The sequence below is a fragment of the Tetrao urogallus genome, assembly GCF_951394365.1.
Source record: "Tetrao urogallus genome assembly, chromosome: 5".
Taxonomy (NCBI): domain Eukaryota; kingdom Metazoa; phylum Chordata; class Aves; order Galliformes; family Phasianidae; genus Tetrao; species Tetrao urogallus.
In genome coordinates, this window is record NC_136818.1 from 8,159,626 (window position 1) to 8,231,174 (window position 71,549).

Consider the following 71,549-nt stretch of genomic DNA (forward strand, 5'->3'; position numbering starts at 1 on the left):
GATGGTGGAACGTATGATTCCCAGTGAGGAGATGGGTCCAGCAGCCCTGTTTGCTAACCTGCAAATGTGTGTCTGCTGTGGATAAGTGCCAGATGGGGTGCTCAGGAGTTACATCTCCACGTCAGGCATCTTTTTGAAAATCAAAATGACGTGGTGCAACAGTGTCACCTTATTGATACTCAATCTCTTGTCTCTCAAGCTGGGAATATCTGAGAAGGACATAACCAGAAACATGGGTTGGTCTGATCTGCACTGGTAAATTAATTCCTCCGACATCATACGCTGCTTCCTTCCAGCCAGCAGAGCTGATGCAAACTGGAAAAGAGCATTCCCAGGCGTTGTACATAACCAGCTCAGGTGCACCCTTTCTCCATGCAACATGGGCCAGGGCTGCTTCTTGGCATTGGGTGTTACAGGTTTACTTCAATACATGCATAAAAGTCCTATTGCAATGTTACAATTTCTTAGTCTCAATGATGAGACTGGGAAATAAATAACCTTTGACGCTCTCCCAGGAGCTTGCAGGTCCCCATTCCCAGCCTGGAGGTTGCATCCCACTTGCTGCTCTGATAAATAACTCTGAGTGAATCCCATTCCCTCTGGTCTCGACTGTGCCCCAAGCCTCCGTGACACCCTGCTGTGTCTCGATGAGGACAGATGCTAGAAGGCCACACAAGGAGCACTCTCAGGTCCCCTTGCCCAGCATGAGGCTGGTGAGGGGGAGCTCAGGGGCTCTGTAAGCACCCACCCCCCCCCGAGCCGGTCGGGAGCGGCTTCCCAGGGATTTCCACTGGAGGTCAGTGTTGGCCCGAGCACGGGGGCTGTCACTCAGGGCCACCTCGTCCCTGTCCCGGGGTCGGCATTGATGGAGCCCCTGGATGCGTTTGTAGAAGGGTCCTGGGGTGGGACAGCAGCGCCACATTGGCTGCGGGATGTGATCTGGTCATCGCATCACACTTGTGGAGAGGCCAAAGTCACGGTTGTGTTGGGTGGTGGTGTATAAGGGAACATAAATATGAGGGGGTAGAGGTGATGATTCAACCTTCCCCCCCCCCCCAAGACACAATGCTCAGCCAGCCCTTGTTGCCTTACACCGATTTACTCCAAGCTTTCATCAGCCAACAAAGTCCATCTCTGCTGGTTGCACTACACCCACCACCCATTGCCCATCACTGGTTGGATTTAAAGGCTCAATCCTGACCTCTTCCTTTAAGATGGAGAAACTTTTGGCCCTCTCCAAGTGATGTATTCACAAGGGACAAAGCATTGCATAAAACAAAGTCATTAATGTCTAAAATGTCCATCCCTGGAGTTGGCAGTGGACAACTGGCAGCATCCAGACAGAATCAGACACTACTGGAGGACCAACAAGTCCTTCACGAAATGTACTCCTGTTACAATCCCAGCTGATGCCCTGTTTGTTTGCACCCAAGTGCTCCCTGGGCTGTTGGGATTTCTGAAGGGAAAACAAATCCTGGTTCCAAACATAAGAGACGTGAATCCACCCCAATTTTTTAAGGGCTACTCTGTGAGAAGCCACCTGCGATGGCCCCATCACCAAACCAATCTCTTTGGCACCCTTGATCCCAAAGGATCATTGCACAATAGCAGAGAGCAAAGAAAGTTTTGCCTCTGGCTTTTTGTGTGTGTTGGATGGGGATGGTTATGCATGTCATTACTTAAAGTTCTCTGAACTCCCTGGATGTTGTTAAGTAAAGAGCAGAGGATTTCAAAGGAGACTCGGTTTCACAGCCCAAATCTGAGTGATAATTACTCCTATTTCTTTCAAATCCCTCTTTTTCATGAAACACATATACTGAAAAGACACTAAAACAGGCGAAGGGCACAGGCATAAACTTTACAAAGCTTAAAACTACTCTGTCTCAGCACAGCTCATGCTTTACATGACACCTTAATCCTACTCATTTGCTAGATTCACCCTAACTGTAAACAGAGCTTTGAAATGAAAGCTTAAATCCTAGTTGGGATACATTAAGTTAACCAAGAAGACACTCTTAAGGCATTAGTGCAATGACAATCACAATATGAGTGCCAGAGACTTGTGCATGGGGGGATTAATATCTGAAGGGAGAAGAAAAGGGGTCTGGTCTCTGTACTTCGCAGCCTCTTTAGCTAACAGCCTGCAGTGAGGGGGCTGTGTGCTGCTTGTGGGGTGCTGGGGCTGCCTGGCAGGGGAGCCTGGGGGGACCCACAGCTGGATGCTGCACCCCAACATCTGGGTATCTCAGCATCTGGGTGCTGCCCCCCAGCATCTCGACCACGTACCAGTTTGGGATCATCCACTCTCCCCAAGCCACGTCCTTTTGCTACCACCTATGCAAGGCTCCAGTGCGATTGGGGAAGAGCAGGCTCAGCACAGCACTAGGTTTCCAAGCACCAAGTCTGGAGAACTGCAGCACCACCTGCCCTCCCCACCACTGTTTTTCCTTTGCATGGCACCTGGCTCTGCCCTAGGAACCCCCTTGTGCACTGCCAGCCCGTAACCCCCAGCCTGGAGAAAAGCAGCTTCTTCTCTCCCTTTCCACACCAACGTCACATTCAATTCTTACAGCATGCATAGGATAAAGGAATGAAGAGGCACAAGTGAGAGCTCCCACCACGGGGACACAATCCAGCAGCGGGGAACACCTGCCTCACTGCCTAGCTGGGCACTGGGAACAGTCCTATAAATAAACAGCACCAGGATGGGCAGTGAATGCATTGGGTTTTAATTGATGCTGTGCCAAGGGAGGAAAGGTCTGATCTAATTTGGGGTGCTAAACAGGGGTATCACCTGCAAGGGACTCCTGCTGTGCCAATGGAAAGGTACACTCTGCAGCTCCCTGGTGATGAAGAGCTCAACTGCATTCTTCCCACAGCCCAGCAGCACTTAGCTCCCATTCACTTTTTTTAAAAAAAGCAAAACCAAACATATAAAATAGCTTTAAAAAGCATCACTAAAAGTACAAGTCCTCCAGTGGAGGCACAACAGCAGCACGATAACATGAGCAGAGGATTTCCTTTGGTTGGAGCAGGGGAATGGCAGCACTGGACAGGTTGGAAAGAAAAGCTTTATTTTAAAAAAAGTCTTTTCTAACAGTGAAAGTCATTTTTCAACATAGAAAAAAGAAGTAGTCAAGGTGTTTTGTTTTTTCCTATGGGGGAATAAGAGGATAAACACCTTAGATATTGTTTTAAAATTGGTTTAGTGGGGTTTTTTTTGGTGACTCATTCCAGTGATGAATGAGCACCCAGGGAAGAGGAGAAAGCCCTTTTGTGGACCATTCCTTGCTTTTGGGGTTCCTGCCCATTGCACCATGCGAGCATTGCCTCCAGGAGGAACCTCCTCTCCAACTGAACACAGCTGGGAAAGAGGAGTCAGATTTTGGTCCCCTTCACCGCGCACACGGGGTTGTGTCTGCACACAGCCAAAGAGCAGGAACCTCATCCCACCCACTCAATCCCCACTATGGGGACGTGTTCACGCATCCATCCATGGGATCCTTGGCGCATCCATCCTTGGACCCATCACATGTACCGCTCCAGGCCGGTGGTGAAGTTGGGCTGCCTGCCGTAGGCATTGCCGGAGCTGAACTGGCCGAGGGGTGATGCGGGGAGCCCCAGCAGCTGCTCGTTGTGCTCAGGGCAGGCAGTGGGGCGCACAGTGGGCAGCGCCAGTCTGCTGGGAGCCCCGTAGAGCTGTGGGCTGCCGGGTGAGTAGCTGCCCTGCCCTACGGGTAGATGGGGTGGCGAGGCAGCATAGGGGTATGCCAAAGCATTGGGGCCGGCTCGGCTCAGCAAACCAGGGCTGACGGGCTGCGGCTGGAAGCAGGGAGGCTCCGAGGTGCCGGCGGAGCAGCTGGGGGCTAGTTCGGTCCCAGTTAAGCCCAGAGAGGGGTGGGCCAGCTCGGCAGGTGGCGAGGGCTGCAGGGCCTGCTGCCCGCTGATCAGGCTGTCAATGCTGAACATCCGCGAGTGCTGTGCCGGCGGTGCCACCCCGGTTGCGTAGGGATGGAAGACGGTGCCCGAGAGCTGCGGGCTGTAGGCGGGCGAGCAGAGGGCATTTGGGTAGGGGGCGGCGGCAGCCATCGGGCGGACGGCGGGAGGTGGGGTGAAGGCGCTGGAGTTCTGCATGTAGCCAGGGTAGGTGGTGATGTCGGTGCGCTTGAAGCGTTTCCTCCGGCGCAGGAAGCTGCCGTTGTCGAACATGTCCTCGGCGGCAGGGTCCAGCGTCCAGTAGTTGCCTTTCCCGGGGTGGCCGGGCTCCCGGGGGATCTTGACGAAGCAATCGTTGAGGGTGAGGTTGTGGCGGATGCTGTTCTGCCACTTCTTGGGGTTCTCCCGGTAAAAAGGGAAGCGCTCGGTGATGAACTTATAGATGCCCCCCAAAGTGAGCTTCCTCTCGGCGGCGTTGGCGATGGCCATGGCGATGAGGGCGATATAGGAGTAGGGCGGTTTGCCCCGTTGCACCGGCCGTTTCCTCCGGCGGCCCCCGGCGGGAGGCGGCGGCTCCTCGGGAGGCGGAGGAGGCAGCGGGGAGCTGCTCCCGGCACCTCGCGGCTCCGGCTTCACCTGGGAGGTGGGGGTGGAACCCCGGGGAGGCCCGGGAGAGCCGGGGCTGGCCGAGGCGGCGGGGCCGGCCGCCGGCAGCGTGCACATGCCTCGCAGGCAGGGGAAGCCGGCCGCGTTCATATACGGCCGGAGGGGTAGGGGTAAAGCGGGGGGGGGCGGAAGGAGTAAAAGCCCCCCGCCCAAGGGGGGGAAGGGAAAGGGAGGGGAAGGGAAAAGGGGGGAATGAGCGCAGCGGCAGCACCCGGCTATGGGGAGCAGGGCCCCGAGCTGCTTTGTAATATATAGGGCGGTCGCCCCCCCAACCCACCCCGGAGCCCGGCCCCTCTCCCCGGGGGCCGCGGGGGGGAGGCCGCCGAGGATGGGACCGTTCTCCCACGGGTAAATCCCCCGGCCTCTCTCTGGGGTTTTCTTTGGCAGCGATGCCCCCAGGGGAAATCCACTCCTGAGCAGGCCGGGTGATTTTCCGGGGCGCTCTCTTGGTTTTTAATTCATTTTTCCTCCGAGGAAAAGATAATAAAACCAGGCGAGTCCCGTCGACCAAAGCAAGGCGAGTTTCATCCCACAGCCGGCCCCCATCCCAAGAGCAGGTAAGCCACTCCCAGAACCCTCGCACTGCTTGGATTTCGTTTTGTTTCTCCCTGGGAAAATCATTCAACCCGGGCCGGGACACAGCAGCAGTGTGAGCTGGAGTTTCTCTGCTCAGTGAGAACCCGTTTAATTCCTCTGCAGTCTCCTGGTGAGAGCTGGGTGAGGAAACCAGACAAGGATTTTTCATCTTCCCCGTGAGAGTGGGGGAAGGGATGCACACAGCTCAGGGCTGCCTGGCAGATATGGTATTTTGGGGGTGTGTAGGGGCAGGGAGTCTTCTCCATCACTGTAGATGGCCAGGGCTGAAGGTGTGCACCACACTAGAAAGCTTTGTTGGGTTTTGGGGAAAACACTTGGAACTCTTCATGTCACACCCTATACTTCAGAGCTGATGCCCAGCTTTGCCAGTACTACAACTGGCCTTGGGCTTTCATGGCATCCTCATCTGCCACTGAGCATCTCCTCTGTGCCTCACACCCCATCTACACTATGGTAGGCTGGACAAGATGGGGGAATTTTACAGCCACGTCACAGCTTGATCTACAACTACACATCCACATCCCATTAAGACAGGTGGAGATGCCTGAGCCATTAATGTGCTGACAGATCTCTCACATCCCATGAACAGTAAAAAAAATAATAAATCACAACCTTCAACTTTGCATTTTAGCTGGAAGTATTTCCAATAGCAGAGCAGCTAAAAGCCATTTTCCAAGCTCTTCTCCATTCCTTTCCTTCAAGCATTTCCCGGTGGTTCTATTTTACAGCCCAAGTTAGAATTCATCATCCAAGTTGTTTCTCACCATCACTTGTTCTCTCACTTGTGCCTGTCTGTTTCTTTCTTCTTGTTTTATTTTCCATTCATAGCTCATCTCCTGTTCTTTTCAGGGTTCAAGGAGGGAAACACATGGTCCAATAAAGCCATGCTGGGTCCACTCCTGGTTGGCCACTAGTATCAGATAAACTGCCACAATGTCCCTTCTGCCAAATGCAGACAACAACACAATCAGGAAGAGCACTTGCTGTATGTAAAAGTTCTTTCTTTATAGCTTTCTTCTGCTTAAATGGAAGACAGTTCTTCAGAGTGAGGGCAGGAAGTAGAGAGCGTGGCAGGGACCATTCATTCACCCCAGGAGAACCAGGGGAAAAGGACACAGACACAAATGTGTGCTCCTGGAGAAATATAACTTGATTTTGTATCTAAATTACAGAAAATAACTCCCTGGGGGATGGAAACCTCCAGTTGTGCAGGCTCACACTGCTGAGATCTTCACGCAGAGACAAAGAGCGGTATGCATCTTGATACAGCAAGAAGCAGATTGAAAGGAAAAAGGGTTAAAAGGTACAAAGCTTTTCTCATTTGGTCCCACAAGCAATCACATCACTCTTTTCCTCTTTATTTTAGAGGCCTAAACATCAGAAAAAGATTTGGAGGTGAGAATGCAACACCACAACTGGGTCTGGAGCTACCTGCACCTGCAAAGGAAAAACGATCTCATCTGGACAACAGGACACAAAGACCCACCCCGTAGGGGTGCTCATAGCCCAAGGCCCTGCTCTGATGTAACTGTATCCATCGTGGGAGAAGCCCCCTGTTGGACTTCAGTCTGACTCCAGCTGGTGTGTGGTCACCTGGGAGCTGCTGGGACTGTTCACAGCACTCCCAGCCTCGCAGCGTTGGGGCCCAGATGTCAGACTGGTTTTGACAGATGGATAAAGCAGCAGGGCAGAGGTGGGCAGGAGCACACAGGCAGGAAACAGACCGAGTTGTAGCACTGAGCAAGGAAATCCAAAACAGACAGACACTAATTCCCACACATGCTTTATCACTTGGGGTGATATAGGACAGTAATAAAGACGGCAACCACGCAAACAGGATGAGTCTCTCTTTACAACAACAATGCAGAGGGAGTAAACCACACTTTCTCTGTACCTCAGCCACGCTATGGGTATGGGATTGAGGAGCTCTCCAGTTCTTCTTCCACCAATTGCTGCAGCAAGCAACCCAAAGCATCCCCCAGCATCTGAGCTAGGATTTCTGGGGGATGCTGCCATGACACAAACCTGGCACTGAAATACTTCAGCAACAACCAAACATAGGTGGGTTTCCTTTGCTGAAAGCTGGCCAGGTAGTACTGCTTCGATATGGAAGCAGTTGGACCCATCCCTATTCCCAGCCTCATCACACCGCTGCCTGAATCCAGTCATGCTCTCAGCTCCCAGGCAGAGAACTCTACAGAAGCTCCCATCACATCTCAGCTCCTCTTTCTTCACAGAGAGTATAAGCAAAGTGTTTACCAAGCTGGGAACACTGGGAAAAAGTGTCCAAAAAAACCAAAACAGAACATAAAAACAACCACCTTATAAGCCACTCTTCACCTTTGTGAAGTTTTTCCCCCAAGACGGCTATCTAAGATTTTCTTCCCAAAATAATACTGTTAAGTGAAGCATGAATTTATTTAAACTGAAGGGAAATAGAAAAAGATTGAAGTTACAGAAAACCATGACTTCCAAGGGCAAAATTTGGTTTTGAGTTTTAGAGATTTGACTTCCATGAACTTCAGTACTTTCTTTACAAGTAAAACCTCACGATCTGGGGGACATCAATATTTAAATTTACCTTTTTTCCTAAAATGATTTATAAAAGTCTATTTTCTGTCCCATTGCCACATCCCATTGCCAAAACCCAAGCACAAGGCAAGACCAAGCTGGTGGCTCAGCAATCCCTCCCACTGCCTTCAACACACTGAGAAGAGCAAAGAGCCACAGTTGTGCAGAGGGTTTAATCAGGAACACATAGATATCTGTTTTCATAAAACAACTAAGGAGCCACTATGATTGCTGCAGTGCAATCACAGCACAGGTCAGAGGAGAGTCTCTTGGTGAAGCTGCCCTAACAGAGCACTGCTCAGAGCAGAGCACACACCCATGTATGCCCTCTTGTTCATGAGGGATTCCAGCTACGTGGTCCACAGAAATGGTGAAGAAACCATGACACAGCATGACTGGGAACATCCCCTACAAGAGCAGATCTTTGCAAGGAACTTTGGCATATTGCTTAGATACCACCCCATCCCATCAGAGCCCTGATGCACACTGTCCAGGTTCCTCAGAGCGGGGAGATGGTTAAAACCTGTCATCCTGCACGGTCATTCTGCAAGGCTCATACGTGAAATTTTGGCATTTCCATCATGGAAACAGGCAACTAGGCTCATTTCCTCCTCTCACCACCAGACTGATTAGCTGCAAGCCCAGGCAGACAGCTGAAATCCCATCTTGCTTGCTTCCTACTCACTCTCTTTTTCCTCTGGTAATGCTCCTGCCAGGAGTGATTTCATTCACTCCTAACATAATGGCCTTTTCCCTCCCCTTAGGCCAGGAGCACACCTCTGTCATGGAGAATTTCCCTCTGTCTTGTACCTTCCACCCCATCTGCCTGCAGCCGGGCTGGCAGGTTGGGTTTTTTCACTCAGTTTAAAATGCTTTTGAAACAAAGGCTCTTTAATCCCCCTTGGCCTGGCCAGGCACCTCTGTCAGTCCCATCCTGATGGTGCAGGCAGAGGAAGGATCTCACATGGAGATGCTCATGAGGTGGTGGAACCAAGTGTGATGTTGCTTGGAGAGCAATCTCCTAGAACCACATCCTAATGCCTGGCAGAAGGGACAAGGCCAGGAGCAGGACATCTGCCTCCACATTCCCCAGCCCTTCTGCCCAAAGTGGGGACATCTTGTCATATATCTGTGCTGCTGGAGAAGTTGATTTTCTAGAGAGGAGATAGCCTGGCTTAGATTTTAGAGACCTCATCTGCTTTTGAGAGCATCCCACAGATGATCGATGACTAAAAGTTCACACAAAAGGAAATTTCAAGAAAAGGGTCTTCAGCCACAACAGGCCATTGCTCATCACATAATTTCCCCATGATAAGGCAAGAGAGGCAATTCAGACTCAAATCAGACTGGACAACTGTGAATCACAGTGTTTGTCTCACATTCCTCCTAACCAAAACTATCCCTGCTCAGTCCTGCTTGGGGCTGGGAGTATCGACCCAGAAACCGTTTCATTATTTTGGAGGTCCACAGAAATCCACTGAAACCTTCTCCACTTCTGAAAAGCTGTGGTCACCGGGATCCTCCACCTGGGATGGGAACATCCACATCTCAGCAGCACTGGATGCAGGGAGGCAGATGACACCAGCACCAGATCCCATCAGAGTTGGGTGCACAGGAAAAGCAGATTGTAGTTCACCCATCTCCTCTTAGTTCTGGAGATCCCCACACATCACTTCTGCTCCTGCCTCAGTGGATACAAACCCAGCTGCATCTTGCCTTGTCAGGACATGGGATTTGCCTAATTGCTTCTGCTTGGATGAGTCCATGCCAGGCTTGGTCTATCTATAAGAGAGGCTTGGATCTCCAACATCTCCTTCCATTGGCTTTACACTGTCATGCCTGCAGCTCTCAGGGCTGCTCCATAATCCACTTTTCCTGCTCACAACCCTCACCCCACAGCACTGACACTCAGCTCACTGGTCTGCCCAACTTGTGTTAGGAAATCCCATAGGCAACACAGAGCTGGCTTTGCCTTGCAGAGTCACAAAGGCCCAAGGCTGGCAGTTGCTAATTATTCTTTTGCTGCTTGCTGTCTTCTTAAGGAGCTGGGGGCTGGATGTGGGCAGCCAACAAAAACCCAGGGGATGGACAACAAACAGAGCATCAGGAAAAGCTTTTTACCAGGCAGGTGGCCTTGCTGTAAGCATCCTGGGAGACAGGGGCTGGCCCCCATCCCAGGGCTGCCAATCATGTTTCCATCATAGGTTTCTCAGATGGGCAAGGATTTGTTCACATTTCATTATTATTCATTTTTTTTTTTTCTTTGGACCATGGTTGAGAAGCCCTGGTTGCAAAGCACAGTGTGAAAACCACGATCCTTCTTGCACAAACCAGAAGGCAAAGAATGACCTAGCATTGCTCATGGTGGTGAAAAAGCAGATGGATGGGATGGATGCCCCACTTCTTTTTGAGCTAATCTCAAGAGTTTGGCTGCCTGAGAGAGAAGCCTGAAAAGCTTTGGGTCCATGATGGCCAGCTGCCAGGAGCACAGCCCAGTGTTGGCCAGAGCCTATAGAGAGGATGTTAGCACAGCCAGACTGTGGCCCTTGGCTGCTGTAGACACACTGTCATCTCTCCACCAAAAGGAGACCAACAACTAACCAAACAGCAGCACATATCTTCCATCAGCAGGCACAGGCGCAGCAGACATCGAAGCCTTTGCCAAATGCACTCGTGGGCCACCAGCTGAGAGCTGGCATTGGGCTAATTACATCAAAATTCATTAAGTCAATTACTGCCTGTGTTCCCAAGGGGCTGAAGAGGGATTCCAGCAAGTGCTGAGCACACTGCAGCAGTACAGTGCCAGGAGGCTCTGTCTCTTTCAGTGGCCCAAGCAGGATGCAGTCACCATTTCCCTCCTATATTTGGGGATCTCCCTGACAAACCATTTGGGAAGCAGGATGGGAAAGAGCCTTAAGAATTAGGAAACCACTGGAGGGTGTTTTTCACGTGGGACATCTTTGCTCAACAACACAGAATGCACCTGAGGAGATGGCAGCTGCTGACCATTGCTAAACAGCATCACTTGGAGAGGAAGGATCAGAAAAGAGGATAGTACGAGCTTATACCCAACACTCCCACCTCCCCATGTTGCCTTGGAGGTGCATGAACTCATTAACCTGTACAAAGGGACACACAGGGAGCATCACTGACAGATGCCAGCACTTCTGGCTGCATAGCTCTGAAATTATGGGACCAGGGCTTTGAGATGCAGCAGAGCACTGCAGTGCACTGCCAACAGCCCACACCAACAGCCACAGACCAAAAGGCAGCAGCCACATCACCACTGGCCTGGGCTTCACGTGTCACTGATTGACTTAGGTTTTAATTACACCCCAATATCCCCCCGTCTCCTACAACACAAAGCTTTCAGCCAGGCAGAGATTCATAAAGAGCAGCAGCAACCACAGCAGCCCAGCCTTCAAGTCAGATGCTAACAGCTTTGGACAAGTGTGGGATTTTTATACCCCTATCTGCAGAGAAATCTGATGTTTAGTGCCCTGACTGCAAACAGGTCACCCTTAAACCCCTGAACATCCCAGGCAAAAAAAAAAAAAAAGAGGAAAAAAAAAAAAAGAAAAAAAAAAAAAGAGGAAAAAAAGCAGTGCCGGAGGGGAATTGTACTGGCTCTAATCCCTTCTGCCATTCTGCATATTCATGGAACATTGTCATAACACATCAGCAGGACAAAAGGTCTGTCGGCACCTCCTCCTCATGCCTTTGATAAACCACGAGACAAATGCTGAGTAAACACTTGGAATCCATTCACTGCCCCATTCTCATCGGGATGAGAAAGTCCTCCTCTTTCTTGCAGGCCCAGAGCTGCTCAGCCTAATAAAGTACGGCCCACGGGCTGTGAAAAGAGAGGCCTATGGATGGTGAAAACATGGATTATCTCATTTCACCCTCCTTGTATCAGACCCTGCTCACATTTTGAGTGCACTTGGGCTGACACACTGAAAAAAAAAAAGAAAAAAAATTAAAAATTAAAAAAAAAAAAAAAAGAGAGAGAAAGCCAGGGGGAAGAGGGTATTTAGAGAACGGGAGAACTGTCTGTAAAATTTCACAGATGACCTTTCCCTAGTGGGAAAGTGATTTGTTCCTGCCCCATGACCCACACCAGCCATCACCAGGAGCTTTCACATCGACATCAGCATTTCCCTAAACACTGTGGTGCCAGACAAGAAAAAACAGCACAAACTGAGCTCATTTCAAGGCCTCAAATCCTGAGAAGTTCACGGGGCATTGCCAAAAAGTGAGGTTGTGGCTTAAGATGTCCCATGCTTGGAACCAACCAGCTCCATATCTACAGGAGTGTGGGAGAGCTGGCCAGGACACAGAAACGATTAAGACTGGAAAAGGCCACTAAGATCATCCCATCCAACCATCCCTGTTCCACCAAGGTAACCCTGTAACCATGTCCCTAAAATGGAGCATGGAGCAGAACATCTCATTCCACTACTGTCCCCACCCCCATGTGCAAGAAGGGGGATCCATCACTGCTTCTCCACGTCACCAGTATCTTCCAAATCAACAGAACAGTGCTCCTAAACATTGGGTGACTTCCACAAAGTTGCTCAGGACACCAGTTGCCAAAATCTCCACTGCGTGCTTCCAACACCTACAGCAAAAGCCTCTGCTGCCCATATTTCTGGAGGCTTGGGCTAAAAGAGACTGCAATAAAACAAACAAACAAAAACTTCTATGACTCCAAACAGGGTAAGGAACTGGCTGTTTGAAAGCAGTCATCTGAAAGAGATATTTTCCAAGTAAATACCATCCTTTATTTGGAAGAATACGAGTGGTTCTCAAAATGAAAATTATCTTCAGAGATAGTAGATGGGGAGCACCAGAAATGCAAATACGCCCATAATAGAAAACAAGAAATGGTTCTGAATTGCTGTCAAATGATTAAGAAACAATAAAAGTGCCGTTGATTAATGAGGGCCTCTTCTTTTTTAAATAAGTGGCTTGTAAACCTGTCCACTCGTTGAAGGATGAGGGAATTGGCTGTAAACAGCACATTCAATGCTTTTGTTTCTGCAGAACACTGAAGTTCATTGGTCTTTCAAACAACTGGAGAAAAAAAAAAAAAAAAAGACCACCGGCAGCTCTCCCTTGGCCTGGCACACCGCTGGTGAATGTTACAATCCAACTGTTTTACAGCGTGTTTGTCACCCAGCATCACAGAGGAGCAGCGAGGTGCTGGCTGGGAGCAGCATCGGACACCCCAGGCAGTTTGTGGCTGCCATCGCCGAGCAACAGTGATGCAAAAGCAAAGCACGGGGCTCACAGGGCTTCCAGGAAGCTGTTTGCTTTGCTGCCCAAAGCAACTTCCAGGCAAGCCCATTTTTGTGCATATAACAGCCACAAGTGCCCAGCCCCAGTGACCCCGACACCCTCATCCCACCTGTGTATACTAGTCCGATGCAGCGATTTCCTTTGCCAGATAATGCTTTTTTTCCCCCCAATCGCTGCATTTAGAAAGGAAAAAAAATAAATAAATCACATATTTTAAATCACCAGTGCTGCTATGCCCAGATCCTCTGAGATTACTTAAGCACATAACTCTCATTCACTTCCAAATGATCTCAATCGTCTTTGGGATGTGAGCCTCAGAGCTCAGCGTTTGGCGTTTCTCACAGACAGGAGGCTCCGGACAGCTTCCCTGTCTGCCCAGCCAGGGCCCCAGCCTGCAGGGCTTTGGGGCTGGGAATTCAACCACACTGGTCATAAACACAAGGTTTGGGCATGCAGAAATAGCGCGTAATCTTTTTTTTCCCCCCCTGTGATCCACCATTGGCAGCTGCTGCCACGCATCCCCAACCAGCCAACAAGCCAACTGGGGTCTTTCCTAACTGTGGCTGCCCCAAGGGTGGGGGAGATCATGGCTCCCATTCCTTAAACCAGCAGCACTGCATCCCAGCCTGTCTATGCCACCTCCAAGGTGCCTTTTGGAAGGGTCACGATTTGGTCTGAAGATTAACGGGGATTTCTTCCTCCATCCATCGAGGTAGGTTTGACGGGTTGACAGTTGGACCGGATGATCTCAGTGGTCTTTTCCAACCTTAATGATTCTGTGATTTGGTACAGCCACATCCTGTCAGCAGGATGGGGTCAGAGCACAGAGCCTTACGCTGACAACGTTCCTCTGAAAACCCAATAAGTAACTAGGGGATCTACTAAGAGGGCTTGTCAAAATCAATCGGGGTTAAACACCTTTAGCTGCAATAACAACCATCTGACCCTGAGCTACAGAAACTGCTGCTCAGAGGGACCCCGGGGGGTTATTCCTGGCTTCCCAGTGCTGTGGGACAGATAAAAGAGCAGACGATGCAGAGCTGGGTAATCCATTCAGCCCAGCCTGGCCATGCACTGAAGTGACAGCTCCTGGCATTTCTGCAGAGCTGGCTCCTCCTGGGAATTTTGTGCAGAGGGGGACAATTTGCCCATCCAAACCTGGGCGAGCAGTTTTCTTAAATTCAATTGCCTGAAGGAGAAGGCAAATAACATTTAAGCGGAGGAAAGGGCATTAAAACCACATCTTTGATACAATGGCTGATGCAGCCCACGCTGCCGATGCCTGAAATGATAATATTTTTTTTCTTAAATAAATAGTTCAGCAGCACAATCCCAGCCCCGCCAGCATAGGGAGGCCACAGGGGCTGCTGTTAAACTGCTGCACGCCGGGCTCGGTGCCCAGGCTGGGATGGCTCAGCATGGACATGCAGATGGACAGCAGTGTCTATGCTGTACTGAGCTCCCAGACATCACTTACGGTTTGAGTTGGCCATCAGCTCCAAGGAGGGAGTCTGAGAAAGGGAAGGCGAGCAAGGTGGGGGCGGAAAGAGAAATAAACATTCAGGATTCGAGGTACATGACAATGAACAGACAATTTTGCAAGAAGGAACAGACTAAGCACAACTTTCCTCAGCACCAGGAATGGCTGCCACCTGGGAGGATGTCACACCACAGACACCTGCACTGTCAACACCAATTAGCTCAGCACACGGTTTCCAACATTTCCGCTTTTATATTCCTATTCTTGCAGCCCACCATCTGCTGGAGCATAGCAATAACCACCTCCCCATGCATTTCACAGAGAGAACCGTACCCATGGATCCTCTAGTATCTACCATGTCACACATTTAGGCATAAATGTCCATAAAGGTTGAGTGGTAGCAAAGATCAACCCAAAGAGCAGACGAGGAAGACCTGGCACAGCCTCAGCAGGGACAAAGGGAGAAACAACATTTGCTTCTGCACCTTCACCTGGGCTCACTTTTATCCAAAAATAGTAAGCACAAAAGGAAATTCAGACTGTGTGGCTCCACTCCATCTCTATCCTAAGGAGCCCAATTTCTAAAGAAAGTCTCTGACTGTCATCGGCCAAGGGGTGCATTGTCCCTTGGAGCAGGAGCTGGTGCCACCGAGGAGGCATTCAGTCTAAATTAACTCTCCCTCTAATACCTGAGCAAACATTTTCAGCTTGAGACTTAATATCCCTGGACATGTCTGCTGTCTCCCAGGTGAATCCCCAGATAAAAAAAGGTCAGCCTGGCTCTAATGCGGCTGTAAAGGGCTGTCAGTCAGCCCCAGAACTCTGCTTGCAAGGTCAAATGAGTTCTGAAGGTTGCTGGGGCCAGACCTGCCCTGTCACTCATTTTAAGTGCAGGGAAGGTTTGTTTTCTCGTTACAATGTCAGGTATCCCAAATTTAGGATTAGCTGTCAGCCACCACAACATCATTGTTTCAAAAGAAATGAAAAAATAAACACATGCAAGCGCACATCTCCAACCTCAACTAATTCCACATGCTGAGCTTGCCTGCAGGTGGGTGGTGAGGAAATTTGTCCTTCAGGGAAGGAAAGCAGGGATGGTCCCACACACACACACACACCAACAACCCCAAAAGCACCTTCCTTCAGTCAACAGACATTCTTGAATGATGGCATCTCCACCAAACCATCCACTGTTGAAAAGGTGTTCATAGGACCAGGGCATCCTGTCTGACTCTGCCTTGGTGCCATGGCAGCATCCCTAGTGCCGCGTGTGGTGTAAGTGGATCATCATCTTCAAACCCCACTGCCTCCATCACAAGATCACTTGAGATTGTGCCTCCTGTACTTAGCCAGGCTGGATTAGGGGAACTGCCCACCTGAGTGCTAGGTGCTCTTAGGAGCTGGTGGCACTGGGTGGTGACAGAAAGCATCCTGCATCCACCTAGGCAATGCTTAAAGATTAAAAGCATCTTCACTTGCAGACCATCTCTAGATTTTACTCATATGTGTGACTGTATGAAGTCTTAGCTTCCAAAATAAAATCATATTAAGAAATTGCCTGCAGCTCCATGTTTCCTGCTGCATCCCCAGAAGTTTTTATCCTGCAGCACTGGTTATTCAGCCAACTGCACAGCCTGATAGAAGTCACAACTGCGCAGCACAGGGGATGGCCAACTGCAGCATAGCTGGAAGCAACTGGGCCAGGAATGGTTTCAGTTTGTTTGTTGTTTTAATCCAGCCAATCAAGTGAATCATCTATGTACTTAAAAACAAACAAAAAAAAAAAAACTGAGCTGACACCATCTGCTATCCATCCTGGAGCAAAACTTCCCAAGTGATATCTCCCAGAAAGAAACAACACCATCCTATCAAACACCAAGGGTGACAATCCCTCATGCACAAGGTTACAGCCTTTCCCCAGGCAGCTTCTCCTCCACGCTGCCCATCACAGGAACATTCCACAGCAGGTTAATAATATCCAAGACCATCCTTCCCCTCAAATTTTAAAGCAAATCAATCATTTCCAAACAAAGAAACAAGACACTGCCCTCAAACATCCACAGTATTTCAAATTCAACTTTGTTTCAACATTCCTAGAACAGTGTTTTTTCCAACAATTAAACCATTCATCTTTTTCAGACCCACTCAGGACCCTATTTTGATGCAGCATTCATCTCCCTGCTCTCAAAGCCAAGGCGCAAGCGGGCATTTCTCCTCCTCCAAAACAAAAGTCACAACATTTGCTACAGCTTCCCACCCAGGCTATGAATGCATTCATTTCCTCACATTGCAACTCAGCTCCCAGTTTCACCCCATGACATCGTGCTATCAATAGCCTAAAATGGGATCCATCCGCTCCTGATTTTTAAGTTAAATTATTCTTGAAGCTCACAGGCAATAATCTGCCAGGCACTGGGCTGGACGCACATCTTCCATCTGTCAATGGACACCCCCCCATCACCACTTTTCCAGCAGAGCCTCTTCTCATTCCTACAGCATCTTATACGTAAGTGCACTCCACTTCTCCTTACAAGTTTCAGCAGAACCAAAATTCACTCTCCAGCAAACTCACTGGAGCTCATCTTGATACATTGGAATCATAGAAAAAATTTGGCCAAAGACCAGACCCCTTCTATTTCCCAAACGATGTCATCTCCATCCTCCAGCGTCGCATACTGCATGTTTTCACCACTATCAACAAACACAACAAACGATGCAACGCAAACAGTTTGCAGTTCAGAGCCCACATCCCTCCCTCCTGCCTGCTGGAATCCTGAGATGGCCAACAGCTATTAAACACATGAATGTAAATGTTAGTCGATTGCTTCTAATAGGAAACAAAAATGTTTTGAGCAGAGCTAATTGCTGGGAAATAAGGTCGTTCCAATATTTCAGCAGGGGGTTATAAATCTCTTGGTTCCTGCCTCCTCCCAGTGTTAAGGTTTTACAGATGTTGCTGTCAGGAGGAGAGGAATGATTTCAGATGCTTGTTTCCACTTCACGTTAAAAAAAAAAAATAATGCATGCAGTAAATTGAAATGGTGAATTTTCTACAAGAAAAGTTCTCAAATCTCAGCAAATAAATTTAAAAAAAAATCTGCATTGGGGCTCCTGAGACTTTATAATGGTACAAAACATTCAATACACTTTAAAACGTGAAGTCAGACTTCAAAACATAATTCATCTTGTCCAGTTGCAGTGGCTCAACAAAAGGCATCTTCCAACCCTCTGCTTCTTCTCAAGCAGCAAAACCGCTCTGCTCACCAACAGCTCTCTCCCTGGGCAAACAGGGGAGCACAGAGAGGGCAGAAAGCAACAGAACCATGCCAGGCAGGATTAGTCCCTGTGGAAAGGTGCCCATCTTTCTGAGGCACCACACATGATCTGAGCACACCTAACACAGGCCAAGGGCCAGGACATCAAGCAAAAAGCACTTGGGCTGCTTTGTTGTTTCAGCCAGCAGAAGCTGTGCCTCCCTGCTGAGATGCCTGGAACCAGCTCTGAAGATGATATTTCAGATTTACACCATTTTCCCTTGAGCTCAGAGACCACTGCTGAGCTATCCCTGCTTTTGGTACCATCCAAACCCAAAAACAAGGAGGGGAGCACCTCATTCAGCTCCCTTTGCACTCTCAGGACTCTACCACGATGGCATTACATCTTGGATCTGATTTCCATAAATCCCACATGGCACACCTGAAAAACAACCCAAGCCATAAATGACCAGCTGGGACAGAGAGCTGATGGTCAGCACCTCTCACGTTCAAGTAGAGGAAATTAGCAGATGGAACCAAGTCTTTCTCAGAAACCATATTGTCACATATGAAGAACAGGTTCACACCCATCTTATACACACTGATACCAACACTGATGAGGAGGAGGAGGCAGCTGGGCTCCTTAAACACCTACTATGTTCTGCAGGACACCAAGCAAGGCTGCAGCTCAGCCAGCCAAACCTGGGACTGGTGGCTCCATTAGGAGAAGACAAAGACATGAGATCAACCCAATGTCAGATGATCCCATTCAACAGCAGGTACCAGCACACCATCCCCGTGGGCAGGTCACCCGAGGAACACAAACCCCACCAGCAAGTCCCACCACGTAGGGCTTGGTGCCAGCTCTTTGTGCAGCTGCCAGGTGCCCATTTGGAGCTGGCTTCCCAGCCCTAAATACCAGCCCCAGCCACGCAGTCCCCACAGCATGCTGTGTTCTTCCAGTGGCTGTGCCAAGACAAGCTGACGTGAGGCTCCTCCATCAGCAGTTTGTTGGGCTCCTGGGGCCCATGAAAGCCCAGATTAGACTTTACAGCTGACTTGAGTGCACGAGCAACCGGGATCTGCGAGGTCCACAAGCAACTGCAGAGTGATTTAGGAGATGGGCCCTTGAAGCTGCCAATTATTTATCTAGTTGATGACTCAGAGCAGCAGTTTTACTGGCCAAATCTTGGGGGAAAACATGTGGAACTAATCAGGCCACACTGAAAAAAGATCAAATTAATATAAACTGAGCAACGCACATGATAGCAAATTTGATTTTTCCTTACAAACAGGCATCATGTCCAAGATGCTTTTGCTGTTTATTTACTGCTTGCGTCGCTTTTAGAAGGCAGAACATAACAGCAGAAGTCAGTTCTGCAAGTACAACACAGCAATCTTCTCACAGAGAAAGGCAATGTTTGCTTATTCAGCAGGTCCTCCCCATTCAGGACATTGCAGTCACTGAAAACAGCAGTAAACTGATACACTTTTGTGATTACCTTAGGAATACACACGTTCCCATAGTAAACCAATGGATACACACATGTATTGATGAGCAGGTTTCCCACTCATACGTACTGTGAGTTGCAGCTTGATCAAAAATGCTGAAGATGAGCAGTTTCAGGTTAACAGCAAAGATTTGCTGCTCTGTCCTCCCTGGGCCAGCAAACAGATTTTCTGAATGACCTGTCCAGGTTACCTCTGATCAGTGTCATGCACTGGTGGCTCTTCCTCTCCTCAAGTCACCAGGTATTGTCTGGAGCCAGACTGGCCCCCTTCTCATTCTCATCAAAATACTGATCGAGTGTCATTACTGGAGCCATGCACTTCAAGCACTCCCTGGTGATTGACCACCGCCCTCCACAGCATCACCCTATGCTGGAACTTGCCCTTCCTGTTGGCAGCTTCTTCTCCCCTACCACCCTTTGATCAATTCATTTAAAGATGCCCCCATCGAGTGGATCATGCCTTGTGGCCTTAAAAGATGACCACAGCTCAACAAGTACAAGCACCAGCTGCAAGAATTTGTTCCAGAAGGATCACACCTGCATCTAACCAATGTATCAATCCCATTCTCTCCAGACATATCACAGCTGGTTCACCCCAACAGCTTCCCAGCAGCTGCTGGTGGATTTTCATTCTTTATGATGAGTATTTCACACAGTTTCACCATTGTGTTTTCCATCAAGAGGCCAGTACTCACCATCACCCAGCCCAAGCAGTGCCCTTGCCCGAGGGGGGACCTGCAGCCACCCTAGTGCCTATCACTCCTTCCCTCCAACCAAAGGGTGCCCATTTGGGGACCACCATGGCCTCACAGGCATATTCACAGCCCTACAGGCTTTGCTTTATCCCTATTTCATGGGCAATGTGCCTCCACCTGAATCCCAAGGCAAAGGAGACCAGGCAAATAGCGAAGAATGAGAGAGAGCACACCTTAAAATACAGCCATGACCTCATGCAGATTCCTAGAGACTTTTCGCTTTTATTAAGCAAGAGAGACAAGTGGCATTCCAGCCGACTTAAAAGATTGAGCAGCACGATGACAGCTCCCATTTCAGGAGAGAAAAGCAGAGGGAGAGGGGATTTGGGTCCAGACTAAACTGCCTGGTGGCAGGCACTCATCAGCAAGCACCCAGAGGTCACATGAGGGAGGCAGCTCCTTTAAATAAGAGAACAGCTTGGAGTTCTTTTCACCTTCATAAAAGATATGTTTTATACTTTTTGCTTTGTGGGTGGTAACATCACACCTGGGGACGTAGGGGTTGCCTGCAGTGTTACCCCTAGAGGAGCCATTTGGGGGGTTGCCAGTGTCTGCGAGGCTCGGATGGGGACCTCATGTTCTCATGGATGCTCACCCCCTACAACACACAGCCCAATCAGCTCTGTGTGTACACGTGCCACAGGCACAAAGACCGCAGGGGAAGTTTTTCCAAGTAAATAGAGCTAGCATTTCTTCAGGGCTTGTAATACTGGAATTAGAGGGTTTTGGGGATGGTTTTTGTATTGTTCTCCCCACTAAATGCACACAAGCTGCCCCAAATAAATGCAACTCCCAAGACGGAGAGATGTCAGAAATCTGATTCTGAGTCCACTGCAGGTTTTGTGCTCTCACAATTCACAACAAAATGTAAGGAACTCAGCCATGCACTGTTGGCACTGCTCAGAGACTCCCAGTATACTGCCCCCAAACAGTGCAGCTGGGACAGTCCAACAGCACCAACAGCACCAACATCCTCACCTGCAAGCAAAGCAACATGGCAAGAACCAAACCCAGAGCACTTACCTCTGCTCCTTCCACAGTTCCCAAAGCAGGGGCTGTAAAAATGGCAGCTCTCCTTCTGGGCTTGCATTTATCATTCCACATTACATTCAGGGGAACCAGTTAGTGGGGCCCTGAACTCACCACACCTGGGCTACATGCCCAGATGGAACTAATTACAGCAATCAATCAGTAGCTCATCAGCATTACCCTGAGTTTGCACCAAGGACTGTCACCTGTGGGGTTTTGCCTAAGACCTCACTCTGTTTTGCACCCTTCTCTTCCTCAGCTGTTTGTGGGGCTCTCCCTACTTTTACCCCTTTCTTTTCTCAAGTTTTGGGGGACTATGTTCAGATAGGGACAGCAGGACAGATAACACAAGAGTTAATTAACAGCTCGTGATGGAAGGGTGACAACAAAGTTAATTAAGGCTCTTACTATGCCTGCTGTCTACTGTGGTTAGCTGCTGCATTGCCCCTGTGTGTGCTCAGATAGCAGGGACCTACCTGTCCTCTTCAAATCTCCCTTCACCAGAGGAATTTCTGTCACTGTCAGCTGATGGATGAGTCATTTTTCAACTAATTTTTAAAGCAAATGTTATCACCTTTTCTTCTTATAATTAAGGTCATTTGTGCCTTATTTTAATTAAATGATGCTCATATTAACTTTTCAAAACATGTTATCTGAAGCATAATTAGTTGGTCTTCACGTCCATCTCTGCTGCAGACCAAAGTACTGACAGATGCCACATCTCAGAAGGGGAAGCACTCCCAAATTGTTACTGGTTTTCAGACTGCCTGCAGATTCCTCCTCTGTTCCTGTCCAGCACCATGGGTTTGTAGGGAACAAGATGAGCTATCCTCAGTCCTCTAAGCTGAGTGCTAAGCAGGAAGCATGGGTCCATTATTGCTCCTTGCTGAAGGATAGCCAGTAGTATTGTATCTTTGTAGCCATGGCTGAAGGGGTAAAATAGTCTGTATAGTAGAATCATAGAATGGTTGGGAGGGACAGTGAAGAGCATCCAGTTCCAACCTCTGTTGTGGGCTGGTTGCCCCCCACCAGATCAGGCTGCCCAGGACTCCATGCTACTTGGCCTTAGGCACCTCCAGGAATGGGGCACCCACAACTTCTCTGTGTGTTGAGGTTCTTAACCATGTAACTACAGACATTTTCCTCTAAAATTGCCCTGTAAACTGGATTTGGATGCTTAGTGCTTGGCTTTTCCCAGCAGCATCACCTGTAGTTCTTATTCCCTTGCCAACCCAGGGCAGAGCTCAATTCTGAGGCTCTCTGGGATGGAGAAACCAGGAACACAACCCTGGAGGTGATTAAGGTCAGGTTGGGACCCTGGGCAGCTGGGGGGTGATCAGCCCAAAGCAGGGGGTTGGACCTGGGTGGCTTTAAGGTCCCTTTCAATCCAGCTCTTCTATGGCTCTATGAGCTCCCCAAAACACCAGGTACGACTCCTCTACTAACAGAAAGATCTCCCCCAGGCCAGCCTTGTACAGTTATCTCATTGCTTCAGGATGAAGATGACAAAGCTATCGTGAATGCAGTGGCACAGAACATCCACGCTAATTAAGTTGGCCCTCATTAGGTATAACTATATAAACTGACAAAAAAAAAGCATGACATTCACTGCTGTCAAATTACCAACGCAGCAGATCTCTCTGCAACAGAAAGCTATCCCACAGTAATAACAAAAGAAAAAAAATCCCATAAAGAAACTAAGTTACACCACTGAAATGAAACATGCTTTTTAAGTAAAAAAAGTCTTTCAAACCACAGGAAACATCGCGCAGCCGATGAGTGACACTTCCAATCTGCATCCTCCTCTGTGCGAACCTTGCACCCCTCCTTGTGGTGCATCGAAGCAATTGCCTTGTGAGCAAAAATCGTACTTCCAAGAGCCTGTGGGGCCACTTCCCAAAAAAGTGGAGCCAATAACCAGAGCCAGCTTTTCAATTCTGGCTCCAAACGTTGTCTTCTCCGCGTTGTGAATGTCTGCAGGCTAGAGACAGGAATCACTCGCCCTCTCACTAATAGTCAAATATAAGCACGTGTGTCAAACATAATTAAAGAGGAGAGTGCAGATGTGCATGTCACATTGGAACAGCTAAATTACTTAATCTTGATGTTTGCTTAAAGGTTACTTTTGAATGAAGGCTGCTTATAGAACAAATAACAGATGGTGAAGGCAACCGTCATGAATTTCTGCAGTTAGCAGAAAATCCTGGTACTTTTCTTAAAGAATACACATAAATTTGTGGGATGTCTACTGCTGGAAGCAACCTGCTCTCACCAACAACAACTTGTGGAGCTTCCTTGGATGCTGAAGTCACACTGGTGAGCCAAGTGCAATGCTTGCTTCAGGAACAGCACTTCAAACCTGAGCTCTAGGTCACAAGGAAGTGGTAAAGTGCATTTAGAAAATTTTAAATGAAAAAGAATACAGTAAAACTATCCCTATTTCCAACAACAGAGGTATTTGGGTTAAAATGCACCATGGACACTGGGATATTCGGTGATTTCAGCTGGGTCTGGCTGCCACAACAGTGGCAATGGCTGAAGCATTCACCTGAAAAGACAGCTCTGTGCTCAGCCAGGAAAGAACACCACCACATGTTACACCCTCCAAACACCTGCAGAGATTCTGGCAGTCCCTGAAGTTTCCATGGTAGATTAAGCTTCACTCCTGAGACTTGATCCAACTGACAAGTTATTCCAAAGCACCTTTTTCACATCTCACAGGATTAAATGAAGAAGTGTGCTGAGGAGTTTAGCTCTGCACAAGCAGATCTGCTGCAGAAGACACCATTTCCATCAGATATCAGTACTCTTACCCTGACAGCTGACCAGCAATCGGGCAACCTTTGCCATTTCTTACCATAAAGGAACTGCATTGTGCTAAAAAGCCCTCCAGAACAGAGCAGATAATATCTTTTGGGATGATGCCTTTTTTTTTTTTTTTTTTTTTTTTTTTTTTTTTTTTTTTTTGTCTCACTACAGCATGAAACTGACCCAAACCCTCCTATTTGAGAATAAGAAAGAAAAAGCACAACTCAAACTGGTATTTGGTTTAGGATTGAATGTTTTGCACAGTGCTTAAGGAGCATTTTAGACAAAAGCGAGCTTTCTGCCAAATAACTGTGGGGAAAGAGAACATTTCTCTTTTGCTGTCTGAATGCAGTTATAAACCAGGATGACAAAGTAGCCTGGCATTGCTGTTCATAGTGAAAAAAAAAAAGCTGTGTATCTAGCTCTCCACAAGAATGGCTCCATTCGTCTTCATTCTGCCCAGCTTTGCTTCTACAGCTTTACCCTAAAGACAGATTCTCATCCCTGCAACTCCTGGAACTCCAGGTGGAAATGACAACAAGGGAAGAGAGCCAGCTTCAGGGCAGGGAAAGTATTTGTATGAATTTCTCTCCAGTGTAATTGGGAAAAGATGAGCTAGGTTAAATACAAGCATCACTGCTGAACAGAATAGACAGATGTATACCTAAGGCTGAAGTCTGATTAGTGAAGGAAAATTGACTGAACTTCCATAAGCACCTTTACTCCCCTCCTCATTCAGCTCACTCACTTCCACCACGGCATAACAGGTCGCTGCTAGTTCAATGCCTACTGATTGAGATTTTCACATGCAATTGCTGCTAAGCTCTGTGCTAAAAGCCTGATGGACAGATCTGATCTCACTCACAGGAGAAAAGCACACAGGTACTACAAAGATTTCTTATAGTTCAAAAAAAAAAAAAATACCACAATGTGCTCAACAATGTCAGTTTTGTAGCAGATTAGGCACCCAGCTCACTGGCAGAAACAGTTGTAGGCTGAAGGTACATAAAGATTTTGCTTCTTTTGCAAGGAACAAAGATTGGTAAGAGCAACTCTTCGCCATCCCAAAGAGAATCTGCAATTTAGAAAGGTAAGGAAAAGACATTAAAAGGCAAAAAGCAAAGAGGATAGAGAATACTTCAGCTGAGCAGATTAGCAGACTCAATAAAGACATCTATTGTTACCAACAGCAATACTCTACAGACCAAGGCTGAAAACCACCATCTTAAACTACGCAATCCATGAAAAATAGCTGAGAGCAGCAGGATTAAATTCATCTGTGCCCCCGTATCTGCACTGGAAGATTTGTAAAGGTCTGCAGATCAAAAGAGGGTGAGAGCTGCTGCTCTATGAAATCAAGTCTTAATATTTTTGTTGCTGTCTCCTTTGTTATCCGATTAGCTGAATCGTCTTTGCATCATCTTGCAGTTTTCACTCAGCTGTTACTTTGGGGATCTTCAGACTGTGGCAAGCACACAGCCCCAGGTGAGCAGCATCCAAGCACTGCTGCGGCTCCAATAATCTGCTCTTCTCATCTAAACAGGCAGCCAACTGCTGGTCGTAGATGGCAGCTTTCAAAGACATCTGCTTCAGAACAGGGAGCAAACTGGTGCTGAACTTGAAAGCTAAGTACAGTAGTAATTCACTAATCTGTAACGTAGGATCCTAACTGCTGTCAGCTTCAGAACTGCCAACAGGTAACAGTTGGCAGCCCTAGTCTGAACTGAGGATCTTTCAACATCACTCTCCCGTTCTCCTCAGTTCAGCCTGGGCAGCAGCACAACCTCCCCCCTTAGATTTCTCCTTCTAAGACACAGCATTTTGCATAAGATCTCAGAACAACCTCGAGAAACCCTTTTAAAAAGAAATGCTGCTAGTGGGGAACGTCTTACTCTGGCACAATACTCAACTCCATGCTTCAGTTTTTCTCCATGCTGGTCTCTCCTCCTGCCCTCACACACCCACCAAACCAGCACTGCTCAGGCAGGGATTTTCAGTTCAAATCTTCATGGGAGGGCAAACCTTGCTGTAGGTTAAGCTAACACAGCCTTGCCCCTTTACTCTGCTCCCTCTGAGACTCCACACCCTCAGGTTTCAGCAAGTTTCTGAAAAGACATTTGCTTAACTTGTCTTACCAGAAGAAAGATACTTATACTGCTGGAAAATTCCCTGCTCTTCCCAGTCCCTTTCAGACCTGCTGTGCAAATCTTTCCAGAATAAGGTTTTAACACCAACATGTTGTTAACTGAAAATCTACGTGTGAATAAACAGAGGTTTGTCATAAAGTGCATGATGTGAAATGCAAAGACTTAAAATTAGCCTGGCAGCCTTCAGGTTCTTTTTTCGGGGTGTGTGTGTGTGTGTGTGTTTGTTTTTAAAAATAAACACAAATACCACATCACACTACTCCAGTCCTGCTTGCACTGACATCCAAAGCAGCTTTGTTGCTTCTGAAGTAGAGCCAAGACCAGTGTCCAATAGCAAGTCCTCAACCAACACATTTGGTAAGTACTGTAAAATAAAGAAAAGCTCCCTTAAGCACACAGTTTCCAGCACTACCACCGTGAGAATGTAAGAATCAATTTGACAGATCTATACAAGCAAGAAAAGATACCAATTCCACAGGCATTAGCCTGATCTTATCCATTACCAAACAAGGTCTTGAGGACTTTAGTTTTGATGGGGAAAGCTGAACTTCTATAGACACACCTGTGTGTATGTATGCACGACAGATGTATAAAGTGTACATATATAAACACACACAACTATATGAAAAATACACCTTATGGCAGAGAACTGTAAGCCAAGCACTTATATTCAGCCACAGAACAAAATTTATTGTATCTTCTCAAATTCTTCGTACAGTTTTGCTGCTAAATGGGCATGACACATTGGCATACTACCTTTAACCTTCATTTCAATGTGAACTCCAACTTGAAAGAACTGGCAACAATTAATGGCATCTTAAATAAATAAAATGACAAAAAATATCTAGCCTTTGCACAGACACATTACAATCCACTCCAAATTCAATACTGCTGAAACATTCTTTCTTACAAAACAAAGTGAACAAAACAAAACCAACTTTCCTATAAAGGTTTTGCTTGTTTCAGCACTTAAATACATAAAAGTATATGATGAGAAAACTTCTGTTCCCAGCAGAATCTGCAAGAGCCAGTAACTTAGAAAGAAAAGTTATTAAATCTCTAAGTAGATTAAGGAATCCTGCTCGAAGTCTTCTTGAAAAAAAATCCTGATCTTAGCCTTCACATTAAAACAGTTTGACTGGATCCTATCCTATGTCAGCATACATACAGAATAAGATTTACATTCCATGATTTATTTATTTAAGGGAAAATCCGTACAGCAAAAGCATTAGCCTCCCACACTCACAGCAGTCGTCATGGTCCATATACTCTGCAGTAGTAAACAGGTATTTGTGCTCAGTACTCTGCTAAAACTACCACTGAACCAGAAAAGATACTGTAGTTTACCCTTTGTTTCTGTACTTATCTCTTACTCAGTCCAACAGCCTCAAGAACCTCAGCAAAATGAGAACTCATGCACGTACAAATCTGCCAGCGCAGAACAGATCACAGCATGAGGACCAACGCATCTGATTCTCATTAGAAGCTAGGCTAAATTTAAAGCTTTCTTTAAATAGAGAGTAATCAATGAAGAAAAGCTGAACCCCAATATTTCCAAGCTGTAACTGGCAGTACCATTAGCATATCACACACCAATTACAGTGTCAGTTAATGTAGCAAGACAAATTGTATCACTAAAATTAGTTAAAACACCCATCCTCAACTCTTCTGGGGCTTTCTTCAGAGAAAGCTCAGGGTGTGCAAGGAATGCGTGGTTGGGCCCCCACAGACCTGTGCATATTAGTCTGATGGGAGGTGGGGACAGGGGGTTACTCTAAGCAAAAGGCAGGATTACACACCTGTACAAATATTTAAAACACTGTTTGTTTCAGCTAGCTATCTGCTTCTCCCAAGTATAATGGCATCTGACTGCACTAATTCAAGAGAATGGGATAAAGCAGGATCAAATCTGTTTAAGGGAACAGAGCTTCCTTCTGCAAGATATCTTCCTTTTTGCTGGCCACATCATAACAAAAGTGCAATATTTATAATCTTCTCAAACAAACAGTTATTAAAATCATACAATTTTAGGGAAACAAATTCACAAGTTTAACCATAAAAATATTTCCCCAGGTAATAAACCTTAAAGCATTCGGTTACACAGTATTGCAATAATTATAATACAGAAAATCCCTTCTACTTATTACAAAAGACAGAACTGTTAGAAGAATTTGCTTTTTTTTTTGTACACTATTTAATAGTTTCGCACCTTGTGAAGGCCGTGCTCTAATTAAGAACAAAACTATCATTCAAAATAAATGAGAATGGAAATACTGACCTGACTTAAAAACTGATACCCTCAGCATTTTGGAAATGAAGACAAGGCACAGCCCAGGGCCATGTCAATCCAGGTAGTCAAGAATTTACAAGACAGTTTACACCCAGAATCATAAGACAGCACCATTTTCCTTTAAGTACTCTGTATTCTATTGCTGAACTGCATATTAAGTAGCCTTGTGGGAACTACAAAAGCAGATTCTCATACTAACTGCAGTTTTACCTACAGAATCCATGTCTGGGGATAACAGAGAACTTGGTGACAAAAATTACACTCTGAAAAAAAAAAAACCCAACCAAAAAAAACCAATACCCAGTATCCTCAATTTGGTCCAAGCATCCAAAAGACAAACAAGGGCATTGCTTAATGCTGCTGCTTAATTGATCATTAAGATGAATAGGTGTGTGGCAATAAGGAACAAGAAGGGCTGCCTGTGGTAGGCACAGAACTGTGTGAGCAACTGAACTTATACTAATGGAGAACCACAAAACTCATAATTATAGCCACAAGAAAAGATTTCCTATTAAAAAAAAAAAGATCCATTTTTAATTAACTGCTTTTCCAATTGTGATTTGATATGTGAAAAGAAAAAAACACCAAAAAAAACCCAACCCAATGTAAAACAATTACAAAGTGTGGACTGCAGTAGCAGCTATTCAAACAAGATTCAAGCACAAATTTAAACGATCCTCCAAGCTGGAAATTAGCCTTCTTTGTCAAATATTTGTACAACTTTTTCAAAGACCTAAAAAAGAAAGAGAAGACTATTAGTTTTATGAAGCGTTAGGTAAACAGTCACTTGAAATTAATCCGGAATGCAGTAATTGATAGCAATTAAAAATGATTTTCCAAGAATTTCTACTAATTATTTAGTAGAAAAATTTGAATCAGTTCTAGGAAATGGGGACTTAATATTAAGTATTTCAACGTTCACAAAAGTGGAAAAAAAGCCAAGAACAACAAACTGTTACACAGAAACACCAAAAGTCTGTTTAGTCCAGCTCATGTTCAAGCAGAAATCAATTTCTTAGTTATTCCCATCTCAATCGGTTCTTCAAGAGCCAAATTGAAAGTTCTACAACCTCCACCAGTAACAAACTGACTTCACCAGCCATACACACATCTAAGAAAAACACCATCAATACATACCCTGCTACTGTCACTTCCATATGTGTTGGCTTATATACTTACTTCATCAACCGATTTAGAGGCATCTACTCTTCTAACCTTTCCCATTCTCTCATATAAGTCTATTATAGGCCTCGTAGACTGCAGATATGTATGAATTCTAGGAGAAAGCAAAGGAAAAAAAAAAAAAAAAAAAAGAAAGCATTACATAATAGAATTAAAAGAAAAGAGAGCTGAAATGCTTGGGACACAGTACCTCTTTTCCAGACTCTCCCGATTATCGTCACTCCTGCCACTGCTCTTGCCTCTTTCAAGACAGCGACCAATGCATATCTACAAAATAAGCATCAACAGGATGATCACAACCAAGAACATAACATGCTATCTGAAAAGCAGGAACAGACAAAAAATCCTGAATTAATAGCACACCTTTGAAAAACATCTAAATAGGCCTGACGCTCAAAATACCGCCCAGATTCGATGAACGTAACTCAGAATTCACTCAGAGTTAAATAGTGAAAACAAAAGAAGCATCAAGTTCTGTGGTGTGCAATTAAGTTCAACAATAATCTATTTATGAGAAAACTGGGCCAAAAAAAGAGGAAAGATTAAGATGTTTGGATTTTTTGTATCAGTTTTTATCCCTCAAGGGCACCACCATATTTTAAAGACAGCATAGCAGGGCATTTCTTAAAGGACCAATTGTATCACTGTCAAAAAGTCCTTAAAATCTAATGACTTGCTGAGTAAAATGTTGATCATTGGGTACCTACACCACAGCTCACAACTATGAAAATTAAGATGTATGCTGTCACCACCTCAGAATTAAAGCAAACAGAATCACAGAATTGTAGGGGTTGGAAGGGACCTCCAGAGATCATCGAGTCCAACCCCCAAAACATTGCTATTACACTGATTTCTGACTAAGTACTCTGAAATCCTTAAGAGTAAACACAGTAGTGTCTTCTGACCATAAATATATGTTTAATATATGACCATGAATAATTGTTTAATATATTTAAAGATTTTATAAACTCTCCTTAAGAACGCAATTATTTGAGTTGTTTCCTCATTGTAATTTATTTGTACAAGATCATACCAAGTGTAATTATCCACTTGCTATTTCAAAAGCCTGCAGTTTTTCATCTGCAAAAACAGGCTGCCAAAAATCCCCAAAACTCACTGACCACATTTTATTTCTACTCCTACACCAGGCTACTAATACTGTAAGATTCACTACTCAACAGTTTTATTGTTCTTCTTGAGTGATTCTCACAATACAGCAAGAAAGGAAGTTACAGCCTAGCACACTTCATTACCTCATTGTCGCAATCAAAGAAGAGAACAAAAGAAACATCCGCCTTTCCATCCATAGTCTTATTCCAGCCTTGAAGATTATCTTCGTTTCTGGGAAAGCCATCAATCAAGAACTTGTTCTTCTGGGAATTTGCAGCCATTGTTTGATCCATAGCCTGACAAAAGAATTCCAATCAAGACCTCCTGCACAGGCAACTATTTATCAGTTCCTTCATCACCTCCAAAGTATTCATATATTTAAATTAAGAAACATTTATTGTAGAACTATTGCACAGAATCACAGTATCATAGAATGGCCAGGGCTGGAAGGGACTTCGAGGATAATGAATCTCCAACCCCCCACAACAGGCAGGGGCACCAACCTCCACATTTAATACTAGACCAGGCTGCCCAGGGCCCCATCCAACCTGGCCTTGAACACCTCTAGGGACGGGACATCCACAGCCTCTCTCGGCAGCCTGTTCCATCCAGCACCTCACCACTCTCTCTGTAAAGAACTTGCAGGTTTACAATGTATTTTTTTTGTTTCATCTTCAACCCATTCTAATTACTTCACTGATGCAGCAACGGAGCTCCTTTCAAACTGACTGCACTATTTCATTATGCTTAAAATCTTTTAAAGCTCAACTTTAAAAGTTTATACTCTACAATATCATGTAACAGCACATAGCAGTACAAGATGCTAAACTGCGCCTGGTCTAGAGTTAATACAAATGAAAAGAACTCCAAAGAAGTTCAGCTGAATGAGCAAAAGAAGCCTCTTCCATCTCAAAAGAGACATTCTGATTATTTTTCCAGACATCTAATAAGGATAAAGATTGGAACTTTTCCTTCCACAGAACATTAGCAGGTGCTCTTCTCCTCTCCTTAGCTTGACTGTTCTGATAAAACAGTTCTTTCAAAATACTGCCACTGCTTTGTCACTTAGTCCGCAGGAGTGAACCAGCAAGGGAACGGCCCTTTCCTTACCCTCTTCAACAAGCTGATTGTTATTTCAACTGGTACGATTTCCCCCTCCTTAATGTAGTTCTCAATGAGTTCTCCATATTGTGAGCCTGGCCTTTTCCGTTCGTCTCGAAGGAGGTCGCCAGCAGAAAGGTGCGTGTAGCCGTACTTCTGAAAAGTGCAAAAGAAACAGGCGCAGACAGCCTTGAATATGTGCAAACTTACATCAGTCGACAGTATCAGCCACATTTACCTTTGTATTACGACAGAAAAGTACAGGAAATAGCAGCTTGCTAGTGACAGATGTATTCCACCCTTCAGGATGCACAGAAAGCACAGTGAGAGATTCCTGGGCAAAACACAGACATTCGTGTCCTGTTTCCAAAGGCAGCACTGTCACATTTGGGAGTATGATGGTCTCAAAGCCCCAGGGTGTTTCTAGAAATGCAGCATTGTACAACGAGACCTTTAACAAACTCCAGATTCTCTCTGAGCTACACCCCCTCCTGCATAATTTTACTGCTTAGCTTCTTCACTTGTTAAATCATGACCTGATTTATTGACCAATAACCTCTAACACATTTTAACACCATGGACTGCAAACAGCAGAGATCAGGTCCAAGTTTATTGATTTGGGATCAGCATGCAGGAAAACATCAAACACCCACGACCCTCTTCTTTCACCTCAAAGAAAAGTTGAAAGCTTTGCTAATGCCAAATGCTGGTGAAAGTCGTTATAATTGAATTTCTCAGGCATGTACAATCATATATAGACAACTAGTGCAAAGCTACAAATGTGCTGTTGTAAAAAACACAGATGTGCTGTTATAATGGAAAATTCAGAGCACAAAACAACCCTTTGCTCAGCTCGTTTAATACCACCAGAAAACTAACCAAGCACACTCCTTGGGCAAGTATACTACATAAAAACAGGCATAAAGACATCTCCTTGATGAATACTTAAACTAAACTGGCAATAAAACAGCTAAGCTAGCCACACACCACAAACAGAATACACCTATAAATACTTGTCCTACAGTTTTCACACAAAACAAAAACAGCAGCAAATTACTTCAGGGTTATCAGCTTGGCTGCAGCAGCTTCCAAAGCAAATTTCAAGAACGGTGCCTGAACAGGATAATCAATGTGACTAAATGCATGTTAGGGCAGTGAACTTGGGATTTACAAACTTGGTGACTGGACTAAGTACAACAGAAATATTACACAACCCACTAAGTGGCTTTAGAAACATTTCTGTTGCTTTCCAATTTCACCCACAAAAGCGTGGAAAGTTTGCTCTGCATAGTCATAATTTAAGAAGGGATATAATTACCTAAATCTCCAAAATGCTACACATCTGGAAAGAAAAGGAAACAAGATTTTGCTTTAAGTAACTGTGAAGAAAAACCTCCGCCGACATCCTCTGTAAGCTTACTGTACTCCTGCTTTCATGTGCATTGCATTTGGATATGCTTATTTAACTACAAATCTGCATATTAACTATGGACTGCAGACACTGTAAACCAGAGTAAATCTTTTCTCTTAAGCAGGAAACCTTACTCTGCCGAGCCCTAAATTAACACGGACTTCTCTGTACAGTTATAGAACGATGGTATTTTTGACATTAAATTCCTATGCAGAAGAAAACAGGAGGAAAACATAATCCCTTCTGTTTCAGAGGATTACCAACCCATTCGATTCTCTTTGGCATGTCCCTTCTCATGCAGAAAAAGGAAGTGGAGTCAGGCAATTTTTGGAATTTTCTGTCATTTGCAACAGCAAGCTGGATTATTTCTTAAGGGCTGAACGGGAAAGTAAAAGATAGAAGTGCTTCAGAGTGCTGTTGTATAAATGGAGTTGTTTTGGATAATAGTAAATTGTCTTCCAGAGTAACCTTCAGAACGTATTAACCAGGCAGTAAGATAAACAAACTTCTCCTTCAGTGGCAAAACATCTATTTGTTAACTGCATGGAGCGCTGGAGCCAAAAACAACATGTCAGCTTAAACACCACCAGCATAGATAGGGGCTGAACTGCTGCTCCACACACAGCAGGCTTCAGAGATGCAGTGCTCATGCTGCCCTCGCCAGTCTGAATGAAGCCACGTTTCCAGGACACAATGTCTTCTTTCATCTCAGGCAAGACAAACCCTCAGCACGCGTCCTGAGCTGGACTAAATCTCAGCCTCCCCAAGAGCTTGCAAAAGAGATTGCAATGTTCCTGCACAACAGCTGGGGCAAGGCACTCACGTCTTACAAGCCTGCACTGTGCCAGCACGACTTCCAGAAGAGCCAAGTACATCTTGCAACAAGCTCCATCCTGGGGATTACAGCAACCACTGCCTAAGTCTTCTCCTCGCAATCAGAAAGGGATGGTTGTAGCTTCCAAATAATAAAAAAGCAGTTTCTTCAGTTCTTCAAGAATGCATACATGTTAGATTCACGATGTTAGCAGAGGACTGAAAGGACAACTTAAGTCAGAAACTAGCTTAAACCAAAAAATTCAATATAGTTGGATGTCAAGCACCCAAAATCTGAACAGATTTTCAGACTAGAGAACAGAAAAGAAAATATTCTAAGATGTATCTCATAGATAAGTTTTCCACTTCGCCAGCTGGCAGGCATGTTCTACTATGACAAAACACTAAATCAGTATGCAGCTACTAAACAAGCTTTTTTCATTGTTTTCAAAAATATTTTTATGTTTAGGGAACCATAATCCAGTCTCTTACAAAAATTAACTGTCAACAAAAGGCAAAAATTTCATCTGTCTTCAGCACCAGTGCAGACACCTTCCTCCTCCGCTTTCAAAGGTCACAGCGGAGTAGAAAGGCAAGTCCAAATCTCCAACAATGCCAGCTGAGAGATTTTCCTTAGAACACCATTTAGCAGTGCTCTATAAAACAGAGGCAACCACAGTTTGCTCGTTCTTTATGCAAAGACCTGGAAAAGGCAGTCCCCACTCAGCAGGGCAAACATGGAGAAGTCGCAAATCCTGGCTGACAGTCCATAGACAGAACAAGTTTTACTTACTGTAAATACAATAAATAGATTAATATCAACTACAGATGAGAACAGATGAGTCATATCTGTGCCACTCCTGAATAGGGCAGAGTTCACTCTAGCAACTTCCTCCATGCAGTAGCACAGGATCAGCAGCACAGATCAGCTGCTGCGACTCCTCCCACTGCCAGCCCGCACAGGGCACAAGAGTTTCTTCCCAACACAGCAGTATCCAGAGAGTACGAAACCTCCCTGAGTGAGCAGAAGCTAAGAAAAAGCAAAATGAATCACCGCTCTGACCTTGAATCCTATCTTGGCTTATCACTGTTAATCCGAAAAATGAAAGTCAAAGGGCTAAACAAACAAAATACAAACTTTTATTGCCTCAGTTCCAGCTTGCCGTACCTTAAGCAATCTTACTAAAGGACCACAGTTTGCTGTATTTTCTCAGGTGTGCTCCTGGAGAACTAGTTAAAATAAAAATAGAACCTTGGAAAGGACACAGTCCTCATACTTTTTTTTTTTTTTTTAACCTAAAATGTTTTGTCTGCACCATCAACATGTGGAAAGAGAACCTTAGGGCATAAATCATTGCAATAGCAGCCCTCCTGTCCGCTTGGTTCCAGCCAAAAGCTATTTTCCTAGTTAGAGATGTGCTTCTGCCTCTGGGGAAAAACAAAACACAAGGCAAAATAAAACAACACCAAAAAACACAAACCCACACCACATTAACAAAACAAAACACACAAAGGAGATCCCACTGACAGAGCCTCCGGAAAGAGTGGGCAAACAGAACACCCCAGTGCTGCAGGAATGTTGAGCTCAATGAGAAGGTTGAGTAAGCCCAAAATTCAGTGCCCAGAGAGGAAGCCTGCATTCTGTGAAATGGAAGCATATAGGGAATAAATCTTTAGAGGAGAAAAACAGATTTAAACAATCAAAACAGCTCCAAAGTCCAGGAAGAAGAACTCACATTCCAGCAAACAATGATGAGAACTTCACAGCTAACTGGGCTACCAAGACTTGGCACTCTTGGAAGAGATTTGAGAAACTGAGTTTTAAGTAAATAACTTACAAAACGTTTTTATTTCAAGAAAGTTAATGCTGTCTCTCAACAGACCTCCGGAAGACAATTAACACATGACAACAAAAGCTAAACCTACTGCTGCTTCCAGAGGAGTGTTCCTGAAACAATGAGTTCTTTCCAAAGTTCTCTTCTCCCTAGAGAACCTCTTTATCATATATCCCAAAACAACTTCACACCTTTCTCCGCTTGGATACCAACAGTCACGCTCACAGAAGGAGAAAGCTCAGCATCCCACTTGGTGGGATTCATTTTGGAATTCAATACAAACATCCAGCACAGGCCTGTGGTGGAGACTGATTACTTTTTGTGTGCTCAGAGGAAGATGTTGTGCATACCCCAAACCTCCACAGTCACTTTGAAACAAAAACAAAAGAAACCAAACCACCCAACAACAAACAGAAAAAAAACAAAAAACAAAAAACCCAGAAAAAAAAAAACAGAAAAAAAAAAAAAAAAAAGAATCCTATCAGTTGAAATCTTGCATAGAATGAAGACTAAATACTTAGTTACTATGCTTCCCTCCCCCCCCCCCAAAGAGAGCTTTGTGCTTCAGGTAAAGTTTGTAAAGATTTAAACTTGAACTCAACATTTTTTTCAGATTTGAGGAATAAGGTATTTTTTCCTTGACTGTACCATAAATGTTTTTGTGAGGCAAAGTTCAGAAATCAGCAATAAAACACATTCATTTTGTCTTGCACGCACACAGTGATCTCACCATCACAAAAGATATGACCTTCATGCATTTCATGGCATTTATCTCAAGCACCTGCATTCAGATGCCATCTGAACTACCTTCTCAGATACTGTGCCTCACCCAACAAGCTATGCACCAATCTCAGGTGACATCAGAAGCTCCCTTAACTGTGGGAGGTGGCAGGAGTTCTGCAGAACTGGGAGAGAACAAGAGGGAATTCTTGAGGGAATTCTGCTTAATCTCTTCATAAATAGGAAGAATTGGTCTAGAGCAGCATTTCTACTGCATTTACATTTCTGTGACAACACTGTGCACACACAGAATATATATGCCTTCTGTCCCTATCAGCAGAAAGCAGGCAGGTTCAGCTGCCTCTTTAAACCTTAACTGCAAAGATAATAAAACCTCATCACTTACCTGTTGCTCCCTTTTGTACACTGTGTCAATACTCATTCCCACATGTTACTGCAAATTCTTCCCTCACATCACTTCTCCACTTTGGTCCAAATATGACAGGAACACATCCCTAGGAGGGGCTCCACAAGCTGAGATTTAGGTTTGTGGGTGAATTCTGTATTTCTCAAGCACTGTGACTGATGCCATTTCATTTTCAGGCAACGTAGAACAGTCACTAAAACAATCACAATCAGAAATTGTTCTAGGTTTAGTGGGCATGATGGTGATGGGATGATGATTGGACTAGACAATCTAAGTAGTCTTTTCCAACCTTATCGATTTTGATTCCAATCTGACTTCTACTCCACTGCTGCTGTTGTTTTTCAGTAAGACCACTTGAAGCTAAAATCAAACAAGATTTCAGCTCAGCAAGGCGAGCCTCCTGCATGTGATGTGCTCTGTCCCAGATCTCCAGAATGTACAGCAACTGAGAAGTATTTATAGCGCATAATGACTTTTTATTGAGCACAGATTTAGAGCAAGATACGGGATCAGATTCATTCCTAATGTAAACTAATATTAATCAGTCCATTTATACAACAAGGATGAATGAGGTTTATTATGACTCAGCTATAGCTCTGTGGCAAGCTGCCAACAGGGTCTAAAATCCAAACAAAACTACGCTTTCAATTTGAAAGCAGCACTAATTGCATGAAGGCTGTTCAACTGCCTGCATCAGGGCTCTCATGGAGATTGTGAAGACCAGGCCAAAGGTGTGCGCTTTGAAAATCTATTGCTCAACAGCACCTCAACTGCATTTCATCGACATGTCCGTGCTCGAGCTCTTTTTAAGATTTTCCACCAGGTTCGCCCCAGCCCAGGCCTCCTCAGACTCTCTCTCCCAAAAAGCAAAGCCAGCGACTCCTGCACAGGATGTCAGGAGCTTCTTCTCATGCAGTGAATAGGATGTGCAGGTTTAGAGGAAGTCTGCGTTTATTAGCTTTTGGACTTCTCTTGCTAGCCTCAAAAAGAAAATAAACACAGTACAAGCAAAGTGAATTTTGTTTCCATTTTTAGCTGCAGCTCCAGTTTGAGTAGAAATGACTCATTCCTATCAACACGGTCCTTACCAAATTATATTAACCTATAAAGCCAAAGGCATTTATACTCCTAAACACATGGCAACAGCCACATGAGGCATTTCAGCCCTGAGGCTCCGCTCATGGTTTGGCAGAAGCCTTTAATGACAGCCTACAAAAATTCCCTGCAGTTTAAGCTCATTTGTTTGCTATGTACCAGGGACAGAATTTGACCTTACCAAAAAAGCTTTACAAATGCTGTGAACCTTTCATCCCACCACTTAATGGAAGGAATAAGCTGGTTTGAATAACAGTCTATAATTTGAGGTTAAAACCCTTCAGAACTCTGCGTAATGGCATTTTTCATGCCATCATTTGATCATATGGATCAAATTCACGTAACTGAGTTCCTCCATGCAGAGAATAGGGATGTAACAGCAGAAGGAACCTGCAGCACTAGAACTAGGACACACATGCCTGTATCAGGCACTGGGGCTTTGTGCCTTGGTTGCTTTCTTCCTTTCATTAATAGATTTAGAAACATGGGCACTGCTGCAGCTCTGTCATTTCTTTCAGCGTGGGTATGGACAAACCTCAAACCTTTGCAGATCTCAATGAGAATGTACAGCTGCCCAGGGGGAAAAACAAAAACAAAAACATACAAATCCAACACAGACACGTTTGGAAGCATCCAGGCATTAAACACTCCTGTAATTATCTACTGATAATGTGGATTACTGTGCAATTACTGCTGGTTTTTTTGTGTGCCCAAATACAATACGCACCTTCCTGTCTTTGCATTTGCTCTACCTCACAGGGCTGTCAAAACGTATTTGGAAAACAGAAAATGGGTAAAATACAGCAGGAAACCTCACCCTATAGCATCAGCTGAAGAGCGAGAACAGCAATAACCTTATAGAACACGTTTTGACCTCTACCACGGCACTGAGCAGCCTTCGTTCAGAAGGTGCAGCGCTGGCAGCAGCACAAGAGCCACCTCCCTGCCACGTCGCGCTGCCAGCTGCACGGGGTGCAGCCCTCAAGCCCTGCGAGCCGCAGCACTGTCACCCACTGTCACCCACCGCCACCCATCGCCGCGGCCTTTCGGCTCAGCCCCGGCCGCCACATGCAGCCACCTTCCCCTCGCTTCTGAGGGCGGCTGGGGCCGGACCCCGCGGCAGCCTACAACCCCCAGAGTGCCCCGCAGCAACGCCCGCAGAGCACCCCGTAGCCCTGCCCTGGGGCATGCTGGGATACGTAGTCCCGCTGCCCCCCCCTTCCCCCTCCCACCAGCGCGGCGCCCGCTCCGTCGCCCTCACCTCTACGATGCGAGCGCACTGCGTCCCTTTACCCGCCCCGGGCCCGCCGAGGACGAAGACAACGACGGGCTTCATGAGGAGCAGGAGGCGACGACTGAGCAGCAGCAGGACAGCGGTGGGCACCGAGGCCGGGACCGGTGATGGGACTGAAGCAGAACCGCCGACAGCCGCTGAGGTGTCCCCGCCACTGCAAAGTGCTTCCGGGTCTCCGGAGGCGCGCGCCGGGCGGGAGGGGCGGGGCTCGTGCACGCGGAGCCGGCAGCCGCTCGGCCGTTGGGCGGCGCCCAGCGCCGTGCGCCGCTCTCTCCTTACAACTCAGCGTGCAGCGTACACCGGATCACCGCCCCCGCGCCTTGAGGCAGACAGCCGGGATGGGGCGGGCCGCCTCGCTTCTTAGGATCCGGCTCCGCTCCTCTAGGCCCGGCCCAGTGATGGCGGCGCCCTTGCTGCCATAGCAACGCCGTCGCGCCGGACTACGCATACGCGCACTCCGCCTCCTTGGACCGTTTATTAGAATGGGGCCGTTTTTAAACCCCCCTGCGCGCGCTGGCAGTTCGTTCCCCGGGGTGTGCTCCGATTGGTAGAGGGAGTCATCCGTACTGCACGCCGATTGGCTCGGAGTGAACAGCGGGGGCGGGAGCACGTCTCGTTGTGCCTCGTGATTGGCTGGTGGTAGTTGGCGGCGCGGAGCGAGGGGTTTGTGCGAACGGCGGGAGGCGAGGCGGGCAGCGGAGCGTCGTCTGTGGGTGCGCGGCCTTGGGGCCGCTTCTGGACCTCTCTGGCTCCCGGTTGGGACGGGCCGGCACCGCGTCCGTGAGGCAGCCGCTCCCATGGAGCCCGTTCCGCCTGGAGCAGAGATGAGGTAACTATTGAGGGGGAGTCCGCTCAGCCCTTCCTTGAGAGCGGCGGGGATTCCACGGGAATCAGTTAAGGGCGAGGTAGGGGAGCTGCTGCCAGAGCTGCCCTAAAGCGATGGAAGCTCCTTCCTGAGGCAGCAGCTGGGCCGGGCCTGAGATTTCCAGTGCCTCCCAAGGAAGTTTTGTTTGTTTGTTAAACAGCAGTGAGATTCCTGCTGCAGGCCGTTGTGACGTCTGTGCTTTACATGAGGGTTAGTGCGGTCGGTTAGGCACCTGATAACAAGCGTATTGCTGCTCGTGTGAATCCGTTTGTGGTGCTTTCCTCGGCCTCTCTGAAGCAGGAGATCCAATCTCCCTCCATATTGCTTAGTTCAACAACTGCTTTGTTTCTGAAGCCTTCCACGTTTTAAATGGGCTTAATGCTGACTTTAAACGATGAGCCACGTGGGGGTTTAGAAGTTGATCTAATATTAAGCTTGGCAAACTGTGATATTTGTGTGTGTGCACACTGGGAGCTTCTAATCCTTTTCATTGCCCATGCTGTATCAAGCACAGCTTATTCATGTGTCCAGTAGGTTGTTTTTCTTATTGAGTTACTTTTTGCTTACCCCGACGAATGTTATTTGAAAACTTATTGAGCTTAATATCTTACTTTCTTCTTTTCTGCCATCTTTTTTCCCAGGTTTGTTCCTGATAGAATGGTCCCTTTCAGTTTCCCCCTGTCCAAGTATGCACTTTGGGACCCAGTTCCCATGGGTGATGTCATTGGTTCACATCTTGCCTATTACAGGTAAGGATAGCTTTTTTTTAAGGTAGCTAACAGGTAAAATAAATTGTGATAGCAGCCCTTACACACAGGTCAGAGCAGCTTCCACATGTCCTTGCTACATAATGCTTCTTGATTTTACACATTGTGACAAAACTTAAAATGGATTACTTTTATTTTTTATGAGTGCACTTCATTATTGAGCAGGTAGAATATGCATCATCATTGCTATTTGTGCAAACCCGCAGCTTTACTTGGAACACTGAACTTTCTCCAACTCGAAATTGAAAATTGCTATGTTGAGCTAAATTATGCTGACATATTTACTAACCAAGCTTCCAAATTCCTTCCTTTTATTAATTGAGTAGTCATTTTATTTATCTAATTCTTTTCCTGACTTACATTTCTACATCACAGAGCCCACACCACTCCTCCTCCTATTAGAATCCCAATTAAATATTTTGCTAAAACGAGAGAACATGGGCTCAAAATTAGTTAAGCGCTGTGGCCTGCTCTTTTGGTTTCTGAAACTCCTTGGAGGTTCTATGTTTTGGTCTTAGTGTTTCTATCTGGTACTCGTGGTACTAAAATAATTCACTTGTTCATCTCTAGTTCTTGCAACAATGTTGCCCTCCAGCCTAAAAAGCTCTCTCTCCTTGTTTAATCCCCCTGGAAAAAAGCTCTCCAATGCTTGCTTGGCTAGTCAAGCAAACAACTGTTGAGGTGAACATACAGTTCTGCTCCAGTTAAAATAGGTTATTCTTGAATATGGATCACTGGGATGTTGCACAGAATGTAAGAGAACATTTTAACAGTATTGTACAAAACACTAACTTTATCGCCTTGATGTAAAGAAGCAGCCTAAAGCCTTAAACATTTTCTACTTAAAAGATGATAAAAGTCAGGAAATTATTGCAGTAAGACGCACTGAAAGTAATTTAGGTCTTAAACCTGCTTATTGTCCCTCTAGAAATCCAAAGTTGTCTATGATGGAGAAACCCCTGCGGCTTGCCTATCGCCACGCTAAGCAGAGCGACAAAAGATCATTTGCCTGTTTTTTGCTGGGGACTCTCACAGTAGATGAAGGTAACTTTAAATATCAGGTACACAGACAGTAGTGGTCAAATAAGCCTTTATCAAGGAGCCTGAGTTGCTGCTCTTGGATGCTAACTGTATTTATTTTAAAGATGGGGAAGGCGTAACGCTAACAATAGACCGGTTTGATCCTGGTCGAGAAGTTGCCAGCGGATCGAGCAAGGTTCCAACTGCATCCCTTCCTGGAGACTTCTTGATTCCATGTACAGTTCATGCGTGGGGACCTTCTTCAGACAGCATTATAGTGCATAGTGCTGAAGACATCAGCTTGGCTTTCAAGGTAGGTGGCTGCTGGCAGACTTGAGGTTTTTCAAACAGTGAACTGCCTTCTAGGTGGAAGATTGGACTGTGCACAGAGCTTGATTTCCAGCCCCACTTATTTAAAACAAACACAGAAAAGTAGTGGCTGAAGGAAGGCCGCTTAGTTGGTTATGTGAAATGAGCTGTTTGAAAGTCATTGAAAAGCATGTTGAAAAGTGCTGAAATCAGTAGTCTTCAGAGAAGTTTAAGGATTGAACTCTCTTTAAATCTTGGACTAAATTCTTGCTGTGTGATCATATATCTTCAGCTGCACTAACCCCCCAAAATGAGCAGGACGTCTGTGGTAGCAACAGACTTAGACAAGAAAGAGCATTTTTTTCTTTGAAACATATGAGTGAGTTCCAGTGTTTACATGGCGGCTCATAAAAACCATTGCTGGGCAAGTGACATGCAAGAAAACCTGTTAATTCTTTATAGACTAATATTTATATCCAAAATATGTCTCATCTGGACCCCATAGACAGATAGTCTAGTATATGCACCATCAAGTTCATTAATTATTTGTCTGTAGTTTTGTTGTGGTACATGCATAAAAATACTTATATTTTATAGCACCAGTAATGTTTACTTTGCATCTAAATTTTCCTCAGGCTGATATGTCACATGTTAGAATACAGATTTCTTGAAAACTGACAGCTCATTTTGAGATTCTAGTTGCCTGTTATGATTTCATTAGTTTTCATACAATTCAAGTAACCTTGGTTTTCCGAGCATAATATAAAGCAGTGCTAATATCTGTGTAGTTTAATTTCAAACACATTTTACGTTATTATTCATTATATTCAGTATAACCAGGAGCTTTGGAAACGTGACTTAATAGGTTTCATTTCTATAGTGCCTACTGTAGTGCTAGCTATAATTAATAATCTGAGTTTCCACTGTAATAAAAACTGAATTGTAGAAGTAAAATGAAGACAACTTTGTTCTTTAACTTCTTTCTCTTTTCCCTGCTTCTAGGATCTGCAGGACAGCCTGTGCAGTAAAGATTCACTGGATCTTTCTAAACTGCTCACTGTCAGAGCTCACATTGTTTTCACAGAGAACCTGGATAATCTAAATTTTAGTTTTCACTGGGCTTCTGTTACAGCAGCAAATATTTTGGAATACACACCGGTGAAGTCTGTCCCAATTATTCCCACAGCCCTAGCAAGGAATTTAAACAGCCCTATGAATATTGCACAAGTTCAAGGCACTTATAAGTGTGGGTAAGTAAAGGATAATGCACAAGCTCCTTAATTGGCCAGCCAGTATGTTGTGCTCCTTAAAAAAGGGAGGTGGAGATTGTAGTGCTTTTCTTTTTAATGTAACAACTGACACCAAAAGGACATAATTTCTAGTACCTAGAAAAACATTATAAACAGGAAACAGAGTCAAGAAAAAAACCTTAGCTTGTTCAGTAGGATCTCTGGCTTTTGTCTTCAGGAGCACCTTCCTGCTGGGGCAGGCTGAGGTGTACATCATTAATTAACAAAACAACTATAAACAGCATTGAGTTGTGTAAACAATTCCACTGCTGGCCCTAAAATGAGCATCAGATAAATGTGGGAAAAAGCTTTTTCTGTTAATCATGCTTATAAAGATGATAGCCAGGAGCTGTCATTCTGATGGTAACTGTTTTAATAGGGTAGAACAGGGAAATAATTTCAGGCAACTGAATGCTGTTTTAGTGTGAGTGACCTTGTGAATGCATTTCTGAAAGTTATTCTTTAAATTTACTATGACTTGCTGTTAAATTTATCATGACTTGTCCTTCTAAATTCATTGCTAGTGAAAGAATATTAAGCAAGGGTTGTGCTTGATAATTCTTTGATGCACAGGGCTTTGGTGAAAAGCTGTAGATATGGAAAAAGAGGGTTTTTTTCCCCAACCCTTTTTTCTTTTGGTACTTCATAAACTTTCATTTGTCTCTAGGATTTTTTGACTTACCAAATACTGAAAATAAAGAAATAAATCATCTTTGTTTCAGCTACCTTACTATGGACCAGACACGAAAGCTACTTTTGCTGCTTGAGTCTGATCCAAAGGCGTATGCTCTGCCATTAGTTGGAGTGTAAGTATCTGGCTCTTATAGATTAATGCTCTTACTGATTTAAGAGGTATTTGATGGGATATGTAGTGGAAACTCAGTAATGTAATGATCTCTAATTAGATATTTCTTCTTTCTTTAGTTGGATGAGTGGAGTTACTCATATCTATAGTCCTCAAGTCTGGGCCTGTGGCCTGCGATATTTGTTCAGTTCTTCAATTCAAGAAAGGCAAGTCACTTTTATCTGCAAAACATAAATTACTGGCTACCTATCAATGTGTCCTGCCCAGAAGGCATGGCAGCATGTGCTCTTTCAAGGGTATTTGAGAGAATATCTGATTGATGCTGTATAGGAGTTGTGTCTGTCTGTTTTTGTTGTTGTTCCTGGTTTTGACTTATGCCTCACAAATCTTCCGGAAACTGATAAGCGTTAGCAAGCTGGGTTAAACATCCCAAAGACAGAAGAAGGTAAATATTAATATCATCAAGGTCACTTCATTTCTTTTTCAATAAGAATTGGCAGAAAACATTTAAACGGAGGTGGGGTTTTAGTTTAGTTTTTGGAGCTTTCTTCTGTTTGACTTTTTGATATGTGGTTTTTCCCTGGTTGTATCTAACCATTTTCTTGTGCTCAGTCATACTTGCCTTTCAATTATTAAATGAAAACATATTTGGTGAACAGATGTTTGTAATTACTGAACAGACTTTTTCCTTAAGCAATTTAAATACACACAGATGCAGATAAGAGCCCAATTAGATGATTAGGTTTGTGTAGCCAAGTTAGATGCTTGACTTTCATTAACTTTCTGTGATTTTTATCCTGGAAGTGAATTGAGTTGATTTGTTAAATCATGCAAAGAGAATTTACATCTGCAGACTAACTGCTTAATCTGTACATCATCCATCTTCAACTCTGAAGTTGTAAGAATCATTTTGAAGTTCTGTCTGAATGTGCTTTTCAAGCATCTGATTCTTACTGCTTTCTCTATCACAAACAGAAATTAAAAAAAGAAAGTAGCATGGAAGTAGTCACACCATATCCTGGAAATGCAGATTGTTTTCTCTAAACTTGCTTGGACTTCTGTGTTAATGTTGACTGCTGTAAATTCACTATTTTCTACCTGTGTAATTAAAAAAAAAAAAAAAAAACCACCACACAAAAACCCTTGCTATAATTTTTCCTCAGAAATGTTTTTAACACTGAGTGTTTTTTGAATGCTGAGGAGTAACAAACATCACTTCTACAATGTTTTCTTCTATACAATGATTAAAGTCCTTCAGTAATTCAGTCAAAGTAGTAAGTGATCCCAAAGGAGGTAGGAAGCAAAGAAGTTATTCCCACCATTTCTGTACTCTGCTTTGATTCTTACATATGGCATCAGTCACAAGGCTCTGTGCTCTGCCTATATATAGCTCAGTGCTCTCAAAATGCACTAAGTGACCAGTCTGATAAATTGTGTGATAACTTCTCCAATACACTGAGAAGCTAATGACCTTCTTCCTGTTTTTTTTTTTTTTTTTTTAAGATGTGGGCTTTTTTTCTATTTTAGGGTTTTCTCGGAATCTGGCAGTTTTCTTATTGTGCTCTATTCATTGACACACAAAGAACCAGAATTTTATGAATGTGGTCCTTGCAGAGGGCAGACTGAATTAGGGTTCCAGCTCTTAACTTGCAATGAAACAGTGCACCTCTTCAAAGTAAGTGGCTTGATTATTTACTGCATCACAGTAGTTTAAAAAAAATCAATGTTAGTTGAAGTATTTAAAGGAGGCAAATAATGTGACCCAGATGAAACTGCACTGTTTGAAAATGACAGCTATTTAATGTTACTACTTTTATTTCTGTTTTGAGTGTTTTAATTGTGAGTTCAGCATGTATCAAAGCGAGAGAGAACCTCTAAAGTCAGCAGCACCTGCTGACTTTTCTAGTAGCATTTAAGAGTTTTTTTAAAATGCAGTGTGCTGTATTGAGCTTTGCTAGTGTGTTTTTTTAAGTGACCTTTTGGCTTTATGAACAGAGATTGTTATTTCCTATGGCATTCCTTAATCTGGTGTGCTGTGTACATGCTGAAAACTTCTGTCAACTGCTGTGGGTGATGCATGTTTGTTTTGTGAGGAGCAAAGCCTAGCTAGTTGTGCTCTGTTCAGAGCTGAATGCAAAATAGCATTCAGTGGTTGGTAACTTGCAGAGCTCTTGCTGTGCTGCAGTAACAAAGCAGGAGAAATTTTTATCTTTGTGCAAGGTAACTTTCAGAAAGAATTTCATACAGCACCTGGGAAGTACTCAAAGGGCTTGAGGAAATCCTAGAAAATTCCTGTTCTTTAAATGTTTTCCTGGGAAAATGCAGAACCTGCAGTTGAACACTTGTTCATTGCATGCTCTGTAAAGAAACACACAGGGTAATGTGACCTGTGCTATGATGCTCTGCTCTTTCTCCAGAAAAAGCTTTCTGGAGACAACGAGGCCTTTAGTAACTGAGGCTTCCTTCTGCTGTTCCCAGCTGTGTGTGAACTGCTATAGGAACAGTTGTTTCCTATGATGATGAAGGCTTGTGGAAGACTACCTAAGCAGTTACTACAAGGAAGCATCTGCTCATGGCTATAATTAGGCCAACTTTTTAGTTTACAGAGTAGCAAGGGGAACAGTGTTAAACAGGAAAGGAAGCCTGCCTACTTGTAGTGGTGAAAGAATTGAGAATTGAAAGTAAAGAACAAGCAACAAATACTCACCTGCAATCTGCCTTGAAACCATTTCTTTGGGAGCAGTATCTTGGTTATCAAAAGCTGACGTTGGCATGCTTCATAAATACAAAAATCTTCATTTCAGAACGTTGAACCTTCAGACAAGAGCCCTATCCAGTTTGTGTTGAGTGCAGACAAACAAAATGCAGAAGCAGAGTTCTTCAGCAGAATCTGCAAGAAACTTCCTACTAAAAGGTAAATCTTATACACAAAAATCAAATATCTATTGAATCAGATTTTATTTTTACATCTTCTGTCAGGCTAGCTCTGTCTATAGTGGTGATTTTGCATTAAAATCTGAATGGGCTTGTGTTTGTTCTTAGAGCTCACATTCAAGCAAGATGGTCAAACTCTTTCTCCATTGCTAGAGAAAGTACTAGTAATTCTACTCTTGATACTGGTGGTTGTAATTTGTACATTAGATGTTTCTGAGGCCTCTTTACTGATGAAGCTTGAAGTCCTTTGGCTCAAATCTCTGAAATGTATTTACACTGATAAAACTTTTTTCTTCTGACCTTTCAGAGCTGATGAGTTGAAACTTGAGGGTTTTGGGAAACCTGACTTATCCATCAACTTTTTATCTAGAGCTGAAAGATGGCCCTTATTGTCTTGATTCTTTAAACAATGCCACAATCTTTACTTTAGCACTTCCTATCTTCCTAACATAAATCAATGCTTCTCTTTTAGAATGGCATTTAAAAGATGTATGTGTGGGGATGTGGAGAGAAGAGGATTAGTGTATTTATTGTCCCAGAACAGCATTTGTGTTTTCATTGTTTGGTCTTAGAGCTGTTTGCCTTATGAGCTTTCTGGCTAACCAGGGAGACATATAACTGCCGATTATTAAGAAAAAATGATGCTGATATTTCACTGTAGACTGCACAGTGAGAAATGTGAAGGTTTATATTACTGCTGCCCAATCTGACAAGCAGTTTGTAGTTTGACTAATGTTGTTTTAGCCCTCCTCATGGTTGTTCACCTGGTAAGCTGTCAGCAAGTGATCATGACTCCGGTGTAGAAGATGAGGATTTATCCCCAAGGCCAATTCCAAGTCCTCACCCAGTGAGTCAAGAGGTAACTAAGTAAATAATGTCTCTGGGCTTTTCAGATTCTAGAAGATGTGATAATTGAAGCAGCAAAGCTAATTGTAAGGGGATGGGAGCTTCATTCTCAAAATGCTAACAGAAACAGAACTGAAGCGTTCCAGCGAGTCCCAGCTCCTGTCTCTAGTCAGCCTGCTTTTGTGCTGAGATGATAGGCACTTCAATTCCTGCATATACTAGCATTTGGGAAAAGATTATCTGCTATTTTATCTTGGTGGGTTTGTTTTGTTTTTTTTTCTACTGAAGCACATATGAGCATAACGTATTTGATAATCCATAAGGGTGGTGCTGCCTGCTGGGTCTAAGAGTAGTAAGCGGGGGAATGTCAGGTGGAGTGCAAGGCTACAACGCTTTTGTTTGGTAGGTACAGCTGTTAAGCCATATGGAGACAGTACTTCAAGACTGGTCCTATCGATTTTTCTGCTTTCTCTATGTCTGGACTCTCCAGTCATTAGAAAGGTATTCCTTCTATGGCTGTTTTGGAGCTGGTAACAGTCATACAGGTTTGAATGGAAATAGTATCTCTGACAAGTACTAGGAAGTTCTGCTTGTGAAGTGCAGAAGGACTGTATTTTAGACAAAAGTTAAACTTGCTTATGTAATTACCTTCAGGTTACCAGGATCTTTCCATCAGTTCCTGAACTGTCCCTTGTTTTGGATGGGAGCTTTGTGGAATCAGGACAATTGCCTAAGCCTGCAGGGACTTCAAATGCTAAAAGTTTTCCTCAAGCACCACATCAGTCTGTTAAAAAGAAATGCTACTTAGGATCTGTGTATTACCCCACCCAGTGCTCTGAAGACAAACAAAACTTTTCTGCTAATATGGGAGATCCTTCTTTGAGGCAATTGCCAAGCCATTTAAACCAGAAGATTCCAACTTCGAGATCTTCCTGGGGAAAGCAGGCTGTAATACAGCAACAGTTGCACTGTAAGAAATCTTGTCCGCAATCAAGAAGTAGTTCTGGATCTTCTTCTCCTTCAACCCCTTGCAGTGGACCTTCCCCAGATACATCTGTGCATCAAACCAAAAGGCCACCTCAAAGACTTGTACTAAATCCTGAGGGAGCTGCACAGCAGGGAGAACTTCTGGTTAGAAAAACCTCGGTATCTGACTCCAGGCAGCTTCCTGCTGTTACACAGCCAGTCCTCTACAACTCCTCTACTTTTTCACTGCAGAGCTGCAGAAGACCACCAGAACTGCAGGTGCCAGTTCATGTTCTGCCTTGCTGTCCAGCCAGTGCATGCAGCTGTCAGTTTCCTGCTTCAGTCCAATATAATTCAATAAACTCGTGGCAAGGAATTGGTGAAATGAACTCCAAGCATGGAACAGAAGTTCAATCAGAGATAGCTCAACAGAGCCCATGCACAGTGTTCCATCCGAATACCATTTGTCCAAACATTTGCTGCAATTATACAACAAGTAGCCCTATAAGTATGGGATATCATGGGAAAATGGGGAGCTGTTCTCTTGAAAACAGCTTGTCACCTGGAATAAGACTGCCTTCAAGTGCAAGCCCCTCCAGTCCCCAGTGCTGTGGTGCTCACTCACCTTGTTTGCACACGCCTGCTTCTACAGCAGGATCAGATAACGGGATGATGGGATTATCTCCAGATGCTTACAGGGTTCTTACAGAACAAGATAGGCAACTCAAATTACTTCAAGCTCAGGTTTGTTGAAATGGCTTCTTTCTCTTCTGCCCTCTTAGTGATTGTTTTGATACTTTCCCTGTCAAAGGAATAAACTAAACACTGAGCTTCATGAGGAAGAGAGCCTATCACACCTGGTCCAGTCTGGGGTTGGAATTAGCTCTGCTAGTTGATGTTACTCAAAACACACTTTTGATCCTTCCCTAGTTAAACTTCATGGAATTATAACAGTAAATGTAATGTGAGGATTTCTCTTTCAGCAGACTGGTTTATAATGCAAACTGATAGGCCTTCTATATAGTTGTTTTTCAGTGTGTTTTTCTTTTTTTTTTCTTAAACAGTAAATTACTGTTTGTCAGTCTATACAGACTAGAGACTGGAATTCATGTAAACATGCAGGTGAAGTACAGACTGCTCTCATGAGTTATTTTGTCCACCTTCAAGTCTGCAGCTTCCTGAGCTGTTGAAGTTCTTGCTTAAAAAATTTCTATTATTTGCACCAAGTCTTTAGGATTCATCAGGTTGGAGAATTGGGTTTTGCTACTCTCACTGAGTTTTATTTCAATACCTGGTTAAGTGCCTTCAAAATGCCCACCTCCTGAATTCCACTGCTAGCCCTGTGTTCTGCAGGATGTGACTTGGGATTGACGAGCCAGGGTTTGGATTCTGCTGCTGGTGATGAATGATGGGAATAGAAAAAAATCACTGCAATCATAAGCAATATGGATTTCTCCTGCCTAAATTAGAAAGCTGAAATAGGCTGTAGTTGTAGTTCCTGTGTGTAAAATCAAGCTCTCAAAGCATGAACTGTGCATCAGGGAAGGAAATAACTCCTCACTGTACAAATACATTGGAGCTGTGGAGTAATCAACAAGCAGGGAGAAGATTTGAGTGCAGACTGCCTGCATTGCTGTAATTTTATCATTTAAGTGCTTGTTTGTTGAATTTATAATTTCATACCAAGTTGTTTTGACATGATATACGGACAGCTGGCATATAAAATGCTTGGCTGGTGAATGATAGCTTTGCATATGGATAAAAGGGACAGAAAATACTTCCAACAAACAGGTTTTATTCAGGTTGTCTTGATGTAGTCCTGCAGGCGTGCACAAAACCTCTGATTTGGTAGCTCTGCCATCACACACTGCTGAGAATGGAATTGTTACGAGACTTCTGTGGCAGTGCATCCTGGATTTGAGTCCAGATCTTCAAGGGTACAAACTTAATTAGCTTCTGCCTGTTATACTTTGTATTTCACTGTACAAATTACACCATTCTGATAACTGTTGCAGATCCAACGCTTATTGGAAGCACAGGCTCACCAGGCTTGTTCCTCTGAAGCAGCCACAGCTGGCAGTGCTCTGCAGCCTGAGAAGCAAGGGGAACCTGTTACTATGGAAACACAGTCCTCAGCAGGCTTACCCCTGAGGAGAAGTGTGAGCATTGCTGTGAGCACAGGTAGAATGTCATCCTTCAAGGAAAAGCAGTCATTGCTTCATGGATGTTTCTGTGATTTTGATTGTAAGAGAGGGGATGTACTGCAGAAATGCTGAGTGCTCACAAGTGTGCACCTCAACACCAACACCAGCTGAGTTCTCTGAGTGTTATTTGTGAGTTTAGGCTGCAGTGGCAGCAACTTCCATAACTTCCATCACTGGAAGAGTTATTTTTCTGATAGCTTTAGCACCGTCTTGTGTTTTTAATTGTTTAAAAAGAAAAAGTATTGGAAAAAGAAAACAGCCACTTTTTTTTTTAATGCACTGTTTTGAAAGGAAATAGCTAGTACCTTATCTGATTATCTTTAAATGTGTTTATTGCTTACTGTGTTAGCTGTGACTCATACAGGTGTATGCATGAAGGAAGACCATTCTCTTTAGATCTAGCAAGTTTTGCATCTTGCTGTAAGGTTACATATTACTGTATTGGTTCCTGCTTAATCTATAGGAAAATATTATTTTGGTAATTTCAAGATGGCTCACTTGTTTTCATCAAGTGTGTTTGGTGAGCATACTTTTTAAAGTAGCACTCAGTGTTTTTGCAGCTCTTGGCTGTTCTAAACCTTAAATCACCTATAGAATGCTGAAAAAAAAAAAAAATGAATGCAAACAAGTGATTCCTCTAGCTTTACAATACCAAAAGATCTCAAAAGATACCAATGCTTTCCTAAATGGGTAAATCTCTCTTCTCTTTAGGTGCTAGCTTATTCTGGAATACATCCTCAGAAAAACAGGATGACACCACACCACAGGGAAAGAAAGAGGATGCAGAGACTTCCAAGGAAGATATAAGCATTTCAATTAATGCTGAACAAGATGCAAGTAACACCAGCATTGCTTCTTCCTTAAAGGTTGTTGACATGCCCAGCTTCGTAGACAGCATTCGTCTTGTAGAAGAAGGAACTCATCAGAATGCTCTCCAGTAAGTAACTAAAATATCTGGTGTTCCCATAAGCTGAGCTGCCTTTCAGAAGTTACAACTCTTTGTAATTCTTTTTTTCAGGATTTATAAATAATCACCTGACTTCAGTTATGTTCTTCCCCTTTTGTTTTTTGATTATGCTTTGAACTGTGCAGCTGGCCAAAACACAGCTGTCTGTAGAGTTTGCATGTATCAGTCATGCACATTTACCTGCTCACCTATCAGCAGCAGCTGATGGCAGAAGCCTTCAACTTGGAGAAGCAGGCGTAGTGCTGGCAGCATTCCCTTTCTCACCTTAACTCCTGAGCAGAAAGGGGATGTTGCTGCAACTACTTGTTTTCCTCTGCAGCATTCCAAACCTTTCCAGTTCTTGAGTGGCTTAAGACAAAAAGTTTTTGGTTATATGACTGTCCTCTGAATTCTTCTACACCTAATTACCTTGTATATGCAGGTGCCAACTTCACTGATATTTCACTATTTTTTTAAGGTCAGATTCCTCATGTTACAGTAACTAATCTGTCTAATTTGGGAAGAAATTTCAAAAATATTTAGTTATCTACTACATCAGTGTTAGTTTTATGCGTGGAACAGCTCTGAATTTGGCACTGAATGCTTAGGGAGTATACGCAAAAAACAGAGGAGGTGAAATATCCTTCCAGTTAGGTTAGGTTTCTAAAATAACAATAATATTGGGAAAGATGGATTATAATGAAGGCAGAATTTAAATATTCATAGTTCTTGAGTAGAATTTGATCTACAGGCTGTTACTACACTGCTACCATAGGTGTTGCTGGTACAAATAAATCCTTCAAATATCATATTTTAAAGAAACAGTCTTCAGGTTCTCTTTGATTTGGATTCATAGACTTGTGAAACAGTTGTGCAAGGGTTTCATAATGAGGATATGCAGCATCGCTCAGATTCCTTTGAAGAGGAAGGAGGCACTTTTGGGAATGACGAATAATTGTTAATATACCAGTAACTGATAACCTGCATTGACTCTGGCACGTCGCGTGATTGAAATCTTATCGCTTTCAACGCAGGCAATTGATCGGTTGGGTTCTGAAATTGTGTTATCTTGCATCCCTCTCCTGAGGAGAGACAGGCAGGGGAAGGAGGGTCGCTTAACAACCTCTTTGGGATGATGGTACTACTGATGTATCTCATCTCAGAAGGTTTATGAGATGCAAATGCCGGCTAGCGAGTGAGGATGCGTTGTCACTCATTCTAGAATGTCTACCCCAGGGTTTTCAAATAAAAAGGGAAAGTTATTGTTTTTTCTTTCATAGTTGTTAGGGAGAAATATGTCAGCGACGGGTTTGTTTTCAATTCATTCATATTCTGTGTGTACTGAATATGTATGTACTTGTAGCAGTGCCTTTGAGAAGTTCTTATGTGGGCCTTAAACTACCACAGCAACTCTGTTTTTTTGCTTTGGTTTAAAATAAAGAAATTGAGTAAATTATACTCAGAACATATGGAAAACACATTACTCCCAAAGTGCCCATAAAAATACTGAAAACTCATTCCAGTTTTCTAGTGATTTGTTTATCTGCTGTAAGGTTAAGTGTCGTCATCGTGTTTTGACTAATCCAGAGAAGCCAATCTTTTGGAAAACCAGTGAGGCTGTTGTAATGTTACTCTGGAAGCTGTTTCTTCAGACCTCAAAAGGCTCCTTGCCATGGTTGTTTTCTTTCAAAGTCTTAGGCAGAAAACAAATCAAGGAATGCTAGACCCTATTTTCAATACTCTATCTTCTCTTCTGGTGCTCACAATAGGACACCGGGAGCGATGCCTTTATCTTCAAGGAAACATCTAGTTGTGTCACTGGTCTCTTTCAGGACCGGCAATTTCTCCCAAGCTCTTGTTCACAGCTCATCCTTGGAGGAAAGTGCTAGCATGTGCTTACAGGAAGAACCAACAGGGGGAGCCAGCAACCACGTGGTGCTAACAAGTGAGCAAAACCTGGAGTCAGCCACCTCCGTGCTGCCCCGGCATCCATCAGAGGATCAGAAACTTTATCAGGATTTGCTGGTAATTAAAGTCTGATATTCTACACTGCATGGAGGTAGCAACAACAAGATCACTAATACCAAACTGCTGAAGCCACGGTATGGTGTTAGCATCACAGGAAACTGCATGCAATTTTCAAGTTCATATGTTACGTGCTATGGAAAAGCTCTGAGTTTTCAGATCTTCCCTTTGAGGTTTAAATGGCTGTTCTTTACTTCACTCTTTTGTGCATATGCAGGGTACCATCTACTGCCAAATTAATTATGTGGTTAGAAGTTGATGTCAGTAGGTAGCTTTCCCCAGTTACCCTTTAGAATATCACAGTACTTTACCTTCAAGCCCTTTAAATGGAGGCTTTCATTTGGAACTGCGTTGCATTTAAATTGAGAACAGGTGCTTACAGAAAACTTCAAATGTAGGATAGTGCAGAGTTTTTCTACACTTCTGTGATGTTACTCAATTGTATCTAAGTTGAATATGAGTCTGGTGTATTTGTCAGAGTAGGTTGTTAGCACAGCTAGTTGTACATTGCAAAATAATTGCTTGAAACTAAAACAGAATTGTTTTATGGCAAGTCCCACATGTCATGATTTTGGCAATGTGGGCTCTTACCCTGCTCTCTTTTTTTTCCTCTAGGGCCAAGTAAACCATCTCTTAAAGTCTTCAGAAGAACAAGATCACTTTCCTGTAAAAGCAGGATTTGTTAATGGTGATGATGCAAAGTATCAAAGTATTGATGATGGAACAGAAAGGGATTCAGGGACTGACACAGAAGTGGTGGATAAAGAGAGTGTGATTAGTGCTACACTCAAACAGCTGAGAAGTCTTGGAGTGACAATTGAGTCACCCAACAGAATGAAGAAAAATACACACAAAGTGGAGAATGCCAGGTAAAATACTGACTGTTTTGAGCAGTGATTTCTAGATCCTGCCACAAATGGGGATCAGGGACTGTATTTGCTGCCAGTGGGGATTATTTGGTCTGCATTTCCTACACAAAGATGAAACACTAGCTCATGCTATGGGTATTTCAGATAGGTGTGAGAGCTCTGTTAGCAAATTCAATTTAATGTAACGCAAGTAGCTCTAGCCATTAGAGCTTCTGGTGATTCTTAAGTATTGTGTGTGGAAGCACATAATTCCTTAGAAAAAAATGCTTGAGTAATTTCAGCCCTCTGGGCAATGTCAGAGTATTCCAGAGAGACACCATTTAAACTCGTAAGGCTGAACATTAAGCAGCAGTCACTAGATATTTTTATCACAACCTCTTAACCCCTATCTTGCATTTCACCAGTGTAAGTGAAACTGTTCTCAGAACTTCCACAGATATTCAAAATGGCTTCTGTCCTAATCAGTGCAGATTGTGAATGCTTCGAATTGAAGTAGAGGGAGGCTGCAGTGGCTGGGCAGGGAAGATGCCTTGGTCAAACAAACAAAAGAACAGAAGTAGAATCGAGCAGAATAGTGTGATTCTTCAGCTCTATATCAAAAGCTGTTTCTAGTTGTACAGCCCCTAAGCTCTCTTCTCTCCATTTCACTTTAAGTTCATCGGATACTTTGACGTGTACAAAAAACTAGTATGGCAAACAAGTAAATGAACGTGCCTCTTACTAAAGGATGTGTTCAAAAACTAGAACCTTGGCATTGGGAAACATGAGATGTCCTTGATATCTCTGTTACTGGGTTTGCATCTTCTGTTGCAGTATGAATTTGGAATTAGATGCTAGCACCCAGAGCCCAAGAGTCAGAGGCATTTGACTCCCCATTTAGCAATGAGAGTTGGCCAACAGCTCAATCAGCTGTGAACAGTCAGCTCTGAAATCTGCTGGAAGTTGGTTCTTCTCAACAAGCAGGGCTGTGGTTAGCACTGAATCAGGAGGGAATATCACCAGTGTTCCAAGATGTTGTTTGAATGCCATCAGTGCGACTAGCTGCAGAGATGCTCTTTAGTATATGCAGAATGTCTGGTCTCAGCACTGAGCTGTAATGTTCAGAAAGGAGGAGAAATCAATGCAGTGAGCAAAATAATTTATCAGATCATTCTGTGAAATGCATACTTCTTTCCTTGTAAATCTAAACTAACTTTTTGATGCTTTCTTTCAGCATTTTAGCATGCATAAATCCTGAAGCGGTGGTTCTTGGGCTAAATTACATGTCATTTGCCAACGTCAGCATGTGTGGTTTAACTCCTAATGTAGCTGATCTGAGCATGGAAGCAAATGCTATAGCACTCAAGTATCTCAGTGAAAATCAATTATCTAGGCTTTCTCTCAGTCGCTCGGGCCAAAATCCTTCCACTGATTTCTGTTTCCAAGACATCTTGCATTCAAATGTGGAAAAGAGCATGGTGGGTCTCAGCTGGATTTCACCCAACAATATGTCATTTGCAACCATGAAGTACATGAAACGGTATGGACTGATACAGGGAGGGGACAGCAGTGAAGATGAGGAGGAGCTGCATGTTCAAGATGGCAGTCATGGCACTGTCGAAGGTGAAAGCGTGCTGCACAAAAACCCTACCCCTCTGTTGGATGGCTTGAACCACAGGACTGAGTTCTCCAAAAGAACTGATGAAGGAACCCCCATTCATCTGAAAAGTCCCAGCAGAGAGCTGACCACTAATGCTCTTCTACCAGAATTGAACAGCCCTATATTAAGAAACATTACAAATGAAACTTTTCTTCCCAGAGCAGAACAAGCGAACGAGAACTCGGTTCAGATTTTAAAGGATTTGAAGTCAAAGCACAAACTGTTACCTGGGAAGGTTGAATTCACCGAACAACCTGGCAGGAAAGGTGGAGGAGATGTTCAGGTATTTGCTGGGAATCTGCATGCTCCAGCCCTTGGAACATTAAGCCAGTCAAACAGCGTGAATTCTGTTGGCACCATTCTTGATGTGAAGCAACTCAGGCAGCTGCCGAAGCTGTTCTGAGCGTCTCCCCAGAGAACTGGTAGATGCTGTTTCAAATCTAAAAGGGACCCCTTTGTAAAAGACGACAGGAAACCAAGGATTAAGTTATCTTTTATGAGGTCACTTTATTGTAGCGACATAAAGCTTGCAAAACTGAGCTTTTGGTTCAGGTTGGTGACAGCCGCTTCCAGTTGTCTGCATCAGCACTGCTCAGCATGGAAGTATGTTTGCACTTTTGTTTACAGTTGAACACAATTTTGAAGTATCTAAAAGGTGAATCGACTTGAACCCAAGATGTCCTCTTTGCTTAGCTGTAATAATGCTGCTTGTTTTGTATGTGCTTTTTAATTGACTTTTTTTTTTTTTTTTAAACAGTGACTTCTACTTGCTTGTGCCACCTGTGAAGCCATAGAGCCCGTGTGGCATTGCAGGAGCTAAAGCACTAACTTCCAGAAGCTTTGTTTGGATTGCTGTGTGGGGTTGTGTTGGTGGGCAGGGCCATGTAATCGTGGCTGTACTGTGCTTGAAGTTGCTTTGATTTCGGGCAGGATGGCACATGTAACAGACTGTATCATGAGATCTTACAAGGAAATTGGAAAAACCAGCACTTTTATCATTCTTGTGATTTTATTCTGTATGTTTTCTATTTATTAAAATGGACATATTGCTCCTAGAGGCACAAGTTTTCATTACAGAAATAACAAATAAAGCTACCTTCAGTTGTTTGTGGTATTTATGTATGAACTTGCCCCTTCCCTGTCGTTGTGTGGCGTGGCTGACGAAGTCACTGTCGCTTGGTATTCAGCAATTGCAATATTGGGTGGTGGGATAAGCAAAAATAAGGAGAGAAAAAAAAAAAAAAAAAAAAAAAATTGTTTTACTTTTGTTCCTTATTAACATACAGATTAGTCTGTGAAAGCATTACAGTCTATTACTGAAATTGCTGTTACAGGATTATGGAAAAGGGCTGCTCTACAAGTAGAGGAATTCAGTTATCAATTAACTGTTCCCTTTCTGTTAACAGTTTGAGTCCTGGTTGAATTTTTAGGTGTAGTGGACGTGTCTGTGCTTTCTTTTTTCCTGCTGGAAGTCCCAGGTGCTCAGTGCTGGCTCTGACAGCTCTGCTTCCTTTGGCAAGTCCTGCCTAAGGCCACAGCTCAACAAGCATCACTGTGGTGTAACACAGCTCCCTTCTGACCTCCTGGGCTTGGAAATGAGACAGCAGCAGTGGAAGTTGCAGTTTAGTCCAGTTCCCACCATCCATAACATCCAGCCAAAGCCGAATGACAGCAGAGCCATCTGTTTTCACCCTGGCTCTTCTACATCAACATGCTTTGAGCTTAAAACAAAGTTTGTTCAGGTCTGTGCTAATGATGGCATTGTCTCAACAGAAGTTCAGCCTCTGGTGCTGACCTTGTCTTTCCTGCTCACAGGGTGTTGAACTGGAAATTAAAGCAACCCACGCTAATGTCCCAGGTCTTTCCTGTTCGAATCCAAAGGGCTACAGTAACTCTGGGAGTTTGTGGTAGGTTTGAGCATCTAGTAATTGCTAATTAATTGATTATACCAGCAAGAGTGTTTTCTAGCATCTACCACCTCCTAGGCCATTGTGAGCTAAAGAATTGGGAGAAATAAGCCACTTGCTATTTCAGAGCAAGGCTGGACTGCCTCTCTATGGAACAGAAAACAGCAGCTTGCATTAGGCTGTGTCAGAATTCCTTTCCTTGCAGCAGCCTCTGCCATCAATATGGATATTTGCTGCCTTTCAGGAGCCACTGCTCTCCTATGCTGGGAAGCAGGGAGCCTGGGCCATGCTCAATCTGGTGGCTCAGGTCCAGGCTTGCTGTCTGGCAGCCTGTTTTCTGCTGAAGTAGTCAAAAAATAGTTAATGTTTTTGGACATTCCACTGGGATGAATGAGGCAATTCATACCTCTGAGCTATTGTTGTAGGGTTTTGTTCTTTGTTTCCTATTGTAAAATGTCTGGAAACACAGGAAGATGACAGTTGTATTGGTTAATATGTTGAAGACTTTCTTCAGATGCTTGAGGGCTAGAACCAAAGTGAAAACAAAGCCCAACTGCTTGCCCGCAGCTCGGGATGAGGGTGTGGTATTGCGCTGAGTTACACAAACCATGTCATGCTGATGGCAAATGGAGTGAGCTGTTAATTTACCAACCAACAAAACAAACCACCCTTCCCTAAAACTGCATTTCCTTTCGCAATGTAGTGCTGAGCAACTGGAAGGCGCTGGGCTTTGGAGCCGTAACCAAACTCAAGCTGTGTTTTGTGGGGAGGGGGCAGCCCTGTTCAAGGCTTTACAGTTCATGGAGTCACAGAAAGGCCTGGGTAGGAAGGGACTTTATGGATCATCCAATTCCAACTCCATACTGCAGGCTGGTTGCCCCCCATCGGTACAGGCTGATGGCTGAATCAACTTGGGCTGGATGTCTCCAGAGATGAGGCACCCCCAGCTTATCTGGACAGCCCCGTGCCCAGCGAGGGTCCCTCACAGCCACATGGATGCAGCTCCCACCCCGCCGGGGGGCTTCTGCTGGGGGCGTTCAGAAGATGCTCGCCTTCCTAATCTCCCCAGCGCAGCCCCGGCTGTTCTATCTTTAACACTTCCTGTTGGTTAGAGGAGCCGGCTTGAAAATGGTCGTGTTTCCTGGCTGGAGGCGCGGCGGAGCTCTCCAACGCGTCGTGACCGGCCCCGCCGCACGCACCCGCACACGCACTGCCGGCATCGTGAGCGCACAGCGACCCGGGGGGCGAACCTCTCCCACGGCCGCATCCAGAGAGGGAAGCTGAGAGGGGAAGGAGTGAAAGGAAGAATAACAGCTCCGGCATTTCCCTGCTCGAGCCCGTGTGCGTGCAGGTGGCGGGGACACAATAGCGACCCGCGAACCCCCCAGCGCATCGCCGCGGGCAGGTGCGGCCGCTCCGCCCTGCCCGTCCGCCCCTTTTCCCCCGGGATGGCACGATGGAGGTTCACTGTCCCGTAGAAGGGATCGAGGCCGTTTCCGAGACCGGTCCAGCCTCGATCCCGGCCTCCCCGTGCCATTTCTTTTGTAATTTCGTTGATTTTCGAGGGATCGAAAATCGCTCTCTGCCGCCGTCTTTAGGGCAGATGGACGTAGAGATGACAAACGGCACCCTCTGCCATCCCTATCTCTCCCCGCTTCCTTCGCCGGGCAACGTGGGGAGATGTCCTCACGTCCCCCTACCCCCACCCTCATACCCCAAAGCCCGCACGGGGAAGGCCGGCACCGTCCCATTCCCCTGTTCCCGTTCCCAGCTTCTCGTCCCCACGAGCCCCAGCCCCGACGGGGCGCGCTCCCGGCTCCGGCCCTTTCCCCCTTTCTTCCTTTTCCCCTTTTTCCTGCACGCTCTGCCGTAGGCTCGGCCTGAGCTCTCCCCAATTCTCCCGTCCCAAATTTCCCGAGGTCGAGCCGTGCCCGATCCCTCCCCATCCTCCAGTGAGGATGCTCAGCCACCCCAGTCGGGGCGCTAATAAAGGACACCCGCACTGCAGCGGGGCATGGATGGGGCCAGAGCAGCCCCACGCCCCTTCCCTCTCTCTTTCAGCATCCCCACCAATTTATTTTGGCTCATTAAATTTAATTAAGAATGGAGTATGTGCTCAAAAAAAAAAAAAAAAAAAAAAAAAAAAGGCACCCAACAAAATGCAGGGGGCAATAATAACCTCTGAGAGGACTAAAATAAAGAATCGCCATTCAGACTCGGGCAGCACAGTGTAATATTTTATTACTCCTTTTTTTTTTTTTTTTTTTTTTTTTTTTTTTTTTTTGCAGTGTCTTTTTAAGAGCATCTAAGCACACACACATAAAAAGCTAGAAGGCATTCCGGAGTTATTCCTATGCATATCCCTGCAATAATTTTCCGCTTTCCTTCGATAAAATTGCCAAATAATAATGAATCATTTCATAAATAATGGGTTTAGAAGCTTATCAGGGCAGGCGGGCCACTGCTGGGGCTTTATCTCTCTCGGCCACATTGCAGTAGTGTTCCGCTCTCCATACTAAATAGGAAACTGGACGTGATGTGGAATTAGAGCCTCCCCAGCTGAAGCCACCCCACATTACTACAAATATAGCCGCCATGCGTAGGCCACAAAATGGCTCCACTCACTTTTCCCAATGAAAAGCAAATGGTGAGTGGGGAGGGATCGGGCCCCGCAGCGGGATGGAGCTGGAGGGGGGCACGGTGGGGGGCGGGGAGGGGGGGATTTTTGGGGCATGCGGGGGTCTTCTGCAGTGTGTTAAAGACAGGTGAAAGGGGGAAAAAAAACACAAAAACAAATGCGGCTTTTCCACGGTTGGGCTTTATTTTTTCTGTTGTTCTCCTTTGATGGGGGGGGGAGGAGGGGGCTGAGGTTGCCTTTCCTTGCTCACCCCCCACCCGGGCGCGGCCCCCACTATCGGGGCTCTGTGGGGCCATGCAGGGCGAAGCAGGGCGATGTGGGGAGATGCCCACAGCCCCGCCGGGGGGGGCCGACGTGAACCGACCGCCGGGCGGCTCATGGGGGTTTCTCCCCACCCCGTTCCCCATCCCTTTTCCGCTACGTTTTGGGGGGTAATTCTCCCCACCATGGGCACAGGGAGAGGTGCGCGGCCGGGGTGGAAATTTCCTGCCCATCCACGGCCGCAAAACAAAAGGAGTTGGAGGCGCAGAACAGAACGGGTGGGGATTTCATGCCCTCCCCCCCCCTCCATTTTCTCCGTGCATTTACCCCAAAACGAAACGAAAACGCCGCAGATGCGGGGCATTTTTTTGGTTTATTTCGTTTTAACGAAAAAAGAAAAAAAACCCAAAATCCAGAGTAGAAACCGACGGGATTATTCCGTTGTTTAACGAAAAGCAAAGCCGCCGCTCGGCATTTCGCTGCGGGGGGGGGGGCACGGACGGCTCTCTTCCTGTTGATCGCAGCGGGGCCGCTCCGGACGGACACCGGCCCCGATCCTCCGCGCTGTGCTCCGCGGCTCCGGGAGCGGCCCCGCCGCTATTCGCGGCCCCATCGGAACGAACCAACCCCGACCCCATCCGCAATCTCCTTCCCGAAGAGACAAATCCAAAAAATCCACCTGATTCAGCCCCAAAATATGTGGGTTTTTTTTCCTTCTCCTTTTTTCCCTCCTTTTACTTTTCTTTATTAATGCTTCCCCTAGATATATTATAATTTTTTCCCCTAAATAAACCAGCTTTCTCCTTGAATTTATCATCCTTTTCCCCCATAGACACCAGTTCTCCCCGCTCCGCACAGGTTCGGGCCGTGTGCCGGGGCCGTGCGCCTTGCCCCCGTCCCCGCTGTGCCATTCCCGTGTCCCCCAGACCCACCCTCTCTCTCCCTTTCTCTCCCCCCCTTCTCTTCCTCCCAGGCTTTAGCAGTTTTATCCCGATGCGGGTGTCCTTCCTCTCTGTAAAATCGTAAGTACCTCGAGGTGGGAGGAGTAAATTCAGCCTGACACTGAGAGCGCTTTTGTTGAAACGGGAGAGACTCGCGGTGTCCCTACTTAAATATGACACATGTGAGTAATCTCTTCCTATACAATATGGGAATAGGCAATTAGATGCTCTTTCTGGAGGGCTGGCAGGGTGGGGGGAGGCAGTAAAGCTTCGGGTTGAACGGTTGATATTATTCTTACTATGATTATAATTATTATAGATGGAGAGATGTGATCAAAATAATAATAATAATAATTTTCTCTGGGGTTGGATCAACCCAGGAATGATAATAATTGACCCAAAGAGAAGCAGCGGGGATGTCGGGAATGAGATCTGCTCCGTTATGTATAGGGAGAGGAAAAAAAGAAAGAAAGGTAGAAAGAAAGAAAGAAAGAGCTAGGAGGGCGGTGGGAGAAGTAGTCGCGATAGTGCTGCCCGCCCTCGGCTCTGTCGCGATAGTTTCGTTATGGGGGAGAAAGAAGGGAGCGGGGCCGCATACAATTGCCGTGCGCGGCCGCGGTTGCTTCGAGCCGGGGCCCCTTCCTCCTTCCTGCTGAGCTCATGGGGGTGCGGGGCTTTGTGTGAGCGCTTCTCCCCCCCATTCGGCAGCGCCTGAAGCTTGGTTTCCATGTTGAAAATTAATAACAATTATTCTAATACGAATAAAGTACAAATTCCACCCCAGTGGGCCGAAATGTCCTCGAAACGGAGCTGGGAGAACCTCCGGCCTCCTTCCAGTTCCCCGTCCCTATGGGTGCGGTGCATCCCCAGGGTCACGGTACAGGGGTACAATGGATGTGGGGGGGAGGGAGAGGGGGTTGTTGCCGTGACGTCACGCCGCCGCTGCGTGACGTCACGCGGCCGAAACGGGGGGACCCCCCTGTCGGCTTCGGGCCGCCCCGAGCGCTGCTCTCCCCGCAGGACGATGGACAGGCCGCCCGCCCCGCCGCCCCCCAGCAGTGACCCCCGCGATGCCCGCCGCCACGACCCCGAAGCGGAGCCCACGAGCGAGCCCGACAGCAGCCGCGGGGGCATGGAGCCGCCGGCCGAGCCCCAGCTGCTGCTCAACGGGGCGGCCAAAGAGGCGGGCCGACCCTCCCCCGGGCCCCCCGCCGCCGCCGTGCCCGTCATCGAGCTGGTGCGCCGGGGGGGCTCATTGGACATAAAAAGCCGAGAGGCGGCGGGGGAAGCGATGCAGAGAGCGCCGGGCGCCGAGCCGTGCCGCGCCGCCGAAGCCGCCTGCGAAGCCCGCATGGTGCAGCTGAGCCCCCCCGCGCTGCCGCTGCAGCCCCCCGGCAGGGCCATGCTCTACAACCTGGGGCAACCGCTGGGCACCATCGGCAGGTTCGTGCCTCCCCCCGCTCCCCACCGCGTCCCCGGGGCTGAGGGAAAGGAGAGGAGGGAAGGGGGGATGTTTGGGGAGGAGAAGAGGAGGGCTGAGTCATCGCCAAAAAAAAAAGAAAAAGGCAAACTTTGCGAAGGAAGAAAGGAGGGAAGAAAAAAAAAAAAAAAAGAAAAGAAAAAAGAACAGAACGAAAATCCGTCGTTCCCAGAGGGGGGGGAAAAAGCCTGGCAGAAATACCACGGGCTGAGCCGATATGGGGCGTTTCGCTGTGGTCCTGTGGTGGGGTATAGGGAGGAAAGAGGCTGAGCTGTGCGGTGCTCCCCGAGCTCCTCCGCTCAGCCCCAGGGGTGGAAAATGGCCCCACGGGCACAGCGCGGATCCCACGCCGGGGGTCCCTTCCATCCCCCGTGGGCTCCGGGGTCCTTGAGCATCCCCCCAGAGGTCGGGGCCGCCTCACGCCGCTCTGCCTCTGTTTGCAGCGGGTTCTTCGGCGAGCCGGACTCCTTCTCCATGTACGGCAGCAACCGGGTGAAGAGGAGACCGTCGCCCTACGAGATGGAGATTACCGACGGTGAGTACGGTGAAAAGCACAAAACGTGAAGGGGAAATATGGTGGGATGCGGCGGGTGCTTCGCGCTCGGGGAAGGCACAGCACAGATCTGTGTGCAGTGTGGGTGGTGCCATTGGGTTGGGGGCAGCCGGCCTCACAGGTCGCTCTGAGACGAACGGCAGAGGAAGGCACCGTGCTGGGGGCTGTGCTGAGGTGCGGGGTCCGACGGTGGGGATGGGTTGGTGGTTGGACTGCATGGTCTTAAGAGGTCCTGCCCAACCTCAGCGATTCTATGGTTATAGAAATAGACATGCTGTATTCTAATAAGTAGACAATATTTGATCGTACCCGAATTTTTGGCTCCAGGTGTTTATAGGTAGGGCTGAATCTTGCAGACCCCACCTCATGTAAATTTGCAAAATTAGGATCAGTTTGAGGTGGAATACAAGTACCGGATGGTGCCATGAGGAGTCAGCACGTGTCACCAGTGCTGGGCTGTCCCTGTGCTCCCATGGGCTCAGATGGTGATGGCACACTGCAGGGGACAGCACTTAGTGATGGTGCCACTCTGTACAAAACATACACGGGGAGACAGAGATGTGAAAAGTTATCTGAGAGGATACTCCGTAATTTTGGAAGCTTGTCTTCTTGCTGGTTTTCTTTGGATCTGTAATTACAATTACAATTTAATAAGCATGGATCAATCCATTGATTGGAACAAAATCCAGGTATAACTTTGCAGCCAACTGCTTGGCTTAAATAGGGGGCTTCTCTATGAGAAATGAAGATCTTCCATGAGCTTCCATACAGCTAAGGGGTATTTTAAATTTCTCCACTGCTTGACACACTTTGCCCCAACCATGTTCTTCTAAGAATATGGTTAATTTAGTTGCTGGCACTGATGCAAGAACCAAACATTGTAGTGGTGTCAGAATTTGTTGTATTCTTGATCTTGTTTGGGGAGGAAAATGGACAGGTCAGTGTTTGATTTCAGCATTTCATGAGACATTGCCTCTTAGTAGGCAGCTTCCTGTAAATGAGATGTGCTGGAAGCCTGTGAAGATTGAGATTTTGGGATAATTAACATGATCCACATTTCTTTTCCTTATTCCTTTATGAGTGCAAAAAGATGTTAAGCTGCACCTCCTAAATCCAGGACTGTGTGCTGTTTTGTCCAGAAAGAGCATTTAAGAGCAGGAATTGTGTTGCTGTAGGAGATGACAGCACGTTGTCACTGCACTCAGCAGAGCCAGGCAGCTGTGGTGGCTGAAGTCCCTTTGGTCCCCACAGAGGAGAGACGGTGTGTGATGGGAATCCCACAGCCCATCCTTTAGGGTGCAACTCATCAGCACGTTAATTGAACACTTCATTTGTTCATTTTGTTAATTGAACACATCTGTGGTGACTTTCACTGCCTGTGATGTTCCCTATTCCTTCCAGCATGGCCACTCTCCCGTAGTTTCTTGAGGTTGCTGCGTTCTTCCATAGTCAGTGTGTCCTGGAGGTGAGGATGGAGATGGCTGATGGCAGTGTCTCCTTCCACACACTGCTTTCTGTGGATCCAAGGACCTGCAGTCCTGATTTTACTTCTGGGCAGACTTCTGCTTTGTGTCTCTCCCAGCATAGAGGCAGTGTCACCTCATGCCATCAGGAGCTGCCTCGATGAGCTGAAAAGAGAACTGATAGAGGGAGAATGGATGATTGCATTCCTGAGCAGAGGAATACCTCCTGTTACATGCCCTACAGGAATATGGCTGTAAAACTAGAAATTTAGCTGGCACTGACAGTAGCAGAGCCAAATGGTCATCACTGGCAATTGGGAGACCCTTCTCCAGTCAGTGTCTGATGGAGAATCCTTGCACTGATGAGCAAGAGGGAGCAGGAGGTCCATGGGCCAGCTGGAAAGCTGCTTTGTCCTCCTCCCATGGTCACCCTTGAGGCAAGGACACTGCTTCCACTGTGTGTTACACCAGAGTGAGTCCTGCTGCCCCATCACATGAAGCACCTGGAGGGCTGGTGATCTCTGCCAGATCTCCTGATCCTGGTGACATCAGGGCAGAAGGAAGATGTTGGGATCTTGGAGCTGTTAAATCCTCAGCTCATGCCAATTTCCCCTGTCCCAGTGATGTGACTTTTGGGATAGAAAAATAAAGCCATCTGGTGAGCTAGCCTTTTAATAGGATCTTTGTTGCTGAGATACCCTAAAAATACATGTAATGGTGAGCCACCCTCCTTGGAGAGCTAAATTTAGGCATCTCAGGGGGCATCTAGAAAGGTGCAATTCAACTTTTCCCTTCCATTGAACAGGAGCTGTGGCTGTTGCGGCTCCTTGGTTAGCTTCCTGCTAGTTGGAAACTCTTGGTCCCATGCCTTGATGATGGGACTAAAATAAATAGAGTAACTTGAGAAATGAGCAAATTATTAAATGACCGGAGAGATGGTGGAGATTCAAGAACCATGGAGATGAGAGACCGAGGGACGCGGTTTTGGACACTATTGGTGGTAGCTGGATGGTTGGACTGGGTGATGTCAGAGATCGTTTCCAACCTTAACGATCGTGTAGTGCTATGATTCTACGAGCCGGTGGGCGCTGCTAATAACTGTGTGCCATTGCAATTGCAGGTCCTCACACGAAGGTGGTCCGCCGCATTTTCACCAACAGCCGGGAGAGGTGGAGGCAACAGAACGTGAACGGAGCCTTCGCGGAGCTCCGCAAACTCATCCCCACGCACCCGCCCGACAAAAAGCTGAGCAAGAATGAGATTTTGCGCCTGGCTATGAAATACATCAACTTCCTGGCCAAGCTGCTCAACGACCAGGAGGAGGAAGGAAACCAAAGGGGTAAAGTGAACAAAGACTCGGGGATAGTTCAGGAAGACCTCCTGCAGGACATGCTGTCTCCGAACTCCAGCTGTGGAAGTTCTTTGGATGGAGCAGCGAGCCCGGACAGCTTCACAGAGGAGCACGACACGCTCGACTCCAAGCACGCACGGAACCTGCACCATGCCATCCTCCCTGTTGAAGGCAGCGCGCAGCGGTGATGACCCCAAATCACTCCCCGAGCGCTCAGAGAAGGGTGGCGAGACCCAGGTGGGTGGGATTTGGGACCTTCGGCTCCCCGTCTGCTCGGCCCAGGTTGGCACGTTGGCCAACCGAATGGGATGGACGCTCGGTGTTTAGGTACGGGATCGTACGAAGAAGAAAAGCGTTGAAGTCGTCTTCGTTGTACATACTGACTCTGAGGATGGGAGGGGAATGCAGCCAGCACCCCTCCAACATTCTGAGGGTTTTTTGGACCGCCTGAGGGTCACTTCTCAAGCAGTCTTGAGGCTGGGACGTGAGGAACGAAACACAGGGCTGTGGAGCACAAGCAACTGGTCCGAGCCATGCTCCCGTTGACCAAGACCTTCTGACTGTATCTTTTTAACGAGGTGAAAAATACCCTCAGCAAAAGAACTATTAAAAGGATTGAGACTTTCTTTTTCCTCTCTCTCTCTCTCTCTTTTTTTTTTTTTAATTGTTTTCGTCCCCTTTCCTTTCCCTTCTACCTAAAGTTGGATAGTTTGGGGTGTTGTATTTATGACGTGAGATTCCTTCTGTTCAACGCCGTCATGCAGTATCCACTGAACATAAAGGTACATAGGGTGTTCTGTGCTCCCCACCACCCCCTGAGCCCCCTTCCCTGTGCTGTAACACAGCAGGTGAGATCCTGCAGTGATCTCCCTCAAGTTTCCCCAGAGGTTTCTGTAGGGCTGAGCTTCTCTCAAGGAAGATGAAACTCAGAATTGGTTAAGGAGAGAAAAGGTGACTAGCAATGCCCTCCCCTTGAACCAGGGACTTTTTTGAATGAAAAAAAAGTGAAAGGAATCAATGATGCATCAACAGTTTGAGTGTACATAGGGTTATAAAAGGGTTTCAGTGGTATGCTTTGAACTTCTTGGTTTTGTTGTGTGAAAGTAGTGGTGGTAGTGCACCCCTGCAAGCACCCACAGACTGGATGCAATTAGACAGCAGGAGGCCGTTGATTGGCTGAGGCTGGTAGGAGCCACAGCCTTGTTGTATCTCCTGGCCTGGGGTGAATGCTAAGAGCACTGATGGGATCATCCCGAGGTCTTAGGGGCTGCAGAGCTGGTTTGGGACCAAGTGTCAGTGCTCTGTGGTTCCTCTGTTTCTGGTTCCTTCATGTGTAGATGCTCCAAGGCAAAGAAATTGCAGTGTTACACCACAACCCAACATGTCCTTCATAAGGGAGAAAGCCTTTGGGCTTGGCTTTAGGGCCTCTTGTAAATAATAGGCTGAGACTTTCCTCAGCGTAGAGCAGGTGCATTGGGTGGGATGTACTCCCAGCCCAAGCCAGGGCTTTGAGCTCAGCCCCAAGTTGTCAGAAACCAACAGCATCCCCCAGCGTGTAGTGGGGAGAAGGAGGACAGTGCTCTCCTGTATCCAGACCCTGCGTAAAGGGACAGCTTAAGTGAAGGAGTTACCATGGGGCAGTGCTGAGCACGAGGGGCTGCTGTAGTCACTGGTGTCCCTGGGAATGGGCACCTGGGTGGTGACCTGGGGGGGGAGGAGAGAGGGGGGCCTCATTCACTTTTTGTCAAACTATTGCAAGAAAAAAGACCACCAACACTCTGAGATTTTCCTCATTCCCCAGAATTCTGGTTTTTTTTTTTTTGTTGTTGTTGTTGTTGTTGTTTTTTGATTTCTCCCTTTCTGGTAGCTGAACAGTTGGCCAATGGTACAACCTCCTCGGTCCCCACACGCACACCTGCCCATAGCACGCTGCCGTCCTCCCGGGGTATGTACAGTTGTCCTTTAATCGTGATTGAATGGTACATTTCCCCCATCCACCCACCTTCCCCCCTGCCTGCTTCACGTCTCCGTGTGTGGAACATCGCCCCGGTTCTGTTGGAACAGCACTGCTGCTCAGTGTCGTACCGTGTGATTGAATTCTCCCCCTGCCATTATTTTCTCTCCCAGCCCTGTCCCTCTCTCTGCCACCCTCTCTTTGGCTTTCTGCATTTTTTCAGCAGAAACAAGGTAACCAGACCCGGTACCCTGACTCTGAACCCACTGTGGATGTGCTATTTAGAAAACACATTTGTTGTAATGTGTGTGTATATATAAATATATATATATAATGAATATATCAAGAATATTTCTAAATAAAGTTTTACAAAGCAGCCTCCGCTCGCTTTCCTCTCTCCCCCCCTCGCACCCATTGGCAATTCAGCTCTGTGCCCAGCTGGGAAAAGCTGCCAACAGCCAACAGATCCCTTGCAAAACCATTTCCCCATCCTGAAAGCAGGAAGGAAGCGGTGGTGTGGAGCAATCCCCCGTGTTGGGCGGGCGCCTGGGCACTGCCACCTGCTGTGTGCATGTCCCCAGAGGTCCCCCACTGGTGGCCTTGTCTCTCTTTTGGGGATGGGGCTGCTGGGGACAACGCTGCTGTGCTCGGAGCTGAGCAGTGTTTGGCTGAGGCTCAATAGGCAGTCATAGGCAACGGTGGGTGGTTGTAGGAATTCCTCCTTTATTTTAATTATAAAAAAAAAAAAAAGAAACGAATGTCAGAGCCTGGTGCACACTAAAAACACTAAAAAAACAGTTGAGCTGGTGACATCAGTCATTTATATATATATATATAAATAAGTGTATATTTATATATACATAAATATATATCATTAATAGGCAATATTGAAGATGGTATAAATACACATGTATATCATTTACAGGCTATGCTGAAGGTGGCATATATACACACATACATCATTTACAGGCTATGCTGAAGGTGAATACAGCTGCAGCATGCCACAGCCATGCCGTGAGCAGGAGGACGACACCATTCCCCTCCATCCCTATGACTTTGGCAGTCCCCTTCAGGGTGTGCAGAGCCCCACAGTTGAGGCGTTGGGTGTTATCTGCTGCCAACCCCATCGCTGCTGAACAGATGCTCCAACCCCATCCCCACTCTGTCCCGGATGGAGCTGATAGCTCTCGCACCCTTTATCTCTCCCTCCCACATCCTATTCTGCTCCCTGCCCAGGACAAGTTTCCCTCTTCCTCCCCCTTCAAGCAGCCCTTGCACGCACCCAAGGTGAGGGTTTATAAGCACTCCCTACACGTTTACACTGAATATACAGCTCTATGGACAGTGCTGGGAAGGAGTGATGCCACTCCTTCACTGTGTCACCCCCTGACGCTCCCACTCCAGGTGGAAAATTCAATTTATCTTTCACCATTTGTTAATTTTATTTGTTTGCAATGGTGTTTCTTTGCAATGGGTGATGAACAGTGCCCCAGCCCCAAATATCTTCTGTATTTAGGAAAAGCTCCTTAGGGCCAACCCTTGCACAGAGGACAATAGCCTGGGTGCTATGGGTGGCTCTGGCCCTCAGACAAACCTGGGTTCACCACCGTTGGTGTTGGATGGAGCCAACTGGTTATGGACATTACCTTCAGAAGTGATGGGGATTTTGATCCATCTCTTACTGCAGGGAATTTTTTGGCAAATCATAGGATGGCATTGAAAGACATTTTGTTTGTTGCTTTTGCAACGCCTTTCTCCTGTGCCCCTGGTCATACGAAGGCTCCCAGGGGCAGAAAATCCCCATGTCATGCTGTGCTTCTGCAGTGGCTGTGGCACAGATGAAATTAGGAAGGAGGGGAAGTGGCATTTAGATAAAATTGAATTAAAACTATAAGAAAAGAGAAGGTGGGAGAAGCACATGTTTAAAGCCAGCAAAACAAGAAACAAAAAAGCAAAATCACCCCAAATTTGTGCAGCTTTCATTGTCCAGCCTCATTATCTGGCTTTCACTACAGCCTCTTTGGGAAAGCCAGGCTCCAGGGCAGCCTAGACTGGGAAAAAAAACAAGCACCTGCATTACTCAGTGCCTTCCCACATTATCAAATTAAAATATGCTCACGGAACAACAGGCCCCAAATATTCCCACCCATGCAGGCGATGGGAAAGCTTCACCTTCATTATTAG

General features: G+C 45.7%; 4 protein-coding genes across 4 annotated transcripts; 2 read left to right on the forward strand and 2 right to left on the reverse strand.

Annotated features, from left to right (window-relative positions):
• Nucleotides 1–3,528: 3,528 nt before the first annotated feature.
• Nucleotides 3,529–4,692, reverse strand: FOXE3 (forkhead box E3; the record flags this gene model as incomplete). The annotated part of the gene is made up of 1 exon (XM_079536519.1): nt 3,529–4,692. One exon carries the CDS (start codon nt 4,690–4,692, stop codon nt 3,529–3,531), a length of 1,164 nt encoding a protein of 387 aa, XP_079392645.1.
• Nucleotides 4,693–29,036: 24,344 nt separating this feature from the next.
• Nucleotides 29,037–39,393, reverse strand: CMPK1 (cytidine/uridine monophosphate kinase 1; the record flags this gene model as incomplete). The annotated part of the gene is made up of 6 exons (XM_079535534.1): nt 39,301–39,393; nt 31,748–31,894; nt 30,781–30,933; nt 29,718–29,794; nt 29,525–29,621; nt 29,037–29,078 (listed from the first exon to the last, which is right to left on the reverse strand). Exons 1-6 carry the CDS (start codon nt 39,373–39,375, stop codon nt 29,037–29,039), a joined length of 591 nt encoding a protein of 196 aa, XP_079391660.1. The 5' UTR covers nt 39,376–39,393.
• Nucleotides 39,394–40,130: 737 nt separating this feature from the next.
• On the forward strand, nt 40,131–57,220 carry STIL (STIL centriolar assembly protein; the record flags this gene model as incomplete). Its single annotated transcript, XM_079536272.1, has 16 exons — nt 40,131–40,162; nt 40,840–40,947; nt 41,894–42,009; nt 42,111–42,298; nt 43,297–43,544; nt 44,306–44,389; nt 44,508–44,594; nt 45,916–46,063; nt 47,178–47,302; nt 48,067–48,181; nt 48,823–49,878; nt 51,150–51,315; nt 52,050–52,275; nt 54,117–54,309; nt 54,925–55,178; nt 56,392–57,220. 16 exons carry the CDS (start codon nt 40,131–40,133, stop codon nt 57,218–57,220), a joined length of 3,975 nt encoding a protein of 1,324 aa, XP_079392398.1.
• A 6,137-nt stretch (nt 57,221–63,357) lies between these two features.
• Nucleotides 63,358–67,712, forward strand: TAL1 (TAL bHLH transcription factor 1, erythroid differentiation factor; the record flags this gene model as incomplete). The annotated part of the gene is made up of 3 exons (XM_079535481.1): nt 63,358–64,007; nt 64,488–64,579; nt 67,181–67,712. 3 exons carry the CDS (start codon nt 63,358–63,360, stop codon nt 67,597–67,599), a joined length of 1,161 nt encoding a protein of 386 aa, XP_079391607.1. The 3' UTR covers nt 67,600–67,712.
• Between the last annotated feature and the right edge of the window lie 3,837 nt (nt 67,713–71,549).